Below are 72,089 nucleotides of genomic sequence, written 5' to 3'. Positions count from 1 at the left end.
AACACGAAAACGCAGCATGCTCGTATGAGACAGCGCCATCAGCATCTAAAAAGGTGAAAAGGGGCCTCATTGCGGGTATCCATTTGGACGGCAGGCCAAATCGTGCAACTTTCTGATACGTGGGGCATTCGGAGATGACAGTAGCCCGATTTTTGACATTATGGAAACGTGAGGGCAGGCATACTAGGCCTCAATTTATCTGTCGACCATTCTGACCACCACAAATGAGGATCATTATGTTCCTGCAACCCATTCGCATTTGAACATGCCATCCGAGCGTAGATAGTGGACTCACCAAGTAATCGACTTACTGCAACTTTCTGTCACCCTGCAGACTAGAAGCAGACGGAATATGGAATTACCGTCGCATACGTAGGCTGCCGTTAACACCTCAACTCAGACAGCAGTGATAGTAGTTACGCCATGACCCGGAGGCATAAGGTGCTGATGAATGACGTCACACTGCAGTCAGCGGGTATCGTCGTTCTGGAGAGAGGTCCCATACTTCGAGCGTTTTGGAGAGGCACAGTGGTGTTAGTCCTGGCGTCACGGCGCAAGGAGCTATCTGGCGTTACTAAAATTCACGGCTCGTGGTGACCAGGGGAACTCCGATGGAACAAACGGACATCGCGAACATCCTGCGTACACCTGTGTTACTTGTCACGTGACAGTATTGTGTTGCTGTTTTTTCCAGAGCAACGCTCTTTTATGTATGGCTCGTGTCTTTATGAACTGTCTAAGTGATGATGTACTCCCATGGCCAGTGAGAGTCCCATACATATCCACGATTAAACTTGCGTCGCATCAGATCAGACGTCAACTCCTTCCTTATGCCGGTATGAAGGATATCAAAAATCATTTAAGAACAAATGTTGGCCAGGTTGCCTCAGAATAGAACACAATGGCCTTAAGACACCCTTCCCAACCGAAAGAAAGGATACATCCAGACTAGAGAGGGTGCAACATCATACTGAAAAGTGGGCTCATCCAGTCAAGTCCTTTATAAATTTGACTCGATATTTTAATTATCACCATAACATCACTCTTGCCTTCAACCAGTGAAGAGTCAAGTTGTTTCATTCCTCCTTGGAATGCTTGACTCTTTTGTAAAGCTATGTATTGTACTACTGAAATGATAAGCCGTCGCCCAGTTTCATTTGCAGGTTGTCTGTCTGATGGGTCCTAAACCCAAATTTTAAAAAAATGTTAAAATGCTGTCACATCTACTCATTAAGCGGTATAATATAACGTCAAAGGTTTAACATGAGAATCATTAAAATTAAAAGATGTGTATATGCCTTGTGTGTGACTCACGGCGCGCGAATTACCCAGATTTTATCATCTAGTATTTGGGATTGAGAGCACTTAAAAGACATCCAACAAACATCAGAGATAATTTCAAGTCTCCTGGAAAGCTTTTCTGCCTTCCACCTTCCACAAAGTAATAAACGGACATGTTTCTTGCTTAATACCTTTTCACCCTTCACTCGGTAAATCTTCAGCACCACACATGACGCCTTAATTTATTACTACTTTAATACTGACATTATTCGCCTGAAACTTTGCAGACAGTATCCACAAAAATCACTGTATGTATATGCAAAATAATATACTCGTACTTGTAGACATATAGTTCAGAAAGACTGAGAAGTGTGAAAACTAGTATTTGCTCAAAACGAAGCACAAATCACCCAGTCTATACTCATTCATTGTTTGACAAATATAGCACCCAGCGATCTCCAATGAACGTCCAACAAAATTTTAAGCCATTTAAACAAAGACCAGTTGTATGTGGATAAATGTAATGACGTAGCAAACAGCATAAAGTATATACTGCAGAAGTATATTACACAAGCAGCAGATAGTTAAGTACATTTGTTAAGAAATGACCGTACCGATCGATTACACATCGTTTCCGTGGTTACTGGTTGGCGTCCTTCTTGACAGTGGGAATCTATAGCATCTTTGATTAATGTCATATATCGTCTTCTTTGTTACCAAACTAGTGTCTTACTTATAGTCTTTACTACGTTTACGTTTACCAGCCCTGTCATTTGGTAATTACTGTTTTTCTATTTCATCGCTTTTATCATATATGTTCTCCTTTATGACACCAAAATATCCTTCGTTGTTTTCTCAAAGACCGAACTCCTAATAGCTATGCGTCTAATATGTGTTCTTCACTAAATAAAACTTAGTGTCGCGGCTATTGGATACAGAGAACGTTACTCCAGAGACGGGCGTTTCTTCCGATGTGTAACTACCGGAAACAGAGCTGAATTCAGGAGTGTTCTCAATGCTAACGCAAACGGGCCTGTTACACGTCAGGGATCCCTACTATCACCAAGGGGGTATCATTGCGCACCTTTTTAAAGTATTACTGTAAATTAATGTTCATCTACATTGTAACTAATATAATATGTTCTATTCCTCTTCAAAGGAAACAGGTCTGATGATGAGCTCTGTAGTATATCGAAGCTGGTCATCCACAAATGAAAAGTAACAACTTAGTAACGACCACGACTGTATTCTAAATCAATCATAAGTTTAGATCGCTGTTTCCTGGAGCAAAGTTACGAAAAATTTCATCAAGCAATTTTTCAAAAAATCATTCTAGATATAAGTAAATGGTAGCAATGGAACCAAATGTTGGGCCATATGCGTATGGGTGATGCTGACATCAAAACTGAGTGCAAGTAAGGAAAATTTCCAATGCTGATGTCCTTCTTTCAAGTAAGATCCACACCAGTATAAAGGTATGCAGATCTTCGTGTCCGAGGTCTTCAGGAACATTTGAACTTGCTAAATTTTAAAATCGTTCCAAGGTCAGTAGAACCCCTGTCAGAGACGATAGAAATATGACAGCTGACCCACCTTTTCACATTAATATAGGTTTTGCTGAAAACCCCTTGAACAAAAACCTGCACTCAGTGATCGAAAGAGAGCACAGACAGTTCACAATCGCATTAGCTTAGGAGAAATGATCCATAGAGCAACTCTCTAACATCGATGATATTCGTTATTCTACAATCTTAGAACACATTCTGCACTCAAACGTAATGAAGTATCTCCAACAGATTGAGGGACCGATGACCTATGCAGTTTGGTCCCTTTAATCTTCAAACTAACCAACCAACCAACAGAATGGCATCCTCCAATCCAGCCAGTTTGGCATAGATTGTGCACAACCTAATTCACACTTGGCTCACATGACAGTATAAAATCCATGGAGTAAGGCAATCAAATGGATGCGGTGTATCTTGTAGCGTCACTTTATGTTTTCGCGATTATGTAACTGATACATTATTTTAAATTTTATGAGTGTATCTGTATGAACTATATTTCATCTTCTATATCGCCCGTTTACATATCGGCAGTCCTCATGGCGAGCAGAGGGTCAGAGAGACTGTGCACCAGGGACGTTTATCGGCCTCAAAAGGTAGGCACAAATTTAATCAGAGGCCATGCGGGCGATTAATGCTTAGATATCGATGTATCATTACTAGCTGCACTGTAAAAACAATGTACTTCCGAATTTATTTGGAAAGCGCCGTACTCCATTTTACGAGTATGTCTTGGTAGAAACCGCTATCCGTGGTTTACTAAGGAATGGGTATTCTAATATGACTTAAGCGTAGGCTTTCGCGGCCATTGTCACAGTAAAAAAATTTTTTGTCTGTTTGTGGCCGCATTGTCGTTATGTAAAACTGCCGAAGTTTCGGTCAATGTTACAAGTGACCGTAACTTCAGGGTGTTTTTGTTTACAAAATCACCCTGAAGAGGATCACTTGCAACAGCGGCCGAAACGTAGGTAGTTTTACATACTGAAAATGCGGTCACAAACCCAGAAAAATTTTATTGATTTTTATTTGAGTCTGTCAGCTCACTGTGAAGATGGCCGGAAGGCATACGACCGAAATATTAAAAGAAGGAAAAATAAGGTTATGCAGCTGTACTTTCAAAAATGTAATCGATCCGCTATTACGTTGAGAAAAAGTTCACAACAAATTTGAAGTTTTCGGTGAAGGGTACGTTATGACACGTGAGAGCGAGAATACTGAGCTCTAGAAACTTTGTATTAAGGTGCCGAAACAATAGCATATTTCCGAGAGTTGACAGATTATCAAATTATATAAAATCAGATTCGATGAATAATGTTCTAAGCTGGGCTAGTTCTGCCATTTGTAAGGAGAAAATAGGAGTCCGTTTCTGAAGAATTACATTGCCTGCACCTGAAGATGTGTGGAGTTACACTATAACGTGGTACGATATGCGTCAAAGCTGATTGGGTTCCTTAGGTGGTCACATAGACTGCAAAGTTTAACCTTTTTGAGAGGGCATCACATAAAAAAACTGTTAGTCGACGTTTCATCATTAAAATGACGGGCGGAGCTTTGAACGACATTACGGTGATGGTTTTAGCGTTGAAAAAGTCTTGCCAGCACTCGCATTCATCAGCGCTGTTGAAGAAACTTATCGTCCACTTACTACAGATCCAGAAGATGATTATAAAACAGGATAACTGCTGGGCTATTGTGAAAGCTGAAAAGGAATGGTAGTGACAGTGAAGAAGTAAATGGTGAACTGAATGATGACAGTGAATCAGAAAATAATAATGTGTTACAGGTAGGAGATGAAGCAAATAAATTAGAAAGGAGTGATGATGAATGGCACTAGAACATTAATTATTTGTTTTAGTGTGTTATGTTAACAAAATAATTATATTTGTCATGTTTGTACAGCATTTTATTACACTTTCCGTTAATTTATATTTAAATATCACAGTTATTGAACAGAGTCTCATTCGACCTCTCTTGATAGCTCTTGTTGGTGCCTGCAACTTCGCAGTCATAAGAATAAATGACAAACTGAACATTGCATGTAATCGGATGGTGGAGAGGGCAAGAAGGGAAAAGAAAGAGAGAATATGCGATCACAACTGTCAGCTGCACTGTGACGTATAAAATGAAGCTGAACACTTCAGATTTGTTAGTTAGCTTCCATATTATTTCCTTAGTCATCAACCGAAACCGAACTTTTGCAAGGAATGAGAGTTACTGCAAGACGTAGAGCTCACTATCAGTAATCTGCAGCCAGATACACAAGCACCAAAACCAGGTTCCTTCCTAAGAGAGACAGTCCTTTCGTACTTTTTATGAGTCTTAAAAGCCCATCAGGGTATGGAAATAATAATTTCAGCTTCTCGTTTCTTGTAACAGTTTAATTTGGTTTAAAGACGATTAGAAAAACCCCCGCTGTTTTCTGAAGCACGGTGGTCACGATAGTAGCAGAAAATAAATCCGGACACTTAATGCTAGAAATCTTCGAAAAGTGTTTTACTAGTAATCATCTTATTGAACATTTACATGCATTTCTCCAGCATATCTATTTTGTTTTCAGTTACCAAACAAACTCGAAAATCAGGAAGCAGTTTTAAAATTCGTAATAACCAAGTCAGTAAAAGTTATTCTGGCGATCTTCGTATGAAAAACAGTTTATTTATCGGTACCTGCAGCCGAAACCAGTCATTAGATTCAGCGATTCTCATTGGTTATCGTATAATATCATCCAGTGGGTTACAAACAACGTCAAATACTCCAAACATCAGCACGTAACGCAAGAGCGACCGACACCCTATGTGCACTTTTGACTGAACTTTGATGTGTGGACGAAGTTTAATTGCCGATTTTCTTTACAATTCCATCTGAGGACAATAAACGGCTCAATTTACATATCATAAAATCATCTATAACCAGTACTAAAGTCGACATTCTTATGCCCAATCTTTTTTGGACTATTATTTCTTAGTCCCACGAAGGTGTATACTAACAGCGGATAAAACCCCTTTACAAGCAAATGTTACAACCTGGAAAGATGGTTTAAAATACAATAAATAAATAAACATCACTTTTAAAATACACGTTAGTTGATAAAGTGTAAGAGTTTTCATAATGACAAATGACAACGAATGAATTGAAAATACATTAATGGACAGTAATGATGATTCCTTAAAACTTTTTCGATGGTTTTAAATTACGGGTGAAAAGTAACACATGAAAATGTGAATGATGCTGTGGCGTAATAGTGATCCTGGTGATGTATGGTCATGGCAGAGGCGACATGATGAGTATGTATGACTGCAGGACCATATGGAACCGCAAGAAGGACTAAACGTCAGCAAGGTGGAGGGATGGTGTGCGACAAAGATGGAAGGATGGTGTGAGGTGGAGCATTGCGACAACAGTTTGAAAGAAGGTTACATGTCGGCACGGATTTCATCACTGGGGAGAGGAAATAGTTTCAAATTCCTTCACGAGAATATAGACAAGGCATGAAGTTTGCTTAGGATGTGGAATATGGATGTAGTAGCGAAGCAGGATACTGGATTTCTGATAGGGGACTACGATATTCGATGTTGGGATTGTGTTTTGTTATTAATATACTGGACCCGAAGGTGTTCTAGGAAGAGGACAATATATCCAACGTAAATGTGTTGGTTTAGGGATAGCACTTTTGATTGGTAATCAAAGGTCTTACGTCTGGTGTTCGAGGCTCTCCAGATATTAAACTGTGAATAAAATTCACCAGCTTTGGCGGCCGAAAACATCCGGCATAACAACTCAACATCATTCTGCCAATGGCCATGTCAAAAGAAGGCCGAGGAACGGACAGAGGTCTGAGGCACTCTATTCCCGTCATGGTGGGAAACTGCTAAAGGCAGATTAATTAGTGTTGATTGGTGGGATAAGGATGCAGAAGATAATGAAAAACATTACATTAAACTCATTATGTGTATCAATAAGACATGTGGCCGGTAACTGAAAAAGTATCGTGGTGATCTTTTCATTGGCCAAAGATTCCGTAATAGTCCCGAAGTGGAATATCCTTAGGAGACTGCCAATCGGAAGAGGTTACTATGAGAAATGATCGAAAAATCAACGAAAAGATAACGTTCTACGAGTCGGGGTGTGGAATTCTACAAGTATAGACGTGGTCGCGAAACTTGAAAATCTAAAAAGAGAAATTCTAAGACTCAGTCTGGATACAGTAAGGATCTGTGAAGTGAATGTGAAAGAAGATGATTGCTGGTCGGATGAGTGGAGGGTAGCATTAACAGCGCACAGAAAATGATATAACGGGAGAAGGATTCGTTATGAATAGAAATTAATGGTAGAGAGTGAGTTACTGTGAACAGTTCTGTGATAGGGTTGTTCCCATGAGAATCGATAGAAAACCCAACCGACAACGTCAGTGTAGGTATTAATGCTACGTCTCATGGTGAAAATGAAGAGACAGAGAAATTAAATGAGGATATTGGAAGGGTAATTCGATGTGTAGAGAGATGAAAATGTAAAAGTCACGGTGGACTGGAATGTAGTTGTAGGGGAAGGAGTCGAAAAACAGTAACGAGAGAATATGAGTTTGGTTGTAGGAATTGCAGAGGAGAAAGACTAATTTGTTCTGCAATATATATCGGCTAGTAGTAGCGATTGACCCACCCAAGAATCAAAAGAGCAGATGACATACTTGGGAAAGACTGGGAGATACGGGAAATTTTCAGGTAGACTGCATTATGGTGAGGCATTGATTCCGAAATCAGACACGGTATTGTAAGATGTACAGAGGAGGAGGTATAAACCTGGATGACAATTTAGCAGTCATGGAAAGTAAGCTGAAGTTTAAGAGAACCAATGTGAAAAAAGTGGGATACGAAGGTACTGACGAATGGACAGATACATCTAAAACTCTCTGAGGCTACAGATACTGTGATAAGGAATAGCTCAGTAGGCAGTTCGGTTGAAGAAAAACTGACACAACTAAAAAGGGCGAACACAGTAGTTGGAAAGGAAAACATAAATATAAAGAAGTTAACTGCGAAGAAAATATGGGTAACAGAGCAAATACTTCACTTGAGGGATGAAGGAAGAAAGTAAAATATATTCACGGAAAGTGAGGAATACCGAAATGCCAGCCGCTTAGAAATGGTACAAGTAGGAAGTCCAGGGGAAGCTAGAGCTAAATGGCTGCATGAAAAAGTGAATGCATCGAAAAAGAAGGGACTGTTGGAAGGGCTGACTCAGCATATAGAAAAGTTAAAAACAACCGGCAGTGAACTTGACAGACGGGTGGCAGCATTACAAGTGCAACAGCATAATCACTGTTAAATGCAGAGAAGAGAGTGGGTGGGTGGAAAGAGTACATTGAGGGCCTCCCTGAAGGGAGAAATTGGTGTGATGTGAAAAAAGAAGAAATAGGGTTTCACAGGGAAGAGATAGGGAAACCATTATTAGAATCAGAACTTAAAAGAACTTTGGAAGACTTAAAATCGAGAAGGCAGAAAGGACAGACATCATTAAATGAGAATTTCTAAAATCTTAGCAGGAAGTGGCAATAAAGCCATCATTCAAGTTGGAGTGTGGAATTTACGAGTCTTCAGAGAAATATCATCCACACTTTTCCGAAGATGGAAAGAGTTGAGAAGTACGAGAAATATCACATAATCAGCTTTACAACTCATGCATCCCAGTTTGTGACACGAATAAAATGCAGGAGAATGGAAACGAAAGTTGATAATGTGTTACATGTCGATCATTTAGGATGTAGGAGAGGTAAAGATACAAGAGACACAATTCTGACCTTGCTGTTGATAATGAAAGCAAGACTAAAAAACACTCTAGACACGTTCATAGGATCTGTCGACCTAGAAAAAGCGTTCGACAATGTAAAATATGTAAGATGTTCGAAATTCTGAGGAAAATAGGGATAAACTATACGTACAGATGGGTAATATACTACATCTGTAAGAGCCGAGAGGGACTAATAAGAGTGGAGAACCAAGAACGGAGTGGACGAATTTAAAAGGCTGTAAGACAGGTATGTAGTCTTTCGCCCCTACTATTCAATCTAAACATCGAAAAAGCGGTAATGGAAAGAAAAGAAAGGCTCAGGAAAAAATTAAAAGTCAGTGTGAAAGGATATCAATGACACAATTCGCTGATGACATTGCTATCCTAGTGAAAGTGAAGAAGAGTTACCTGAGCTGCTGAATAGAATGAACAGTCCACTGAGTACAGAATATGGATTGCGAGTAAGTAGAAGAAAGACGAAAGCAATGAGGAGTAGCAGATATGACTACAGCGAGAAACATAACTTCAGAACTGATGGTCATGAAGTAGATGGAGTTAAGAAATTATGTTTTCTCGGTAGCAAATAATTCATGACGGATGGAGCAAGGAGGACATCAAAAGCAGACAAGCACTGAAAATGGCATTCCTGGCCAAAATAAGTCTACTAGTTTCAAACATAGGTCTTAATTTGAGGAAGAAATATCTGAGAATGTGAATGTACGTTTGGATTACAGCATTGTTGGCAACGAAACAGGGAACAGAAGAGAATTGAAGCATTTGCGATGTCTTGCTTCAGACGAATGTTAGCTAACCTGATAAGGTAAGGAATGAGAAGATTCAGTGCAGAATCAGAGAGAAAGGGAAAATACGGAAAACACGAACAAGAAGAAGAGACAGGATGATCGGACACCTGTTAAGGCGCCAGGAATTAGCTACAACGAAGCTAGAGGGAACTGTAGGATGTAAGAATGGTAGAGGAAGGCAGAGATTAAAGTACAACAAGCAATTTTTTCAGTATGTAGGTTGCAAGCTCTAGTCGTAAATGAAGTGGTTGTCACCAGAAAGGAATACGTGGCGAGCCTCGTCAAACCACTCAGAAGATGATGACTGCAGAAACAGAAAAAAACAGTACGCTAGTTTGTGAAAGGAGGCACATTCGAAATGCGAGGCTGAGTGCATGTCTTCCCAAGATTTCAAAGGATCAATGGATTTTTTTTTTTTTTTGGGGGGGGGGGGGCGGACATCAACGTGACTTTGGCTTAGGTGAAAATGGGGCATATAAGGGGTTCATAGGTGATGATAATGGTAGAAGGGAGTAGACTTCAGGTACGACCTGTTAGTAGTTTTAGCTGGTTGCGGGTTTTGTTTTGGATGGCATGAAGCTGTGAATTCCAGCTTTGTCTTCTATCGAGGGTTAGTCCTAGATATTTTAATGCGTTAGACAAAGGGAAATGAATATAGAAACGGCATCCATGCCGGATGGTGAGATGAAAGAAAGCGGCTTGGCTTTCCTTTGAATTTGCTTGAATTTCCACTTACTACTCCATTCTTCAAAGACCTGCATTTGGTGTTGCAGGGAGGCGTCGCAGAGTTGAATGGTGTAGTGAGTGGTTAGGTACGTGGTAGTGTCAGCGTACTACAGGTGACCGATGGGGGGGGGGGGGGAGAGGGGTGGAAGTTTGAAATGTCTGCATTTCAAAGGATGCAAAAGAGGTGGGACAGGACAGAGGCTTGAGGCATGCCTGCAGCTGTGTTTATTGTGTGGGAGCCGGTTTGACTGATTCTGAGGTAAGTAGGACGGTCGCGAAGGAAGGATCTCATGAGGCACACAGAATTGAATGGGAATGTGTAGATTTCCAGCCTGAGAAACACTCTAGAAATCCATATCAGGCGAAGGTTTATTGGGTATCGCGAGAGGCAATGTGGCGGATGTAAGTTTATTTAGCTGATAGGGGAGAAGTAGGATAAAGTAAAGTGGTTGACAGTCGAGGTAACAGAAGGGAGGAAAGCCACCCTGAATGGGTAGATTTGTTGCAACATGCTGCTATAAAGTCGTTTATTACTGCAATGAAAAATCAACTCTGCCGTAAGTATTGTTGCTTGCAGAAAGGTTTTGAGCTATTTGAGAATCATGATAATGTGGCGAAATTTCTTTTGCTTACTATAATCAATGGAATATCCTTGATACTACCTTTAGTTGACGTACTGCTATTCAAGTTCCGTAAAGTTCGATTACTTGTCTCCTTTCTTTCAGTTCCCACAATTTTATTCCGTTTTTACTTGCAACATTTTCCTTTTGCATTGTATTCTCATTGTCGAGTATATGGAACAAATACAGGACACATTTAGTACTTCAACAATTACCTTTACAATTACATCACATTTTATTTATGATCCGGAGGTGGCAGGATCTGGTCTGTGTGCCGTCTCCAGTGTATTCCATTCTATTTTTAATTTTTTTTACTGGTTGGATAATGTAATACAGGTTCTGAATTTGAAATGTTTTATGACTTTTAACCCTAAGGTCATAAATGGAAGTTAATTAAATGCTGCGGAACAGACACCATCAACCATTTCTGAAATAAAATTTCAGTACATTTATTAGGAAATCTTCTTATTTGTATTTCCTTCTGATTGGGAAACTTCACTTCTTCTTTCTGCTGCGGTGGTCCTTTCGAATACAGCCACGTAGAAGTCGCTAATTGTTGACCATGCCGCCTAGTGAAAGAAATTCATTTTTCGATGCTGTGAGATGAAATGTTTGTCAGGCACCGTAATTCACGTCCCGTTATTTATATTAACCAAAAATCTAGCTGTATTAACCAAAATATTACAATAGGAAGGGCGATAACAATGTTCGCATCCTCTCTTCCTCAAGACACACTACAAACTTCCCTCTCTCTGATCACTTAAAAAAAAAGTGGCAGCCAGATCCCTCTCACCTAACGGCCTCTCTGCTGCAGTAAATCGTTGCATTTTCTATCTCACGTATGTCTCTTTGAAAACATCTAGCAAGTATCATTACACCATGTTCAACTTGATGCCTAAAACCATTACTGTGAAAGAACAGTCTTAACAGACGGACAGGTGGACAGACACACAAAAGTGAAATAATTACATATTAATGATTTTCGGATTTTTCCTTTACTTGTTCTGTGAAACACGGCATTTTGCTAAATTTTATTAATCTAGATTAATGGGTAGTACCCCACAGTGCGAGCTAACATCCCAAAGGTGTCCGGCTCACATGCAGCTCCTCTTCGTGGAAATGTCTTGGCTCAAACTCGTCAAGAGGTTGAACCGCACGTGTCGCGCTACACTGCCTAAATTAGGCACTTGTGACCCTTTGGTGAAATTGTCTGGCTGATGACAAGTTTGCGAAATTGTGTGAAACATACAAAGTTCATATAACATATAATAACACTAATAATAATATCAGGAGCTCAATTAACGACCCATAAATGATGTAGGTCACACAGTTGCGATTTGGTTAGTATAATGTTTATTTAGAAAGCAAACTACCAGTTCTATCATTCACAAGCTGATCGCGAAATACGCGTTATCACACGAGGCGCGCGGCTGCTAACCACTCAAGTCACGCGATACCACACAATGCGAAATTTTCTAAGTCGTTTCACTTTCTAGCTACCTAAAGACCGACCGTCCGCTTTCGTGTCCACACCAGAACTGTCCTTCTGCCGGTCTCCGGCCGCGTTTCCCGCGTGACAAACATCGTACTCAACTGACTAGTGCAGTTCCCTTCCCTGAAGCCGTCCATCTGATTGGCTACAGCTTATTCTACATTACTTTACATTTTGACATATTTACATAATCAAAGCTTGACCACTTTGACGTTCTAAATAAAGTAACAATAATATCCATTACGTAATAAACGTTAGATTCTTTTACATAAAACCAATGTAATTTTCTTCTTAACTTTGAATGTCACGGCCAGTAACTTTGCACCAATGTGCTTTCTGATAAATAAATTAAGAACAGAAAAACTATTATGCACTAAACTTTATAACTAATATTCTATTACCTAGTGATTCAATATGGTGTCATGCTGTCGCCCTTCGATGTTTTGTGGTGAGGAAATGGTGATCTGATGCTTAACTGAAAATACTGATTATTTAAATTTACTATATTTTTAAACAAATAAAATTACAGAGTTAATATTTACAACATTTGTCATTTTAAAGCTTTTATATGAAATGTCGATCGTTAAGATCAACCAAAGTTTTCAGATTTTAGCATTAAGGTCTTTGTTACCAAACTTGTTAATTTCACTTTAACAGTAAATCATAAACTATTACAGATATAAATCAATATTCAACTTTTATTGGGATCACGATGAAAATTTAAGAAAAATGGTAGATTAAAATTACTGTGGTTTCATTCCCTCAATTACTACAAAATTAAATAGTTTTCATAAATATTTACCCTTATGGTCGATCTTAGGTTTAACACTGCTACCCCTCCCTGGGCACAAACAGCTCCTACGGGGTTTCTTTATGACGTAGGTTCTCGTCTGTCTCACTCGCACACTACAGCGTTTAGGCATGATCAGCCGGGCCTCATTCAGCACAATACACGCCTGTGAATTTCCCCATCTCGAGGTGAATGTGTGCTCTTTGTGGCACACGGTCCTGGACGACAGGATTAGTTTCAAAATTCCTGGAAAGCTGTCTAAATGAGAGCGAAATGCTCGTTAACTCACAACACGTTCTGATGAGTGAGTATGCCTGTATCAAAATACGTGACGCATATGACACTATCTTTTGCTTGCATTGATTTAGTACCGCGCGACCGCTACGGTCGCAGGATCGAATCCTGCCTCGGGCATGGATGTGTGTGATGTCCTCAGGTTAGTTAGGTTTAAAAAGTTCTCGGGGACTGCTGACCTTAGAAGTTAGGTCCCATAATGCTCAGAGCCATTTGAACCAGTTGACTTAGAACTTACATTTTTCGCACTTCAAGGAGACCGTAGACCTTAAGTTGTGACATGTATTTCAACTTAACACTGCTATCCGTTTCTTAGATAACAGCGTATTAACTGTCGAACAGACAGACAGAATGGCACAGATGGGAGCAAAGTGAACCTATAAGAGTTCCATGTTTCACATCTTAGGTACATAACCGTAAAAATCACAGCACTCTCCAAATGTGGGATGTTATTTCCGCTTCACTGTTGTATTACTACATAACTCTGCTAAAATGATTTCGGTAAAACGAAGAATTTCCTTGTACTGATGATATACATCTGCAAAGTACAACATGATATTTTAAAGGGAATCACTTTGAATGAAGAGTCTCAGAAAGTTTATTTTGGGCACTGAACAATTTAAAGAAAAGCACTGAGTTAAGTGAGTCGGCTATCCATTTTTGTGTTTTCTATGGTTTTCTCAAATCATTCCATGAAAATGGTTTAGTGGTTTCTACAAATAGTATATGAAGAGTACATTCCTTTTTATTCCCCAACAAAATAATAATTATAAAAGTAAACTCATATTGTTTGTTAACATTATAATTTTCAGTGTCAGTTTCACTCTAGAATTTCCTGTTCTACGTTTTGTTATTCTATTTTTTTGTTCTTATACTATGTGAAAAACTATGACGTACTATTTACGCATATCGTCAATTGAAAATTAAAGAAATGAACGGAACTAGTACACATTTGGTTATGGTACGGGATTTAACGAAAATTCTCCTTTATTGAATTTCCTCATCCCACCGCACTTAACGAACGTTCTCCTTTATTGTATAATAGAAGGTTTGCCTTCCTCATTTACGACAAAGGCAGATCATTAACAAGCTGGCAGGTATGAGAGACACATGAACTTGGCTATAAAATTTTCCGTCTCCGTTAGCAGTGTCACGGATCAGCAGCTTCATCTATAAAACAAGCTCCTGTGAAGCATTTGCCGAAGGATCACAAGCGACAGCGTTACAGAGCAGAGGCCCTGTGCGCCTCCAGTGGAGTGTGCCTTCCCCCGTACGCCCTCCTGGACAAGACACCAGAATTTCATTATCGTCGTCACCTCGTACGGGCGCGTGTATTCGGTGGGCTGGGAGCTAACAGCACGCTCTGGTGAAAGCGCTCTTATCGAGCGGACTGGAGCTTGGTAGTCCGCGTCAGCGAGGCCTACCTGCTAGGATTAGTGGCGCCGGCTCTATTCGCGGGTCACCACACCACTGTCCCGGACGTTTGGGGTGAGAGGATTCTGGTAAAAGGGATTTACGTGGCCTCGTGTTGGCGCAAGTCAAGATTAAATGACAATGTACAGGCCTAAGCGGCTCAGCCAAGTCAACGCAGGTATTAGGCAGGAACGTTGCTACGAGAGAAATGTTTCGATTTTGGTTCTACATCTTCGTTTCCTGAGAACGTTCTCTGACCTCTTTTTGTCACAGATGTGTTCTTTTCTCTATGATGTAACGACTTTTAACGACTGCAGTCGACAGCATTTTTGTTAACTACTGTTTATACAGCCTTCACTTTCTTCATTCATAGTCTTGTAATCGCAGCCAGGTGGGTGAGCTTAGGCTTCAAAGGAAACAGGATGCGTAAACATGGTTATACTACTGAAATTCCTAACTTTAGGTAAGAGGGTTGCCTCGAACACTGTACAGACTTCCGCCTCTAGGCCGACATGTAATAACATATTTGCTAATACCATTTTTAAATGACTGCAGTCTTCTACAGAAATAAAAGAAGTTTCTCTCGAAAAGTCAGAGTTTCTCGAAGGCGAAAACATGTTCAAAGATAGACCATCATCATGTTCACAGGAACACGTATTCTGCTGAAATCGAGAAATCTTCTCAAAACTTTTTTGAATTGCGTATCTGTCACATTATTAATCTACAGAACACGAATAATCAACTCGTAAAATCAAAAGAAGTAGTAAAATTATCAAAACTCGGTTACAAACTAAATGCGTTTATACAGATAGGGGCTACAGAAAACTTACACAAATTTGCATTCTAAAGACAAAAAAATGTTACTCTTTTCAGTTATAAATATCACATGTCCCATAGCAGAAGATGCTTTTTTTTCAGGGTACAGGATAGTGCACGAACGACGATGCATGGCTTAACTGACATATATTATACTACTAATTTTGGAAAAATACCGGATTTTACTCATCATAAAATTCTGTAACTAAATAATTAACGCTGTCTTCCAAATAGCTGTCATGTGTCGGACATCCCGTGCTCATTCATTAATTGTTTATACACTGTCCAGTCATATTAATGTGTCCATCTGTCAAAAGCCTGAATAACCACCTTCTGCAGTGCAGACCACTGCGAGACGTGCATGAAGAAAATCGGTGACGTTCTGGAAGATACCGAGATACGGAGGCACGCCGGCTCAGGAGCCATGGACAGCTGCGCTAGGTTTCTCGGATGAGTATCCATGGCGCGAACTTTCTGACTGAGGTGGTCCCAAAAATTCCCGATAGCTGTTTAATCCGGGGCTTTGATGGCCAGAGGAGTACGGTAAACTCAACTTGGTGTCCTTCGAACCACGCCCGTACACTGCGAGCTGTGTGACACGTGGCATTGTCCTGCTGGTAGATGCCATGCTGTCGAGGAAAAGTTGCTTGTGGGAGTGGACATGGACCTCAAGGATAGATGAATAGTCGTGTTGATCCATTATGCCTTCCAGGATAACGAGGTCGACCAGGGAATGCCATGAAGACATTCCCCAGAACACAATGCTCCATCTTCCGGCCCAGAACCTTCAGACGACTGCTACGTGGTGTCGGCCATCATTCCGATGGAGCATAAGACGTGATACATCTGTAAAAGACTCCTGTGGCCACTCAGTGGACATCCAGTCCGATACCGATGTGCAAATTTCAGCCTTCGTCACCAACGAACAGCAGTCAAGTATGGCTGCATGAACAAGGCGCCTACTGTGGAGGCCCATACACAGCAAAATTCACTGAATGATGTTGAGGAGACACTGTTGGCAGTCCCTTGTTTCATTTGAGGATGTCAAATGAAACTTATTTCAGCCGTCAATTTTGAATCGTATTTTATCAGGCAACCAGTTTCGGCGCTACACTACGCCATCTTCAGGCCCCTGGACGACCTGTAAGACTTATCTACTTCGCTTGTGATCGAAGCAGGGGCCAGCATTACAGGTATTGGTAGATATCTACTTTGCTACAGTGACTTCGATCACAAGCGAGGTAGATTATTTCTACACGTCGGTCATCAGGGGCCTGAAGTTGGCGTAATAAGGCGCCGAAAATGGTTGCGTAATAAAATAAGGTTCAAAATTTCCGGCTCACAGGTGTTTAATTTGACATACTCAATCGAACAGCCTAGTCCCGCGACCATCGCTTAAAAGATGAATATACTGTTTTCATTTGTTCTCCCGTACACATCTCTGCAGTCGTCTTTTATGACTGTCATCTATGGCATGTGGTGTATCACAGTTCCCTCGGCGACCGTTTTGAATAACGCCATTTTGCCATGCATGGTATACTTTAAACACTGTAGGAAACGAACAGTTTACGAACATAAACATTTCGAAAATCTCTCGTCTTTGATCCGAAAGCTAGTGGACGTACCTTATAGGAAGTCTGATAAATTACGCATTACGACGACGACTGCATTGCTTTAGCATGCCCCCGACGCGCTTCTTACAACCAGCACTGCTAGTGCTCCCAACTGCCGTCTGTGAGTGGTTACTGCACGTTGACGTCGAATGTAGGAGGTCGTCACATTAATGTGACTGTACTGCGTGTATTTTAGGTGTTTGTGTGGAAGGCATCACTGTATTGGAGTGACGATATATTGCGTTGGTGTACTAAGAAACAATATGACAGAATTCAACTTCACGATTGGTCACACTAATTTCCGTCAGGCACTCAAGACGAAACCCATACCTGCTCCTTAAAAATTTGTTTGTGTCTGTATCTTATTCCGTAGAACCTATGCAACGTATCTGTTAACTACAAAACGTTTCAAATTCTTATACTGTAACCAGTATTAACCGAATATTATATTGTGCCTAATTTTTTCTGAAGGACTTCTGCGAACAAGTGCAAACACAGCGTTTATTGCTTATGGGTTTCTGAGATTTCGCTAACCAGCTAAAATGTTTGTGGATCTGACGGCAGATTTCAATAATGGAGTCAAAGACAAATTCTACAATTTTTTGACGTAATCTCTCGTCAGAAGCTAGCACGATTACTTAAAAACTTGCTCTCTGACAGATTCTTTTCAGTTTGTCCGGGTGTAAGAGCTAGCAGACTTATAATCCTGAACATTAGTCTGCTTTCACGATGAGTTGTAAACATCACCCGGCTAACCCCTTCCACCACGTGAAAATTAGAAACCTAGAAAGCAAGAAAATACAGCATGCGGATGACTAGGCATTGCTGCGGCACACCAAAGGTATCAAGCGTTGTGAGGGAACAATATTACCTTATTAAATTGAATGAGTACATATGCATATGAAACTCCATTCAAATCCAAGTAAGAGAGAGGTAACAGATTTCCGTATCCGTAACAGAAGCGATCAGGAAGTTTCATGTGATTTTTCTATGGTGACGAAGTTTCTCTGTTTCCTTAAATATCAAGGTGCAGCCCTCAATAGGAAATTGCAATTAAAGTTACAAAGCCGAATCTGTGGAAGAAGACTGAATCTGGAGTAAATGTGCACCAGAAAATAGCAGGAATCTATTTCAGAAAAAGCAATGATAGGCTGGCAACTCTGCTATGTTTGTTGTTTATCCAGCTGATAAATATTGTACCCCTGAATGTGAATTTAGCAGACATGCAGATACATGAACCTGTGAATGAGGCCGTATTCATCATTGTTGTCTTGTGTCGTGTCAGCTCCTAATTTCTGGTGAGCTGTCCCATATTACTCCTATGGTTCTCAGAAAGGCTGGCACTGTGCAAATTCTTAACGAGGCAGAATAATTACGTTCTTGAAGATACGCCAGCCACCCTGGGTCGATCTTTTGGCAACAGATACTTTTAGTGACACAAAAAGATGGAAAGAATGGTAGAAGTAACGTCCAGCAGTAGCTAATTCAAAACCCAACTAAGAAAGATTCGGTATATGATCTACCCCGCCATATGTGGTTGACACTCAACCGCAAACGGGACAATGCACCAAGCACATCATAGCCCCTCTAGACTTGTAGCTGCCGCCCAAGAACAAGTTCACATGTTCACATGTGTGTGAAATCTTATGGGTCTTAACTGCTAAGGTCATCAGTCCCTAAGCTTACACACTACTCAATCTAAATTATCCTAAGGACAAATACACACACCCATGCCCGAGGGAGGAAACAACAGCGTGGACAGTTTTATGCCGGTCAGATTGAGCTTGCTATTGACAGCGCTGTCTAGAACACGAGCTACGTTTTCGTTTTCGGTATCTCGCGAAATTAGCGAGCTGTAGAAAAACTGGATATCGTATGGCATTCGGCGAGACGTCTGTTATTACACGGGCTAATAGCTTCTGGGCTACCGTCAAAAAAGAAGCGCTGGCGATACGATGGTGACAACACCCTCAAGAAAGACGGCGGCCTGCAGATAAGCAAGCCTAGGGACGCGGCCACAGAAGGATGTAACTGATACCGAGAGTGTGCAACGGTATCATTACCTTACGTGGCGCCAGAGCGAGCGTCAGTGACGTCACAGAAGACAACGCGGGTATATTAGGTATGTAGCGGCAATCAAAAGGCAGTCACAACTTGCAGAAGAACATCTGAAGATTCTTCCTGTGTCCCTCTTGGAGGCTGCTCTCGGAAGTGCGGCTGGGGCTTATTCTGACCTACTTCACACAGCTCATTCTCTTGTTCTTGATCCGATATTGCCTGCTATAAATGTAGTAACGAAAACAATTAGTAGACGTTGTGTGAGACATACGAAAAAATTTTTTCGGGTAGCCAAAGTAAATGTAGAGTGGGGAGCAAATTTCAAATGAATTTGCGGAAAAGTGGCGCGCTTATAATACAATATGAGGAACGGTTGGAAGCATCGTCACTTCAAATGTCCACATGCCAGTAGTTTTCACTTTTTCAGTCACAAATCTTTGGGCAGCATAATTTTATTTGCGCTTGTACTTGCTAATTACGTGTTTGCAGAAAGTGATCTCCAGGAACGTCTTACCGACAAATCTATCTTGACCATTTCTGAAAGCATAAAACTAGGGAACACCAATACAACTCCAATTGTTGGCTAGGCAGACGATGCTTTTCCTCTAAGGTACTTGAAGGGAATCACAAAGGATGATGTTTTTAATTACAAGTTGTCATGAGTACGAACACAAATGGAAAGCATGATCGGTGTTTTTGCCAGTCGCTTCAGGGTTTATCTTTTATCAATCTTCCTTCAGAAATATTACAATAACAAGAACAGGATGTACAATGCATTAATTGCTAACCGAAAGGAGACGCTCGTCAGAAAACTTCGTCTACAGTAGTAGGAAACTGTACGTGTCATGAGCCACAAAGCGCTGAGGACCTACAGGAAACGCACCCTATAGGTTTCCAAGCTGCCTGTGGGTGAGCTGCACAGGGAAGAGCGATTAAAGGCGAGTTGAAAATATTCTGTAAGCGTCCTTGTAAAGCAACCTGGTAAGGCAATCATATTTCTTGGCATTAGAAATAACCGCCAGCCAGTTGCAAATTACAGGTTTGTTAAACCTTGAGCATGGTATCGAGTATTCTTAAATCTATCTTCTTCTGAAGCTGTAGGACGTAAAATGATATTATCTGTAGTAAAAGTCGGAATCGTTGACTCTATCTGGTTATGTCATCTACTTAGTCATCATCTAAATATATTATATGAACGTATTCCTGCTTCAAATATGTGACATTAAAAAAAATTCAGCATTTTAGACAAAGCCCTAGAGCATACGGCAATTACTTTTACATAATGTATTCACATGGTGGTTAACTTGATGACATTTACTACACAGAGCCTACGACTCCAACTTTATCTACAGATAATGTGATTTTACGTCTTACGTCTTCTGAACAAGACGGTTCTAAAACCATCGAAACCATGGTCAAGGTTTGGTCCGACCGGCTAACCGCGCAGTCTAACGCGCAGCTTCCCGAGCGGGAAGGCGTGTCTGTCCCCGGCACGAATCTGGCCGGCGGAATAGTGTTGCGTCCCGATGCGTCGGTCAACCTGTGGATGGTTTTTAAGGCATTTTTCCATCCACCTCAGCGAATGCGGGCAGGTTCCCTTATTCCGCCACAGTTACACTATGTCGGCGATTGCTGAGCAAACACTTTTTCCACGTACGCGTACACCATAATTACTCTACGACGCAAACATTTGGGTTTACAGTTTTCACTCGTGTGGTATGAGACGTTTCCGGGAAGGGGGGGGTGGTGGTGGGGAGGAGGGGGGGTTTCCACTGGGGGCCGAAACGCACAATAACACTGGGTTCGGTATGGGGCGGCGGTGAGGCGAGTGGACTGCTGTGGCCTGGTGTGGGGTGGTGAACCACAGAGGGCTACGGTGGGACGAAGCCTCTCTGTCGTTTCTAGGTCCCTGGTTTAAATACACAATACAACGGTCAATGTTTAATAAGCCCATATTTTGAACGGGATGGTTGTTATTTCTAATGCAATGAAGCTCTTGCGTGCTCAGTTGTGAAAGTGCATTCATGTTAATCAAATATAAAGAAATGCAGCTATCTCAGAAACATCGACGAAGTTGGGAGTCCCCCGCACTCTCAATGATACAGACACTTTTGTCAGCCGTAGTGGCCGGTTCCAAAACTTTTAAAAGTGTGAACCAGGACACTTGCGGCTGGTAAACAGCCAGTGCGCTGGCTCCATCTCTGCTCATACTTCGCCGTATTTGTATGTAATGTAAACATTAATAGCATAATTAAATAAATGTTATGAATTACAGAAGAGTGTCTGGAAGTACTTTAGCCATCGTAGTCGAAAAAATAGTGTGGAGGCCATTTATTTTCTTGTTCGCAGATGCAGCTGGGCAGTACTTGACAACTTATGGCCTCCGCAATTTTTCTATAAACTTCGCTCATTCATAACATACCTTCATTTTTTGGATGGCGAAAGTTATACCGGGCTTCATGCGCCTCATTCCTTTCAGTCAACTTTGTTGTTGACGACGAAATCCAAGCAGAGTATTCGGCAACCATGCTCATAAACAATACATTAAACCAAAAAGGTTGGATTCCTTCTTGCAGCAAATGGAAGATGATCGCATTCTTTGACCAAATCCAAGGGTGTCGCTGTATTTGATTTTATTACTATAATTATTATTATTGTTCGACGGCCTTCTGTTTTGTTCGATGGGCCCTTCACGAATCCCCCTTCTGCGTTAAACTTTTATTTTACAATAATACTTTCACCCTACGCCCTCCTTTATTTGTTGGGTGTGCTCAAATGTCTGTCTCCCCCTAGAGTTTTTACTCTCTACAGCTCTTTATACTACCATGGAGTCCTTATGTAACACATGTCCTATCATCCTGTCCCTTCTTCTTGACAGTGTTTTCGAGATGTCCTTTTCCCTGCCGAATCTGAGTAGAACAATTATTAATCTTATCATCCCACCTCATATTCAAACATTTTTTTTAGCACTACATCTCACACACTTCCATTTTCCTCCGTTACGATTTTCCCACTGTTCTTGATTCTCTATCATACAATGCTGTGCTCCAGTCATACATTCTCAGAAATGTATTCGTCAAATTAAGTCCTATGTTTAATACCAATATAATTCTCCTAGCCTGGAGTACTCCCTTTGCCTATGCTCCTCTGATTTTTTATTCTCCTTGATTCGTCCGAGATGGGTTATTTTGCTTTCGAGGTAGAAACATTCATTAACCATGTCTGCTTCCTGATCAATAATTCTGATGTTAAGTTTCTCGCTGTTCTCATTTCTGCTGCTTCTCACTACTTTTGTGTTTTCCGGTTTCCTTTCAACCTATATTATGTAGTTACCCATCAAACCGCTGCAGTACATTTTCTCACTTACACTAAGGACAGGAATGTCATCAGCGAATCTTTCGCTCTGAATTTTAATTCCACTCTTGAGCCATTCTTTTATTTCTGTCATTGCATTTTCTATGTATAGACTGAACAGTAGGGGTGAAAGTCTCCATCGCTGTCTTACATCCATTATAATTCGAGTACTTCGTTCTTGATCTTCCAGCCTAATTTTTCCGTCCTGGTTCGTGAACATATTGTATATTACTCGTCTTTCCATGTAGCGTACTCCTACTTTTCCCAGAATTTCGAACATCTCGCACCATTTTACGTTTTACATTGCTGAACGCTATTTCTATTAACATATTATAATTTTCTCTAGTCTTGCTGGTGACTGAATGAATGTATGTGAAATCTTATGGAACTTAACTGCTAAGGTCATCAGTCCCTGAGCTTACACACTACTTAACCTGAATTATCCTAAGGACAAACACACACAACCATGCCCGAGGGAGGACTCGAACCTCCGCCGGGACCAGCCGCACAGTCCATGACTGCAGCGGCATAGACCGCTTGGCTAATCCTGCGCGGCTGCTAGTGATTTGCCTTTCCTAAAGCCAAACATCGACGTTTAACTGATCCTCAGGTTTTTAGTCCATTCTTCTGTATACTATTTCTGTCAGCGGCATAACTGCATGAGCTATAAGCTGACTGTGTGATAGTTTTCACTCTTATCTGCCCATGACACCTCCGGAATCGTGTGGTACGACATTTATCTGAAAGTCTGACGGTGCGATTCCAGTCGCAAAGACTCTACACATCAATCTGAATAGTCCTTCGGTTGCCACATCCCCAAATGATTTGAGAAACTCCGATGGGATGTTATCTATCCCTTTTCTTACTATATCTCAGTTTACCACAGCGCTTTCAAATTTGGACTCTAATACTGGATCCCATATTTCATCCACATGAACTTCATTTTCATCCTTTTCGTTGCACTTAGTATAAATTACACTGCTAACCTATTTATACTGATGTACGCCTATCATGGCAGTCCTTAGAGACTCACAATTCGTCAGTACTTCAGCATCCCGCTTTCTTCCATACTGATCCTTCCGAATGATTCTCTTAAAGTTCTGACTACCGAATTGTGATCTGACTCTATATCAGCAGCTGAATACGCCTTAGAGTACTATATATGATTTCTGAATCTCAGTCTGACCCATCTGGAACATGACCATGTCTATGGGTCTTTTCCAAGTTTCCTCATGTGTTTCTTGAACATAGTACTCCCTATATCATCTGAAATTTGTTGCAGAACTCATTTGGCCTTCTTCCTCTTACAGCATTTCGGCCAAGTCCATGATCTCCACATTCCTAATACACCTCCCCTATCACCACGTTCCAATCCCACATGCTTATTAGATTTTCATCTCCCTTTACATATAGAATTAGCTGATCAGTATCCTAATATGCTTCCTGCATTTCTTCGTTTGCTGCGCGTGACTTTGGAATGTATACCTGAACTATCACCGTCGACGATGGTTTGCTGCCGAATCTGATGAAAACAACTGTATCACTGAACTGTTCAGAGCAGCTCACTCTCTGCCCTGCTTTCCTATTCATAACGAATGCTACTGCCACAACAGCATTTTGTGCTGCTGTTGGTATTACCAGTATTCGTCTGACTGGAAAATCTTATCTACGTTCCATTTTACTTCACTGATCCCTACTATATCCCGGCTGAGCCGTTTACATTTCAATTTTTAGAATTTGTAGCTTTCGTACTATGCTCCAACTTCCGACCAGTCAAGCTCCGTCTCGCAGAATGCTATCTCTACATTACTTTTTTCATGTTGTTCTCATGGTTACCTCCATCTCGGTGGGCCCCTCCCGGAGTTCCGAGTTGGATCCTGATCAGGAGTCTTTCACGAATGAGGAGTTCATCATGACACTTTTTTTTAACATGAGCTGTGTCCTATAGATACACATTATGTATCTTTAATTAAAATGATTTACATTGGCTTCTGTATTCTAAGGGTGTTAATAATTTCTGATTCTTCCGCATCTCCATATTATACTACGTCAAATGTATTTGACAAGCCAACTTTTCCAAAGAAATCTTAAAGTAATACCAGAGTGAGCCATTAATCGCGGTTCAGAACTATCCTGGATGATCATCGTCAGGTGTGTAGTGGTCCTTTTCTTCCATTATTTTCTGGAGGCATGAGGAGCTATGGGGAATCTCTTCTAGTCATGGATGGAAGTGAGTTACGGATTTCTGGTGGAAAGACTGTACGTTGCGGACGTAATTATCTTGGTGTGTTACGTCCCATGAGACAGTATCATGGTGCCGTCGTTCTTCAGCACAATGATCGTCCACACATGAACTGTCTGTGTGATGTTGAGGTACTACCATGGCCCCGAAGACTCCCACATCTGTCCCCGATAGAACATGTGTGGGACAGGTCTCACACAAATTCTGTTGGGGACAGACCTTGTACTGTTTGGGTTCACGGTAGTAATTCAACTACACAGAGACACTTCATAGAGAAACGTACCATGTGTGGACGAGCATTGTCTTGTAGGAAAAGAGTACCAAGGTTGGACGTCAAAGCTATCCGTGTGCTGCTTACTAGGGTAAAGTAAACATACACAAACGCGCACGGGTGCCGACGCGCTTCAGGTAATCTGGTGCCATTCCATGTTTATTCCTATCTCGTCTTACTAAATTTATTTTCAGAAATGTATTAGGCCCTACGTCAGACTTCTGATTCTAAAATGCTTGTAGCGCTACACACATTGTCAGTTTCATTTTTACTCTTTCATATCGTAGCCGATATACTGCTGTAGTTCGTTTTGGTGTTTTTTATAAACTTCTTTTCCCGCCCTTTCTAGTGACACTTCGTTTCTCTGGTGTACCACGTTTTGAATAATTCCTGTTTCTTTTTTCTGGTTTCTTCACAGTTTATGTTTCGTTTTAATACTTTTCGCCACAAAGATTCATTAATTTTTCTTAATTACCATCCCAGTGTGTTAAAACGAAGAGAAGTTTTTCGTTTGAGGAAACTATTTTAGATAATCTGGCATTGTAAACACGAAGTACGTTCGGCAATGTTATCGGTTCTATAGTAACTATTCTCCTTTCTACAACTAGTTAACAGTTACGTTTTATAATTTTGTCCAGAAGAGATTGTTTCTGAACGCTGTTGCAAACAGCATTTACAAAGCATGCTCACTCGCTCTCTTTAAAATTTGCGTGCTTTCTCAGATGGCGTCCTGGTATAATGTCACCTCGTGTTGCGTCTTACTGTTGCCATACGAGCGTGCTCAGCAACCATCATTTACACACATGCTTAACACATTAAACATCGGATATGTTAGATCCCACTTTTTGCAGTGGTCGGGTATTGGGTGCTGCTCCCTGTTTTGTTTCTGCATCTAACCATAAACAGATTTACACCTCATAAACTATGCTTTTTTTTTAATTTAACACTTCCAGTGTTAGAACATAAAACGTTTCTCCGCATTATGAAATTACAGTGTTACAGGGATGCAAAAAGTGACACCTATTATAATTGTGATGTAATTCTAAGAACGATGTAAAAATTGGCTTCATAATCCACTATATTACTGTGGACAGTAACAAATGCATTACATTACGCAAACAGAAAAAAAAAATAATTTCTGAGCGTCCATTTGTCGATCAGTTCTTTTGTTATAAAATTTATTGCCTTTAACATACTCGTAGCACTGCATTGAGACACACAGACCGTTTGAAATTATTGTGACTTAGCCCTTTGGTTTGATTTAGCGAGGAGACCTTATAACTTGAAATGAATATTATTACTTACAATGTATTTAGTTTAGGGCCTGTACATAAATGAAGGTTCCTAGTACTTTTAAAATGTGTGGTACTACGTAAAAGATTTATCTCCGTGAAGAATAACCGTGCAAAATTTGTAAATACATTATGTTTCATTTCTTTTGCTGTGTGCAATACAAATCCTACATGTTGTGACAGAAGATTTGTTTTTTCCGTTGTTTGAAATGGACGCAGGTTCATACTTCTTTATGCCACCCAACAGCCTTCCAGCCGGATAATTACTGGGTACCTAGTACCCCTTATTATCGTTGCCGCTCCATTGAAAGTAGAAACTGCTTGTATTTTACATTTACTCTGGATTCAGGACACTGAAATTTTAAACAAATTAAAAAGCTGATAGTTTATTAGATGAAGGACACCTTTTGCGTCCATCCGATCGATTTTGTTAGAATAGTAACGAAGGTACCGATCCGCATGATCAACATCTTTTGTTCTGGTACTGTTTTGATTTAGACACGCCGGCTGCAATACCTCCTCTGTGGTTTTTCTGCTTTCTTTCTTGCATTTAAGGTAGAAGAGTCACGAGCTGTTATATGAATGTGACATTCCGCTTGTCTTTCGATACGAGGAGAAGAATGATACGTTTTCTGCAGAAACTGTCACCTTACTTTATTCTTGATGCTTTGGCTTTCGGAGTTGGGTATGAACTATTGTTCACTCTAACAGCAAGATATGTATACAGCAGTAATTATGCAGTAGACATACCGGTCTAATAATTATCTTGGTAGAAACGGTACCACATATCAAGATAAGGGCTAAGTACTGAATAATACTTCCTTCCAATTCTTAGCTACACCAATCTAAATCTTCATATTGCAGCACACCATCCTAGGAATCTGACGTTTTACGACTTACGATTCACTGACGTTTAATCGTGTTAGTTATACAGCTCCCAGCACAACAATAAAAAAAAATCGTCCCCAAACGTCAGGCTAATCAAAGAGGCTACAGAGGCATACTGAGTTGGAAACGTAATGACCCGAGGATGACTTTCAAATGGTTGCAAGTTTGTTGTAATGTTAGTCTCACACAAATCATTATTATCAGTTTGTCAACACGAATCATTCATACGAACAGAACCCCTCATGTCATTGTCAAAACCACTTCTTATTGGGCCTAAAAATATCTTGTCACTGTGATCGACCTCAGAATCATAAAAACATTCTTTCACACAGTCATCCAGATCTTCAAACATTAGGTACGTCTAAATGCTTTACATCAGAAACCTCCATAAGTATTTCCAAGTCAATTATTTTCTTCCGTTTTGTGAACGTATTTGAAAACTCAAAATATACTCACGATATATGGAAAAGGTACATGAACACAGTATTTTAGCTAAATGTTGTGGGTGTAAATATCTAACTAGACGAAATCTACAGATAGCGTGTAGAAAAAAAAGAGTTAACTCTCGATCCGTCCGCAAGAGATGGAGCTCGAAACATGAGTAGACTCTGGATACAGTGGTGGTTCGTGGATTTTCTTCAATGCCGTCCACAGGAAGACGCACAGTAAACATACATTTACATAAGATAAAACTGCTGAAACTGGATATAAAACTATAGTTACACCGAAAGACGCTTACCTTATGATGAATCTTGTTAAAAATAAACCCATTCTCCTCTATTTCAGAGCAAAGAATCTGTCAATGACAGATTACTTGAAGTTTACGATGTAGCATAAGAAGGCCTTCTCGCTGAAGAGCGCTGCTTATTAGGTATAGTCGTGCTCAAAAGTATCCGAACGACCTGAATTGCATTTCGCCTGATTCGCATACAACCCTCACAACGCAGCTGTCTAGCTGATTCTCTTATCGCCACTCGGTACAGTCGTTTGACTATTGAAAATGGTTTAAAGAAATCACCACTAGAAAACAATGCTCTGCTACTTTTACTCTTCGTATAACTGTGAAACTTGGAAACAAACGAATCAACTTTCTGACATGTTTTTCGCTTTTCCGTTCTGTGATGTTGTACAGAATGATTTTGTGGAGTAACTCATCACTTAGAAAGAAAGTATTGACTGCACGAAAGCAAGTAGTACGAATAATATTTGGTGTTCCCACGGACTTCATGTAGGTATCTCTTCAAGGAACAAGACATTTTAAGAGCACCGTTACAGTACATATATTCACTAACGAGATTCTGCATAAAAAATCCGTCATAACTTGAGAAGATCTGTGATGTCCACACCTGCAACACTAGAGGAAAGAAAGATAATTAATACACATTATTAAAGCTGTCGGTGGCTCAGAAATGAGTTTAGTATGCAGCAACCATAATTGTTGATCATTTGTCGAGTGACATAAAATGTCTACCTGGTAATGAACGATATTTTAAATCTAATTTAAAAACATTTCTCTTGAACAACTTATGTATTCCACTGACACATTTCTATTTAAAAACACTATAAAGAGGAAAAAAATTAATGTAGTAGCGTGAGTAGAGCTACTAATAATGTGTTCATTAATGACGAGAAGGATCATGTGTACGTATCCTGTAAACTGACTCGTTACATACCATTTAGGTAAACGTATCGCTCAGATGACCTATGGGACATGTACAGCCGTGCTCAAAAGTATGCGAACAACCTGAATTGCATTTCGCCTGATTCGCATACTACCCTCATAACGCCACTGTCTAGCAGGTCCTCTAATCGCTCCTCGGTACAGTCGTTTCACTATTGAAAATGGTTTCAGTAAATCATCACTAGAAAACACTGCTCTATATCGCAATAACTCAAGATGTAAAGTAATACCACAATACTACAAATATCGGGAAATACCTTATGACAGATAAGACTGTCATTAATTCTTGTAAGCACACATTTATTACAATAAATGACTTACTTGAAATGTTACCACTCTCATTATTTCGTCACATAGGTAATGCACGTAGTAAGTTCGTCGTATTCATGATTTCCTCTTCAAAGTAGCATACCGTACTAATTATTTAACACAAAATGACATTAAAAATTTAAGTTATTCACGAGCTGCTAGTTGAGAATATGTATGTACTTCAAATGACACGACGAACCGTCTCGTTCTGCATATGGATTCAAACCTAGGTCATGCAGACTAAAGTAAGATTTCGTGACTGACGGAAACTACCAGTCATTTCTGACTAGGCATACAGAGAGTGATATACCTCGATTTTAGACAGTTTCAGTTACTAAATATCAACTTTAAATTACATAGCGTAAACATTTTTAACGGACGCGAATTCCTACCGAGCATCTATTGTTACTGTTAATGAACTACGAGAGATGTTAAATATTGCTTCTCCATAAGTAACTTACTTGAAATGCAGTGAGCTAAAGCTTTGTGTTGGTCAGGGATTCGAACCCAGAACCTAATCGGATTGTTATAGAAGCACAATCAACTGTGACATATCGGTTTTTCTCGGCAGTAGCAAGATGTTTTAGCTGAAATGACGAGATGTAACATTAATTTTTTCCTTCCCAAGACTCCAACTTGGCATCTATCGCTGTTATATTCTAGAGAAAACGAGCGATAAATATGGGTTTGTTACACCAGCAGCGACATGTGAGTATGTTTGAACTAGGAATAACATGAAGAAGAGATCAGTGTTGACTGGTAATCGATCCCCACACATATCGTTGTTGACTACACACAAAGAGACGTCAGCTACCGAATTTTTCTCCACCAGCAGCTCGGAATAACATCCTTGAAGTTACAGTGATCTCGCAAATAGTTCTGTGTCTCACTGGGAGTAAAAAAAACGTCAGATATCGTTAGTGTTGACGACGAATGAAAATACATTAAAAATCAAAATTATTATCCACCAGCAGATAGGTGTTCTGATGCTAGATCTTGATAATACATAATGAAAGCTTTAGTGCCGGGTCTGAATTCGAACACATTCACATGCAACATGTGGAGATGTTGAGGAATCTACAGTTTTAAACAAACAACAAATTGTAGTCGAACTGAATTGTCACAAAGGGATCAGATTCCACGCTAAGGGCGGTCCGAGTTGCATTCCCAGTTCAGAACCAATTTTATCGACATACAGAATCTCAAATAAAAGATGGAATAGGAGTCCTGTGACCCTACATAGCGTTTGTTTCGTCACTAGAAATAAATAACTAGTATATGAAAGGTTACTGGTCATAGAGTTTCTACATGCCGCCACTCTTGACTTTATTGTCTGTTTGGTAGAGAAGGAAAACCAAGTTTAATGTGAATTTCAGATCACAATGCCATTATACCTTCTTCAGTTGGCGTAGCGAGAAAAGAAAAGAATCTGTTTCTCCCTAACAAAAATCATCGGCAAAAGTTGGAACCTAAGAAAGACCATGGGTAGTACGTATCTATCATCAATCCGACAGACCACCAAACACTCTTCTCTGGGGCTCCGTTTCTACTGTAAAGTCGTTGCGCCACACTGGATGAGAATTCTGACATACAGGCTCCCTGTAGTGGTTTGCTGCATGATCAGTACATTCATTTACTTGGTTGACCGAATCGCCATGAACGAGCTGCCTCGGCTACCCAGTGCATACATTCGACTCTATTTTGTGTTCACCGAAATACAATCACGTAACTGCCCCCTACACAGAACTGCCAACAGTGCAGTATGCAGAATTTTAAATAGCAAGTGTTCCTTTCTACTTGAGCTACTGTATTGCGCTATCTGTTTGTTGAAAACGTCGTGCACTGCAAAAGAAAAGCAGCAACTGTCTGTCTCTCAGAAGTCTACATCTGGCCTTATGCATTGTCTCACAACACTGTGGATTGCGGAAGTTCTGGAGGAATTGTTCACTTCTGGAGCTGCTGTCCCAATGATTCAGCTAGCAGTGTAACAGTAAGTGTAGTGCACCGTAGACAAAACGTCGCGACTTTAAATACATTCATTGCTACGTTTTTTAAAACTCAGTTCTGCTGTGTACTGAAGTTATCAATCTAATGGAACTTTGAACATAATTCCCTTCAGCTATCAACCCAAAATGTGGGAAAAGGGGCCTACTACTGCGACATTTTGTTCATTTCAAGTTTAATAGATGGTCAGGCAGCAGATGCAATCTTTCGTGTTATGCATGGGGAGAGCGCAACGTGCCAAAATACGTCAGAAAGGTATGTTCTACTTTAGCTGTCGTGTGGTAGTGGCATTTTATTCTACGTCAAACATTGTTTGAGAGCTTTAACTCAGAACAAGTTTTCTACATGCATGTAATCAATAAACTGCATGTGCATTGTCAGGCTGTCAGAAATCGCATATATCTTTGATGATTAAATTCTCTCGCATGTCTACTATTGTTTAAACAACACGAAAAGAATCCCTACGAAAATTGTGCACTGTACTATAAGAAATGAACTAAAACTACCCATGATACCCTTACGACGAAAGTCGTGTTTTAATAAAGCGGAGTATCTATACACAAGCGTTCCTCTATTGGACAGAATTAGTAAAATACTACTCATTTAGATTTCGATTGGGTTTGTGTTTAATTATTATGTTGTGTCATATTCAAGAGGTATGCAAATGTAGCATATCATAAATAAAGTTCTGTATGCCTAGAGACCCAAAATTTGCTTGTTAGCAACGGAAAGAGACATTACCTGTTGTGCAGCATTGTAAGTTTTTCACCATTGCACTATTAGCGGAAATAATTTTTTTGCGTTTTCCTTATCGATGTTTGATCTGACTGCTTGCAGCTGTTCCACAGAATGGATAAAAACTTTGGAATCAGTGAGACTGGAATCACGAACCAGAACATACGCTCTTTTTAAAGCCCAGCGCGTTACCAAATAGCTTACGCAGAGGTACGAGTCTGGGTTTTCTATTACGAGGCTAATAGTGGATAGAACTCGCAAATCGCTATTTAAAGGACAAGATTAGTTGCGATTTCCACGTGCAACGACTTTACTGGGCAGAAAACTGTAAATTTACAATCTTTTGTTACACCTCAAGCGATAATAACTCAGATTATTCAATGGAAATGACAGGAAAAATGAAGTGAACTTTGAGGCTTAATCCTGTGCACACCAGGAAGTAACTCGTTGAATTCAGAGTTGCCAAACATACCTTGCCTTGTTGCCCAATCTCAGTTGCAGTACCAGCAGGAAAAAGACGAACGGATGTGTTCCTACAGAGGGCTGGGAAGTGACCATAGCAGGCATCTCAAAGACGCGGCTGGTACAGCCTGGAATACGTAATGCGTCAGATTCGCATTTCGGTAACTAGGTTTAATGACTGGAGCGTAGTTACTAATAGTACTCAGAACTGACTGTAAACTAAGCACAATAGATCAGTAACTCTCATAGTAGCTTTTATATTTCCTTCGTAAGTGTACTCAAAACTAAGAAACTCATTGATGAAAGTTTTCGTGCCTAGCCAATAGTCGAGCTTAACAAACAAATAAAAAAAACAGTGTTTGTGTGTGTGAGTGAGAGTGAGAGAGAGAGAGAGAAAGAGAGAGAGAGAGAGAGAGAGAGCAACTGTTGAAATTCTTCACAGTAAATGATTACAGCCAAAACAGTTGCAGGATAAAGATTTATAAAAATGCATTTTAATAGATATTTATCCTTCATCTGTTTTGGCTGTCATCATTTACCGTGAATAAAAATAATGAGAGAGAGAATAAATATTTGTTGTAAAGAAATTGCATCATCGTATGTAGGGAAATCTTCCATTAAAATGACAGGTCCCACATCATTACGAAATGTCGTATTCACGATCTATGGAACAAATATTGATCGAATCAAATCTAATCATATTTCTAACTAGCCCTGAAGAGTCATGAATTACCCAAATTTTCGCAAATATCAATAACCAAATCTAAACTTGAAAATAAAAGCCCACAGTTTTTGTAATAAACTGGGACTCCTATCAAGACCCTTTCGTCCCTGTTAACTAACCACGAAAGATGTCTGATGTACCTCCATTCAGAAGTAACAAAATGTGCATGTATTTGAAGATGAAGCGCATGATGTGAAGTTCTGTGACGGAGATACGAACCCAACACGTAATCGGATTGTAAACTAAGTAAAATCATATGTTATGTATCGGTTTTTCTTATCATCTCCTAGGTGTTTGAATCCAAAATAAGAATACAAAACTTTGTGCCTGAGCGACAATCGAACCGCAGACCTACCATCGTCCTTCTTTATCATCCACGAATATAGCTTAAGTATCAATTGGGTACTCACCAACAGTTGAGATGTGTGCGTGTTTGACCATAAATAATGACACCTATTGCGAATGTTGGCAACACATGAACAGACATTAAAAATGATTGTTAATTTTCACTAGCAGGCCGGTGTGCACGTGATAGGACTTGAAATGAAATTATGAATATTTTTGAAGTGGATCAGTATTCGGACCTACATACTTACCTTTGAAGGACACCTAGGGAAGATTGCAGTCTTGGGAAAAGGAACTAGATGATTGAACTATACTGTTCCGAGAGATTCAGATCCTCGAAAGAGGAGATACGAATTCAAATCACAGTCCAGCACCAAATTTTTCAACGTCTGTAGTTCAATCAAGTGAAAGTAAAAGAAGAGCCCTGTTCCTTTAAATGGCTGTCGGTTCATCAAATAAAATAAAATTTTCTAATGTAAGTAAGTTTACCGGCGACAATATTTCCGTTTACCATGACTACCAGCTCTGCCGAGTTGGTAATGAAGGAACGTGATGTTTAATGCGTATTCTAAATTATAACATATTTCTCTTGAGGTTTACAGAGGTAAAGTAAATCTGTTTGTGCCTCTTAAAATTAAATGCCAGAACCCACGCATTGCACCTGTGATAGTTCGTTCCACCAGACCATTGTGGTCGCATTTCCCAGCCCCAGAAGTGTGCTGTAACAGATAATATGCTCAGATTTCAAAAGCAGTCACGGTGGAAAAATGCGAGTCTTTTAAATGGTTAAGTAGAAGCAAGATTCTGACGTTGAAATTATGTTATTCTCGTGTCAGCAGGATGTAAAGACTCTTCTAGGCATCATAGCCATGTTTTTCTTTTAATTTTTTTTGAGGAAAGCATCAAGAAGCGCCAGTAATAAGCCAGTAGGCATATAATCTATTTACAGTTGTTTTCATCGGCTTATATAATGCAAAAATACACCTTTTAAGTGCATTATTGCGTAATTCCAATTATTGATAGTCTATTCGTGAGCTTGCGCGCATTGAGTTGGGTGAAACCTACCACAGAAGCAAGCAAAACACAAATATATCTTGCACCATGAGCAACACACAAACGAAATCTCGCTGCACCGACGTATTTTCTGATATATTGCTCGGAAAACATATCCGACTCATGTTGCTAAATACAGCTCTATGCATACCAAGTGTATAAAAGTATATCTTGAAATACTCAGAAAGGCACAAAGTGATATTCGACTGAAACATAGCCATGACCAAGATTGTAACCTGGGTCGAGAGCATCGTCGTATAGCACCTTGACAACTCGAACGGTGAGTCAGTGCTCGGCTGGTTACTTAAGTTTACTGGTATCAAAGTTACAGCACGAGAACACAAAAATGTTAATAATGCATAGATCATTAAATATGGAACCCAGTGCTATAATAAGTACGGTCCTGTTGGGACTGGTATGTCCTTGCTTTCCTCCGACCTTTGAGTTGACTTACCTAGTCAGATAATAACGGGGCTTTCGGACCGCAGTGCAACTCGACGTTTTTCACATCCACAAACACTGCCCGAGGGGAAATTAGAGTAAAATGGGAGATAAGATTCGTGGGCTTGACCAGAGATCGAACCTGAGGCCTTTGTGTTCGTAGTCTTGCTCCTTACCACTCTGCCGTCACATAACTGATGGAACCTGTGACGTACTGATAAAATGTTTCATTTGTAGACGCTCTTTTGGTGTACAGCATTGAAAATACCATTGTCCATCCTCAACTTTGGCCTCGATTTTTACAAAAGCTAGGGAGTGTCTAGCAGAAAGCTAGAACGTCTATGCAATATTTGATCAAAATCGTTAGCGCACATGTCAAACCCTCTCCTTGTGAGACTTACTTACAAATCGGAAGTTTGTGGAGACTGTTTCCCCCTGCTCCCCACAACGAGCGTTCTAAGTGACATACATCAATGTATGCAATACCTCGAATACACTGAACGCCAAAGTTTACTTAAGTCTTCCGTACCAAAACATGTTCATTTCTTCGAAGTAATAGTTACGACTAAAACATATTTCTGTTTAACCTGAATTTTGCTAAACGGATATAAATTTTCATCTAACACAGCTCCTTAAAATAGTTCTATCATGGTTCAAGCTCTTGTTTTTTAAGACATGTGTGGTAAAATCAACAGCTGCGTATTTCAGACTAGCGATTTTGGCAGATATACCCATAAACTGAACCCACCTATCTGTTATAGTTGGATCGCCTGCAACAGCATTGATTTAATGATATTGCTCTAAAAGTTCCAGTGAAATCTTGAATATAATCTTCGTGTTACAATATTGAAAGCTCGATATTTTGAGTGGATTTAACTTGGGTGCTCATGCGAGTGCTCTGCGTCCTGTGTGGCACTTCGTTTCCTGTTGCCTTGTGAGTCGTTCTTGCTTCTGTCAAGGCCACATGTCACAGCTCAGTGAGTTTGATAAAGGTCGTATCCTAGCGCTTTATGTAGACGGGTATTGTATCAGTGCAATTTCCCGTGTTCTGGGATACAGAAAATCCACTATTCATCTCTGGGTGAAGACGATGGAAGATTAATGCCACGTAAAACGTCGTCGTCGCTGTGGACGCCCACGGACTACCACTGAAGATGAAGACAAGAGTATACTCTGCTGCATTGATGAGGACCTTTCAGGAGCAGCAAAGAAATTAAAAACATCCTGCAGCTAACAGTAAGCAGATCGACCATACGTTGTCGTCTCAACGAGGAAGGAAGGTGTGGACAGAAATCGGCTGTTAAGGAAATGCTGAAAGAGCAACATAGGGCTGCCAGGTTAAATTTCGCACTGGCCTACAGAAGGATGCCGCTTTCGTACTGGAACCGAGTTATATTTACCGACGAGAAGGTATTTTCAACTGCTCCATATAGCTCTGTCCATGTGTATCGACCACGTGGAACCAGATATGACAATAAATATGTCCAGCAGAGCCAAAGGAGTGGCCGGGCGTCTGTCACAGTTTGGGGCTGGATATCAGCAAATGGTTGCGGCATGTTGTGGGAACTTGAGCGTCCGTTTTTTAGTGCTTATTACTGCGAAATACTGGAAGAAATCATGCTTCCTTCTGTTCATCAGTGATTTCCTGGAGGTAGAATCATATTCCAGCATGACTGCTCCCCAATCCATACAGCCAATCGTGTAAGACACCGGTTTCAGATGTAAGGAGATAATGAGCTGTTGGACTGGCCTCCAAAAGCTGCTGACCTCAATCCCATAGAGCACGTGTGGACAGAGATGGATAAAAAATATTAGGAGCAAAAGACCTGCACCAACATCCAAGGCAGCGTTGTCGGAAGCAGTTCACGTTGCGTGGGAAGAGATGTCACAGAGTGACAGATCCATCAGAAAGATTGCTGCCTCTGTTCCCCGGCGATTAAATGCAGCTGTAGAAGAGGACGGGAACTGGACGCTGTACTGAGTCTACTGTGTTAACAGGAAGAAGACTTTGTTTGTATCACATATTGTTTAATTTCAGCGTAACTTCTCTTCACCCGATTAAGATGCTGTGAAGAAAAAGAAAATTTTTCCTATTTCAATTTGTTAGTAAAATTTTAATGTAAAATACATCGCAAATATTTGCATAACAAGACGAAGATGTTTATTTTAATGAAGAGTCTGTTTTTTCTCATAAGACGCATAATGGCAATGAAGGTTGAGGCATCAAAGAGAGGTCATTTATCTTGTTTGATTTTTCTCCTTTTCTTTTTATGCCAACTTGAAGACACTACATTCAGTTCAGTTCTCTTCACTTTGGTGCAGGGATGCGCAAGTGCCAACGCAGGCACAAACAACAGATTCTTACTTTTAATGCCAAGCCGAAGCTACAGTGGCGGCTACATGGCGGCAAAGTGGTAAATAGCAAGACTACTAGTACGAAGGTCTCGAGTTCGATCTCAGGTCAATCCCACGAATTTTATCTCCCATTTTACACTTATTTCCCATCGGGCAGTGTTGGTTGATGTGAAAAATACCGAGTAGCTCTGTGGTCCGAAAGCCATGTTAAACTGTCGGTTCCCCTATTAACTGTCTAGGCAAGTCAACTCAAAGGTCGGAGGAAAGCAACGGACCGTGGCTATTAAAGCACTATGGTGTTCAAACCAGTCCTCTAACTGATGACTGCTTTGCTTTACTATGGGTTCCAAAGTTAATGATCTTCAGGTTATTAACATTTTTGTGTTTTGTCAAGGTGGTAGACGACGATGCTCTCGACCCCATTTACAATCTTGGTCATGGCTATGTTTCAGTCGAATACCTATATGTGCCCTTCTGTGTATTTCAAGATATACTTTTAGACACTTGGTGTGCATAGAGCTGTAATTAGCAACTTAAATCAGATATGTTTTCCGAGCAATATATCAGACAACAAGTCAGAGCAGCGACATTTCGTTTGTGTGTTGCGCATGGTGCAAGAAATATTTGTGTTTTGCTTGCTTCTGTGATAGGTTTCACCCCACTGAATGCGCGCAAGCTCACGAATAAACTATCAATAATTGGAATTACGCAATAAAATACATTATATGCCTACTTGCTTATTACTCGCGCTTCTCGATGCTTTCCTCAAAATATAAAAATTAAAAGAGAGAGAGAGAGACAGAGAGAGAAAACTGGAATGTATTTCGCCGGCCGTGGTGGCCGAGCGGTTCTAGGCGCTACAGGCTGAAACCGTGCGACCGCCACGGTCACAGGTTCAAATCCTGCCTCGGGCATTGATATATGTGATGTCCTTAGGATAGTTAGGTTTAAGTAGTTCTAAGTTCTAGCGGGCTGATGACCACAGATGCTAAGTCCCATAGTGCTCAGAGCCAGGAATGTATTTCAAATATGTGCTCGATGACGCCATGTTCGTCTCGTGATGTAAAGCAAGGATAGTTGATAGGTAATATCTCGTTGTACTAGCGATATATATGGGTAAAGGGTTCTTTCTTTTCCTTCTGCAGACAACCAGAACAGAATTCAGTAACAAATTAGTAAGAACACCTATGCAGTGCGCAAATGAAACACTCAGCCTTTCTTGGTTATTTTGTTAATCGTTAACAATTGTCTGTAATGCAATAAACATCCTTGATTACTGATTTGTTATTACTACCTTTGTTATTATCATTCGTCACCTCACAACAGCTCTCCTATCACTCATTGCTGCCGATGCACGTAACGAATGGATCACGATGAATGGAATGTGGGATGTTTCGTCACGGAGAATATGCATATTTATGTCGCGTCTTGTGTTCAGGGTAATATGAAAATATCAGTAACAGAAAACAACAGTGGGATGCGGGTGTTGCAGGCAATAAAACCCAACTATTTCTGTTGATTTAACTCCATGACGACAGGCAAATTAGCGTCTCAGTGTATTTTGATTATACTTCGATAGCCTTCTTGTGACCTCGTTCTAATACCTCGTGGGAGCAGGCTTTTTGAACACCCAGCAATATCACACAAAGGTAGTAGATGGTAGGATACAAAGAAACAATCAGATTCATGGGTGTAGATCCAGATCATCATTAGAAGACTAAACAAGAGGGAAATATTACGAAAGCAATGAATTAGCTGGTTGGTATACATTATTTGTATAGATCTGAAGATGAAAAAGCGCAGATCTGCACAGTGCCCGAATCTGCAATTTAGTTTCTGTCTTAATGGGCATAATTTTTAGTGTCTTCTCTTCTGAATTTTCAAATCAATTGACTGTTACGTAGCACAGAATAATTAGTTAACTGTGTTTCTTATAGCTTCCATTCTCACCAACATTTTCCTACATTCTCGTGCAATTCATGAAATTCTACCTGTATGATCACAAGACTGCACATAGATAAAATCGATTTCGAGGTGCAAAGTGTTTATTATCTTACTTTTCGTGACAGGTGAGAAAAGTTGATTTCCAAAGACATTTTATTCAACTGAAATAATATTTTGTCACAAGGTAACAGGGTAAGTGTTTGATTTGTATATATTTAGTGGGAAACTGTAATCGTGATGGAAGTTTATGCACCTAAATGTTGGACACAACTGCTAGGAGACAATGCTGAATTTTAACCAAACCCCGCGCCTCCTCTCCGTATCCTCCTATGACATGAGCACGGGATTCTCCTCGCATACCGCTACAGAGCTGTTCCTAGCACAACTGAGAATTGGGCAACATCGGCACAAAAATTTGGCAACACTGTGACAGTGCAGTCACTACCCCGTATGATTCTGAATTGACTCGCTAAGTTCACTTGATATTCCCTTTCCATTTGAATGACTCATGCTATATGACCCATAGACATTGAGACACATAATTCAATTTTTTGGCTAAAGAAATGCTATTCTTCACGTAAGTGACAACCTATATTATCGTTCACGATGCGTTATGTGGCTGAGCGACCAATACCGTGATGAGACTGGCGTGCTGGCAGCAGTGTGTCCATAGCCCCGTGCCCCCACCCGTATCTCGTGTCGCAGTGGCTCAATGTGTCTTCAGTTCTAATCTTGGGAGGGATCAGCGTGTGCGAGCTTTTCTTCTGATTTATATAATGGAGTTGCGAATTTCCAGAAAAAAGTTCTGTAACGAAATCGGTAGAAAACCTTTACACAGCAAGTCGTGTTAATGGTCATAGATCTCGGCTTTCTGACTGCCAAGCTGCTTCAGCAGCTCTAGCAACTTACTTTTTCTCTGGGTAGCTTCAAATATGGGCAATTTTATCGCCTTAAATTCAACTGAACATTTTAAATATCACTTTTGAACAGTGTTCACTTCTCCATTAATTAATGTATGGACCTCGAAACAAGCAAGTTGTCTGAGTAGCTATACAGCAGGCTCTGAACGGTATTAACACAATGTTTCGCATCCATTTGCCATAGGGAATCAAAGAAAGAACCCAAACACATAACACTGCAATTACTCTATGTGCCTTGACTAACACATATGAATCCATGACAAAAATAAATTATTTGAAGAATCTCCTTTGAAAGGAAAAAGAACAGGATGTGATGCTTTAATTATAGAACACTGGATCAGGAACAATTCTGTGCCACAGTGATGTATTGCATACTAGTGTAATAAAATACGCATCAAATAAAAAGGGTTTCGTGCCTCCGTTGCTATCGAGTGTGAAACACAAATTGTAGACAGATTTTATGGGTCACCACTCAACAACATTAAAGCATGTTACACCGTCGAGAGTGAGGAGAGGAGCAGACGTTGACGGCAGAGGAAGAGGCAGCGCAGTGCGTCAGCCCCCGCCAGTAGGCAGCAAACGGGTCCCTGAGAACTCAGACACATGCGGTGTTCAGAGGCAGATGGCCGGCCAAGAAATCTTTCACTAAAATAGTGTTGAACCAAACTGTTATTACCAATGTGACAGAAAGCGAAATATATTGTAGATTCGCTTGAGTTGCACTCATAGCTTCAGCACTGAGAGGAAAGGGGTGGTAAACGTTTTGTCGACTTGTGCTTTCTGTTGCCAGATGTCGTATTAGCTAGTCTCGTGTTTTACCTCAAGACTACGGTCGTAGTCAAGACTGATATATTCAGACTGCAGTCAAGATTGATGTCCAGGAAGTTCCAGAGTCTACAATGTTGCCAGATCGAACATATTGCCGGGCACAGAATTCTGAGGGGAGCGCGACAGTATTGTTCACCTTACGTGAACGACTTGGCTGTCACTTTTTTTGTCTAAGACTGTATCTGTAACACATATTGCACGCTGAAGACCCATAAGAATTAAAAAAAAACAGAATTAGTTTATGAGAGCAACGTAAACTACAGCGTTTGAAGTATTCATAGTATTGTATACATGTGTAAACGCCTTCCAATGCCCACTCAAGGAAGACAAGGATACACAGTTAGCTTCTATGTTAAAAATGTTGTGAATGAACTCGGACTTAGATTGACAATCGTTTTGAATATTTGGCAGTACTGTACTCATTGGTGTTAAATTCGTTTTCAACCAATGATTCCCACAGCTACAGGAACACTACTTGTGATACCTCTTGTAAGCAGGCTGTTTATGTTTTTATGTTGGTAACGTCACGTAGCGCCCTGTATGAAAATCACTGACTGTGCTGTGTGCAGTCTGTGGCTGGTTTGCATTGTTGGAATTTGCTATTGTAGTGTTGGGCAGTTGGCTGTTAACAGCACGTAGCGTTGCGCAGTTGGAGGTGAGCCGCCAGCAGTGGCGGACGTGGGGAGAGAGATGGCAGAATTTTAAGAGCGGACGATCTGGAAGTGTGTCCGCCAGAAAGAGTAAATTTGTAATACTGGATACCATGAACTGATATATATTATGACTTTTGAACTCTATTCAGGTAAATACATTGTTTGTTCTCTATCAGAATCTTTCATTGGCTTAGTATGCCTATCAGTAGTTAGTGCCTTCAGTAGTTAGAATCTTTTATTTAGCTGGCAGTATTGGCGCTTGCTGTTTTGCAGTAGTTTGAGTAACGAAGATTTTTGTGAGGTAAGTGATTCATGAAAGGTAAAGGTTATTGTTAGTCAGGGCCATTCTTTTGTAGGGATTATTGAAAGTCACATTGTGTTGCGCTAAAAGTATTCTTTGTCACTTTGGTGTTGATCAGAATAAGTAAAGAGCGAAATGTCTGAGTACGTTCAGTTCTGTTCAGTTGTTTATAAATCAAATAACGTAAGGGGTTTACCAGCACAATCATTCATTAATTTTTCTAAGGGGACGTTTCACTCTTAGACAAAATAATTACGCAGTGCTATCAGACGAAAAGATCAACCTAACACAAACTGTGGGAAGTTTGTTTTACAACCTTTGTACCTGGATAAAGAACTTTTCCTATATGAGATATCTGTGAACGTTGCTGCATAAGACGATTTCAGAAGAAACTAAATTCCTTCAGCTACGACAATGTTTAAAGAAATCGTCTTAACGGCACTTAATCGTGGTTTGTGAATCGTTTACCTGCCGTACTCTGCCCCATTTCGCTAGTTGGAAGGCAAAAAGCTTACTGACAAATTTCACAGAAGGAAAAGGGGGACGAAATGTCTCCCACCGAAAGGGCATGTTGTTTTATTTAAATGATTACAAAATGAGGTAAAACGGCCAGTGGGGTTGTCAGAAAAAGCACATTACTGTTGTCAGTATGATGTTGCACTGCCCAGGGCCCGTAATGATAAAGGGCCCGTTTAGATCAGGCATATTGTAAACGGAAGTGGAAGAGAGAGCACCACTAAATTCTACAATCCGTATGCATTGCATACTCACAGAAATTACTGTTACAGTGTACTTATGGAGCCTAGTGGGTTAATTGCGTATTTTCCGGTGAGAAAGAGCACTGACAAACAGTCTTCGCTACATTAGGTTACTTAAACTGGTGTCCCTCTGAGCTAGAATTTATGGGCAGCGACAAAGTGTAAGGTCAATGGGTCGGATGCGGGTTTTGCAACTGTGAAATACTTTCCCACATTACAGAAGCAAGTATTAAATTTGAACTAATATTGCGAAAATAATGATGATGGCGTCCTCTTGGGTAAAATATTCCGGAGGTAAAATAGTCCCCCATTCGGATCTCCGGGAAGGGACTACTCAAGAGGACGTCGTTATCAGGAGAAATAAAACTGGCTTTCTACGGATCGGAGCGTGGAATGTCAGATCCCTTAATCGGGCAGGTAGGTTAGAAGATTTAAAAAGGGAAATAGTTAGGTTAAAGTTAGATATAGTCGGAATTAGTGAAGTTCGGTGGCAGGAGGAACAAGACGTTTGGTCAGGTGAATACAGGGTTATGAATACAAAATCAAATAGGGGTAATGCAGGAGTAGGTTTAATAATGAATAAAAAAAATAAGAGTACGGGTAAGCTACTACAAACAGCATAGTGAACGCACTATTGCGGCCAAGATAGACACGAAGCCCACGCCTACTACAGTAGTACAAATAGCTCAAATGGCTCTGAGCACTATGCGACTTAACTTCTGAGGTCATTAGTCGCCTAGAACCTAGAACTAATTAAACCTAACTAACCTAAGGACATCACACACATCCATGCCCGAGGCAGGATTCGAACCTGCGACCGTAGCAGTCCCGCGGTTCCGGACTGCGCGCTACAGTAGTACAAGTTTAAATGCCAACTAGCTCTGCAGATGACGAAGAAATTGATGAAATGTATGATGAGATAAAGAAATTATTCAGATAGTGAAGGGAGACAAAAATTTAATAGTAGTGGGTAACTGGAATGCGAGAGTAGGAAAAGAGAGAGAAGGAAACATAGTAGGTGAATATGGATTGGGGCTAAGAAATGACAGAGGATGCCGCCTGGTAGAATTTTGCCCAGAGCATAACTTAATCATAGTTAACACTTGGTTCAAGAATCATGAAAGAAAGTTGTATGCATGGAAGAACCCTGGAGGTACTAAAAGGTATCAGACAGATTATACAATGGTAAGACAGAGATTTAGGAACCGAGTTTTAAATTGTAAGACATTTCCAGTGGCAGATGTGGACTCTGGCCACAATCTACTGGTTATGAACAGTAGATTAAGATTGAAGAAACTGTAAAAAGTTATGAATTTAGGATGGGACCTGGATAAAGTGAAAGAACCAGTGGTTGTACAGAGTTTCAGGGACAGTATAAGGGAACAACTGGCAAAAATGGGGGAAAGAAATACAGTAGAAGAAGAATGGGTGGCTTTGAGGAATGAAATATGGAAGGCAGCAGAGGATCAAGTAGGTAAAAAGACGAGGGCTAGTAGAAACCCTTGGGTAACACATGAAATATTGAATTTAATTGATGAAAGGAGAAAATATAAAAATGCAGTAAATGAAGCAGGCAAAAAAGAGTACAAACGTCTCAAATATGATATCGCCAGGAAGTGCAAAATGGCTAAGCAGGGATGGCTAGAGGACAAATGAAAGGATGTAGAGGCTTATCTCACTAGGGGTAAGATAGATACTGCCTACAGGAAAATTAAAGAGACCTTTGGAGAAAGGAGAACCACTTGCATGAATATCAAGAGCTTTGATGGAAACCCAGTTCCAAGCAAAGAAGGGAAAGCAGAAAGGTGGAACGAGTATATAGAGGGTTTATACAAGTGCGATGTACTTGAGGACAATATTATGGAAATGGAAGAGGATGTAGATGAAGATGAAATGGGAGATATGATACTGCGTCAAGAGTTTGAAAGAGCACTGAAGGACCTGAGTCGAAACAAGGACCCGGGAGTGGACAACATTCCATTAGAACTATTGACAGCCTTGGCAGAGCCAGTCCTGACAAAACTCTACCATCTGGTGAGCAAGATTTATGTGACAGGCGAAATACCCACAGATGTCAAGAAGAATGTAATAATTCCAATCCCAAAGAAAGCAGGTGTTGATAGATGTGAAATTTACCGAACTATCAGTTTAATAAGTGACAGCTGCAAAATACTAACGCGAATTCTTTACAGACGAATGGAAAAACTGGTGGAAGCCGACCTCGGGGGAGATCGTTTCGGATTCCGTGGAAATGTTGGAACACGTGAGGCTATACTGACCTATGATTTATCTTAGAAGGAAAGGCAAACCTACGTTTCTAGCATTTGTAGATTTAGAGAAAGCTTTTGACAACGTTGATTGGAATACTCTCAAATTCTGAAGGTGGCAGGGGTAAAATACAGGCAGCGATAGGCTATTTACAATTTGTACAGAAAGCAGATGGCAGTTAATAGAGTCGAGGGGTATGAAAGGGAAGCAGTGGTTGAGAAGGGAGTGAGACAGGGTTGTAGTCTACCCCCGATGTTATTCAATCTGTATATTCAGAAAGCAATAAAGGAAACAAAAGAAAAGTTCGGAGTAGGTTTTAAAATCCATGGAGAAGAAATAAAACTTTGAGTTTCGCCGCTGGCATTGTAATTCTGTCAGAGACAGCAAAGGACTTGGGAGAGCAGCTGAGCGGAATGGACAGGGTCTTGAAAGGAGGGTATAAGACGAACATTAACAACAGCAAAACGAGGATCATGGAATGTGGTCGAATTAAGTCGTGTGATGCTGAGGGAATTAGATTAGGAAATGAGACACTTAATGTAGTAAAGGAGTTTTGCTATTTGGGGGGCAAAGTAACTGATGATGGTCGAAGTAGAGAGGATATAAAATGTAGACTGGCAATGGCAAGGAAAGCGTTTGTGAAGAAGAAATTTCGTTAACATCGAGTATAGATTTAAATGCCAGGAAGTCGTTTCTGAATGTATTTGTATGGATTGTAACCATGTATGGAAGTGAAACGTGGACGGTAAATAGTTCAGACAAAAAGAGAATAGAAGCTTTCGAAATGTGGTGCTACAGAAGAATGCTGAAGATTAGATGGGTAGATCGCATAACTAATGAGGAGATATTCAATTGAATTGGGGAGAAGAGGAGTTTGTGGCACAACTTGACTAGAAGAAGGGATCGGTTGGTAGGACATGTTCTGAGACATCGAGGGATCACCAATTTAGTATTGGAGGGCAGCGTGGAGAGTAAAAATCGTAGAGGGAGACCAAGAGATGAATACACTAAGCAGAAGCAGAAGGATGTAGGCTGCAGTAGGTACTGGGAGATGAAGAACCTTGCACAGGATAGAGTAGCATGGAGAGCTGCATCAAACCAGTCTCAGGACTGAAGATCACAACAACAACAACATTGCGAAAATTTTGAACTTGGATAGCTTAGATTGAAAATGTTTCTGTTTTGTTGCAAAGGAAAACAACTGATTTTCGAAAACATTCTCTATCATACACAACTTGAAACTGGTCACGTCGCCTAAATCATATGGAAGGACTGACAGAGACGTATATCGGAAGGCAGTAAGATCGCTTGGGTTTTGGTTTAGCCGTATTCGACAGCCATTTCTAGGCGCAAGTAAATGAAGACACATTTTCTTTATCAAGTGAGGTCTTCATTAATTACTTCAGTTTCAATGTAATTTACGAGTAATTGCTGATGTTCGATATTAACATGAAAAGAATTCCATAGACAGAGAAAGAACCTGTTCTTGGGCAACTACTTCTGTAATGACCAAAAGGCATTAAATGATGTCCAAGCACATGTGTTCCAGCAGAAGCATGAAGAAAGTGTTAGTAATAATGACGGTAATAATCGCATTATCCGGTAACTTCACACTTAACTGTGGATTTTCTCGAACTAAGAAATTTGCTGAATTAGTGAAAATTTCATAATGGCCACATATCGAGACTATGATGCCTAGAAGAGTCTTTACATCCTGCTGACATTAAAGTAGCATAATCTCCACGCCAAAATCTTGCTTCTACTTAACCGTTTAAAAGACTCGCACTTTTCCACCGTGACTCATTTTGTAATCTAAGCATATGATCCGTTACAGCCCACTCCTGGGGCTTGGAAATGTGGCCACAATGGTCTGGTGGAACGAGCTTTCACAGGTGCAATGCGTGGATTCAGGCACTTACTTTTAAGAGGCACAAACAGATTTACTTTACCTCTAGTAACATCAAGAGAAAGACGTTACAATTCAGAATCCGCATCAAACGCAACGTTCCTTCATTACCAACTGGGCAGAGCCGGTTTACGTTGGGAAATGACATAGGCGGAAGTCATGGTAAACGGAAATACTGTCGCCGGTAAACTTACTTACATTAGAATATTTTATTTTATATTATGAACCGATAGCCATTTAAAGGAACAGGGCTCTTCTTTTACTTTTACTTGATTGAACTACAGACGTTGAAAAACTTGGTGCTGGACTGTGATTTGAATTCGAATCTCCTCTTTCGAGGATCTGAATCTCTCGGAACAGTATAGTTCAATCATTTAGTTCCTTTTCCCAAGACTGCAATCTTCCCTAGGTCTCCTTCAAAGGTAAGTATGTAGGTCCGAATACTGATCCACTTCAAAAATATTCATAATTTCATTTCAAGCCTCATCACGAGCACACCGGCCTGCTAGTGAAAATTAACAATCATTTTTAATATCTGTTCATGTGTTGCCAACATTCGCAATAGGTGTCGTTATTTCTGGTCAAACACGCACACATCTCAACTGTTGGCGAGTAACCAATTGATACTTAAGCTATATTCGTGGATGATAAAGAAGGACGACGGTAGGTGTGCGGTTCGATTGTCGCTCAGGCACAAAAACTTGTATCCTTATTTTAGATTCGAACACCTAGCAGATGGTAAGAAAAACCGATACATAACATATGATTTTACTTAGTTAACAATCCGATTACGTGTTGGGTTCGTATCTCCGCAACAGAACTTCACATCATGCGCTTCATCTTCAAATGCATGCACACTGTGTTACTTCTGAATGGAGGTACATCGAACATCTTTCGTGGTTATTTTGCAGGAACGAAAAGGTCCTGATAGGAGTCCAAGTTTATTACAAAAACTGTGGTTTTTTATTTTCAAGTTAAGATTTGGCTGCTGATATTGGCGAAAATTTCAGTAATTCATGACACTTCATGGCTAGTTCGCAATATTAAATTTGATTCGATTAATATTTGTTCCATAGATCATGAATACACATTTTGCAATGATGTGGAACGAGTCATTTTAATGAAAGATTTTTATACATACCATGATCCAAATTCTTTACAATAATTATTTCCTCCTCTCTCATTCTCTTTTATCTTTATCTCTCTCTCTCCCTCTCTCTCTCTCTCTCCATTCTCTGTTTCACACACACACACACACACACACACACAAACATTGTTTTTTTATTTTTATTTGCTTGTTGTGCTCGACAATCGGCCAGGCACAGAAACGCCCATCAATGAGTTTCTTAGTTTTGAGTACACTTACGAAAGGAATATAAAACAGCTATGAGAGTTACTGATTTATGATGCTTAGTTTACTGTCTGTTCTGAGTATTATTAGTAACTACGCTCCTATCCCTAAACCTAGTTACAGAAATGCGAATCTGACGCATTACGTATTCCAGGCCGTGCCAGCCACGCCTTTGGGATGCTTGCTATGACCACTTCCCAACGCTCTGTAGGAACACATCGGTTCATCTTCTTCCTGCTGGTACTGTAACTAAGATTTGGTAACAAGGCAATGTACGTTTGGCAACTCTGTGATCGACGAGTTACTTCCTGGTGTGCACGGAATTAAGCCTCAAAGTTCACTTTATTTTTCCTATCATTTCCATTGAATAAATTTGAGTTATTATCGCTTGAAGTGTAACAAAAGATTGTAAATTTACGGTTTTCTGACCAGGAAAGTCGTTGCACGTGGAAATTGCAATTAATCTTGCTCTTTAAATAGCTATTTGCGAGTTCTATCCACTATTAGCCTCGTAATCGGAAACCCAGACACGTACCTCAGCGCTAGCTATGTGGTACGCGCTGTCCTGTAAAAAAGAGCGTATGTTCTGGTTCGTGATTCCAGTCTCGCTGATAGTAAAGTTTTAATTCCTTCTATGTAACAGTTGCAAGCAGTCAGATCAAACATCGATAAGGAAAACGCAAGGAAATATTTCTGCTCATAGTGCAATGGTGAAAAACTTACAATGATGCACAACAGGTAATGCCTCTTTCTGTTGTTGACAAGCATCTACATCTACATCTACATTTATACTCCGCAAGCCACCCACCGGTGTGTGGCGGAGGGCACTTTACGTGCCACTGTCATTACCTCCCTTTCCTGTTCCAGTCGCGTATGGTTCGCGGGAAGAACGACTGTCTGAAAGCCTCCGTGCGCGCTCTAATCTCTCTAATTTTACATTCGTGATCTCCTCGGGAGGTATAAGTAGGGGGAAGCAATATATTCGATACCTCATCCAGAAACGCACCCTCTCGAAACCTGGCGAGCAATCTACACCGCGATGCAGAGCGCCTCTCTTGCAGAGTCTGCCACTTGAGTTTATTAAACATCTCCGTAACGCTATCACGGTTACTAAATAACCCTGTGACGAAACGCGCCGCTCGTCTTTGGATCTTCTCTATCTCCTCCGTCAAACCGATCTGGTACGGATCCCACACTGATGAGCAATACTCAAGTATAGGTCGAACGAGTGTTTTGTAAGCCACCTCCTTTGTTGATGGACTACATTTTCTAAGCACTCTCCCAATGAATCTCAACCTGGTACCCGCCTTACCAACAATTAATTTTATATGATCATTCCACTTCAAATCGTTCCGCACGCATACTCCCAGATATTTTACAGAAGTAACTGCTACCAGTGTTTGTTCCGCTATCATATAATCATACAATGGAATACATAACTTTATTTATGATATGCTACATTTGCATACCTCTTGAATGTGACATAGCGTACCAATTAAACACAGACCATATCGACATCTAAGTGAGTAATATTTTACTAATTCGGACCGACAAAGGCACGCTTGTGTACAGATACTCAGCTTTATTAAAATCCGACTTTCGTTGTAATGTTATCGTGGGTAGTTTTAGTTCATTTCTTATAGTACAGTGCACAATTTTCGTAAGATTTCTTTTAGTGTTGTTTAAACAATAGTAGACATGAGAGAGAAATTAATCATCAACGACATATGCGAATTCTCTGATGTCGTCTATAACAGTCTGACAATGCACATGTTGTTTATTGATTACATGCATGTAGAAAAATTGTTCTGAGTTAAAGCTTTCTAACAAGGTTTGAAGAAGAATAAAATGCCACTACCACACGAAAGATAATGTAGAAAATACTTTTCTAACGTATTTTGGCACGATGCGCTCTCCCCATACATAACACGAAAGTTTCGGGATGCATCTGCTGCCTGGCCATCTTTTAAACCTGAATTGAACAAAAGGTCGCAATAGTTGGCCCTTTTCCCCACATGCAAGTATTTTGGAATGAGAACTGAAGGGAATTATGTTCAAAGTTCCATTAGATTGATAACTTCAGTACACAGCAGAACTCCGTTTAAAAACGTAGTAGTGAATGTATTTAAACTCTCGAAGTTTTGTCTACTGTGCACCACACTTACCGTTACACTGCTATCTGTATCATTGGCACAACAGCTCCATAAGTCAACAATTCCTCCAGAACATCCGCATTCCACAGTGTTGTGAGATAATGCATAAGGCCGGCTGTAGACTTCTGAGAGACAGACAGTTGCTGCTTTTCTTTTGCACTGCACTACGTTTTCAACAAACAGATAGCGCAATACAGTAGCTCAAGTGGAAAGGGACACTTCCTATTTAAATTTCTGCACACTGCACTGTTGGCAGTTCTGTGTAGGTGGCAGTTACGTGATTGTATTTCGGTGATCACAAAATTGGCCAAATGTATGCACTGGGTAGCCGAAGCAGCTAGTTCATGGCGATTCGGTCAACCAATTAAATGAATCTACTGATCATGCTGCAAACCACTACTGGGAGCCTGTGTGTCAGAATTCTCATCCAATGTGGCGCAACGGCGTTACAGTAGAGAAAGGAGCCCCAAAGAAGAGTGTTTGGTGGTCTCTCGGATTGCTGATAGATACATACTACCCATGGTCTGTGTTCGATTCCAACTTTTGCCGATGATTTTTTATAGGGAGAGACAGATTGTATTCTCTTCTGGCATTGTGATCTGAAATTCACATTAAACATGGTATTCCTTCTCTAGCAAACACGCATTAGGTTGAACCACAATAAAGTCAAGAGTGGCGACATGTAGAAACTCTATGACCAGTAACCTTCCTTATACTAGTTATTTATTTCTAGTGACGACACCTATTCCATCTTTTATTTGAGATTCTGTATCTCAATAAAATTGGTTATTAATGCAGAATGTGGTCCCTTCTTGACAATACAGCTCGACTCTAATTTGTTGTCTGTTCAAAACTTCAGATTCCTCAACATCTCCACATGTTGCATGTGAATGTGTTCGAATTCTAACCCGGCACTAAAGCTTTCATTATGTACTATCAAGATCTAGCATCAGAACACCTATCTGCTGGTGGATAATAATTTTGATTTTTAATGTATTTTCATTCGCCGTCAACACTATCGATATCTGACGTTTTTTACTCCCAGTGAGACACAGAACTATTTGCGAGATCACTGTAACTTCAAGGATGTTATTCCGAGCTGCTGGTGGAGAAAAATTCGCTGCTGGTGTAACAAACCCATATTTATCGTTCGTTTTCTTTAGAATATAATAGCGATAGGTGCCAGGTTGGTGTCGTGTGAAGGAAAAAATTAATGTTTCGTCTCATCATTTCAGCTAAAACATCTTGCTACTGCCGAGAAAATGCGATATGTCACATTTAATTGTGCTTCTATAACAATCCGATTAGGTTCTGGGTTAGAATCCCTGTCCAGCACAAAGCTTTACCTTACGGCATTTCAAGTAAGTTACCTGTGAAGAAGCAATATTTAACATCTCTCGTAGTTCGTTAACAGGGACCATAGATGCTGGGTAGGGATTCGCGTCCCTTAAAAATCTTTACGTTATGTAATTTAAAGCTGACATTTCCTAACTGATACTGTCTGAAATCGAGGTATATCACTCTCTGTATGCCTAGTCAGGAATGACTGTTAGTTTCTGTCAGTCACGAACTTACCTTAGTCTGCATGACCTTGGTTTGAATCCATATGCAGAACGAGACGGTTCGTCGTGTCATTTGAAGTACATACATATTCTCAACTAGCAGCTCATGAATAACTTAAATTTTTAATGCCATTTTGTGTCATATAATTAGTACGGTATGCTACTTTGAAGAGGAAATCATGAATACGACGAACTTGCTACCTGCATTACCTATGTGACGAAATAATGAGAGTGGTAACATTTCAAGTATGTCATTTATTGGAATAAATGTGCGCTTACAAGAATTAATGACAGTCTTATCTGTCATAAGGTATTCCCTGATATTTGTAGTATTGTGGTATTACTTTACATCTTGAGTTACTGCAATATAGAGCAGTGTTTTCTAGTGATGATTTACTTAAACCATTTTCAATAGTCAAACGACTGTACCGAGGAGCGATTAGAGGACCTGCTAGATAGCGGCGTTATGAGGGTAGTATGCGAATCAGGCGAAATGCAATTCAGGTTGTTCGGATACTTTTGAGCACGGCTGTACATGTCCCATAGGTCATCTGAGCGATACGTTTACCTAAATGGTATGTAACGAGTCAGTTTACAGGATACGTACACATGATCCTTCTCGTCATTAATGAACACATTATTATTAGCTCTACTCACGCTACTACATTAATTTTTTTCTTTTTATAGTGTTTTTAAATAGAAATGTGTCATGGAATATATGAGTTGTTCAAGAGAAATGTTTTTAAATTAGATTTAAAACATCCTTCACTAACGGTTAGACATTTTATGTCACTCGACAAATGATCAAAAATTATGGTTGCTGCATACAGAACTCCTTTCTGAGCCACCGACAGCTTTAATAATGTGTATTAGTTATCTTTCTTTCCTCTAGTGTTGCAGGTGTGGACATCACAGATCTTCTCAAGTTATGACGGATTTTTAATGCAGAATCTCGTTAGTGAATATATGTACTGTAACGGTGCTCCTCTTAAAATGTCTTGTTCCTTGAAGAGATACCTACATGAAGTCCGTGGGAACACCAAATATTATTCGTACTACTTGCTTTCGTGCAGTCAATACTTTCTTTCTAAGTGATGAGTTACTCCACAAAATCATTCTGTACAACATCACAGAACGAAAAAGCGTAAAACATGTCAGAAAGTTGATACGTTTGTTTCCAAGTTTCACAGTTATACGAAGAGTAAAAGTAGCTGAACTTCTGTTTGAAAAGTCCGATTATCCGCTTAGTTTAAGTTTTCCTCAGTATGTACTGACCCGTGTTCATGAGCTACATCGTTTGTTGGTATGACTGTTTGTTGTACAGAACTGAATGTACTGTGATTCTTTCCAAACTTAGGGAGAGTCAATTTTCAGAGAACTCCTTAATCATTCTTTGTAAAATATGGTTTATCAACTTTTATGTTAGTTTATGTCTAATGAGATTTATTATGACACAAGTATTGTCTGAAAAAAGTACCAATTTTCCTTTTTGAACGTTAAGTGGAAGGTCATTTACATGTAGAAGGGATAGGAATGGTTCCAAGATTTAATCTTGTGGCATTCCCTTTGTGATTCTTTTCCAGTCACAAAAATTTTCAACCGTTCCGATATTTTCTGAATTTTTCGGCACAAAGTATTAAAAATCTGTTTGTCAAGCCAACAATACCATAGAACTTGAGTTTTTCTTAGAGGTACACGATCTACACAATCAAACCCCCTGGAAACATCACAAAACCTACCAAAAGGCTACAAATTATTATTTAAGGCTTGTACAGTTAGATGAGTGAATGTATGAACCGCATTCTCAGTCAGGCACACCTTCTGTAATCCAAAATGTCGTATGCTGAATATACCGTTTCCGCTTAATTGTTCAACTGTTTCGAATATTTTGTGAAAGATGTCAGTAAGGAAACTGGATGATTATTGTTTAAGTCCGTCTTGGCACCTATCCTGTGAAGTGGTTTAATAATTACATATTTTACCCTGTGTGTAAAGTTCCCAGGCCAATCACGCATGTATCACTAAGGACATTACTTATAATGTTGCAAAGCTTTTCAGAATTCTGTTTGAATTCCATCAAGCCCACAAGAACATATGATTTGCATAAATTTTATAAATATGTTAATTTCATTGAAGGCTGTTGGTGCTAATTCTGGCTTCTTAAAGTTTTGTGGAATGAAATTTTTAATGTATTATGTTGCTTCCTCAACTAAACCATTTCATCCTATATTTGCTGCTACTTTTAGAAAAAAGATTTTTAAAAGTACTTGCAACGTATGAATTATCAGTTATGACGCTGTCATTTAGCATAATTGTTATGGAATCTTATATAATGTTTGGATGTCCTGTCTCCTATTCGACAGTGTTCCATATAGTTGTAATTTTATTGTATGCATTATTTATCTCTGTCAGGACATACTCACATATGGACATTTCAATGACTGTCTTTAAATAATACAGTATTGCTTGATGTGTGCTCTTAAAGTTGGATCTTGACTTACTGTGGCCTTAACATAAATTTCCCTTTTTCTTTCACATGAGAATATGCTTAGTGTTACAGAGCAGAAAGTATAAGGAAAAGCCTCTCATTCAAACCCTAATATGTGGAACTGCTGCAAGCTCTAAAAAAGGTGACAGAAAACGGCCTGAGTTATGTGTACAGATGTTTAAGAAAATTCGGACTGGAGATTATTTTCTTAATAAAATTGAGTTCAGTGACGAAGCCACCTTTCCATACTTGCAGCAAAGTGAATAGGCATAATGCTCAGACATGGGGCGAGCAGAAAACACGTCTGTTAACAGAACATGTACGAGACTCGCCAGAAATAAATGCGTTTTGCGCTGTAATCTGTAACAAGATATACGGACCATTCTTTTTTGCATAATCAACTGTAATCAGCATATCGTACCTGGACATCCTTATTATCTGATGTCTCACAACAGGTAATGTGCCCAGTACCTATTTTCCAACAGTATGGCGTACTACCACATTATGCTCGTGAAGTTGTCGCTAATCTCCATAGGTGTATGGCGACATGAATTGGGCGTGCTGGAACAATATCATAGCCACCACGATCACTTGATATAACCCCAAGGTATTTCTGTTTATGGGACTGCGTTAAAAACAGAGTTATTGTTTCTCCGCCTTCAGGAAATGTTGATGAGCTGTAGCAAAGGATGGCGCAAGCAGTTGCCACTATACATCAATACTTTCTTCGTAGGGTTTGGTAGGAAAGTGATTACTGACGGGACATTTGTCGTATTGGGAAAGATAGCCATACTGAAAATTTGTAAAAAAGAAAAACTTGAAGATACAGTGCATTCAGTGCTGTATCAATCATTTCTGTAGGTTATCTACCTTTTTACAATTATTGTTTACTTTTTATAACTAATTTATAAACCCGTGTACTTTTCAGAAAAGTTTTAATTCTCTTCGGGGTAGAGAAAGATAGTTCCACCTTGTTTGTTGTCCTCGGTATGGTAGCAACTACTTAAAGGAATTTAATTGATTCACTAAAAGGCTCCTACTAATTATTTTCGAGCAGGAATTGCAGAAGTGGAACAGTACCCATGACAATTACTAACTCATTCCTCGTATGTAGTATCTGAAACTCCGCTTCCAGTTTATAGCATTCAAGGAAAGAATATATTTCACAAGACATCTGCAGCCAACATTTGCGGAAATTAGCTTGCGTACGAAACAAACTTTTCAGAATTAAATAAGGCGGCAGCGATGAGATGCTCTGTGCGGTTTAGGTGTTCAGCCACTTGAGAGGTAATTGTAATACACATTTCTTTTGCAACTACAAATTTTGCAAATTCGATTTTCTGTCTGTGTCTCTTCGCAGCTCCCTACCCCAGAAAATCGTGTCGGTGACAATATCTTGCACATACTCTACGCCTCTACTACCCTTTGTTGTACAATCAGTGGGTGAACTGCTCGTTTTTGTTACTGACCATGCACTGTGTCAACGTTTGACATAATATGACTGGATATAGGTAACTAAAACTGAAATGTTGGGTGCTCAGTTGGAGCCCCCTCACTTCAGAAATTGCTGAGATGTAAGCTCAATTTGCTCAAGGCATTCTACAAGCGAGTTTCTGTTATCTTATTCAACTTACACACTCTCGCGTTAGAAACATTTGGTACTTTCCTGTTCACTGTCATTCAACATCATTGTAGACAGTAACGAACTATGATAACGAAACTGGTAATCACACTGCAGTCAGTAAAATAAATTCTAATGTTGTATTGATAATCGTTGCTTGGTCTAAAATCAGATGTTCTCTAATATTTTGTTTCACTCAATGATTAAGCTGCAGCTGTGAGGTTGTATTTTATTTAGACCGCTCACGTTTCTTATCTTGTTGATAAATGTCCCAGATCGTTGACGCCTCTTAGCTTCAAGTGGATTCACACCCAGAGCTTTCTTTTGCAAACAACAAATACGGAGACAGTATAATTTGTTCGTAATATCAGAACCACATATCCTACACACTTTCCCTTAAATGTATGACCATAAAATCCTTACAATCTCTTTACTTTTATTAATAGTTTTGGTGACTAACTTGGTATCCGCCATCGGTCGCCCCTAGTTCGTTGATGTGGAGCTTATGTTCAAGCTTCAGGGAAGATAAATTAGTTTCCCAAAGCCTCCGCGTAGGTACATCCCGTCGACATCGAGGTCATTAGAGACGGAACACAAGCTCGGATTTTATCAACGATGGGGAAGGAAATCTGTCGTGTCCTTTCAAAGGAACCATTCCGACATTTGCCTGGAGCGATTTAGGGAAATCACGGGAAACCTATATCTGGATAGGCCGGAAGCTGCAGGACCTTTACCTCCCATCGGGGATTTAGGTCCAAAAAGAGGAACGTGTGTTTCGTGGCCAGTGATACAGTGAAACTTGGTTCCGTGTTAGAATATGTTTGTGAACCTAAAAAGTAATACGATATTGCAGTCTCTGTGTTGTTAAGAAGTACAATATCCCTTCGGATATGCATGAGTGTCCGAAAGAATAGTCACTGGAGCGACTACAGCTGTTATGAAATACATGAAATGTATTCGCAGTTGCAAATTCGGACAGTCATCAGCAATATAATGGAATGACAACGGAGAAAATAGGTAAACAGTGCGCCAAGAACTTCTTTCTGGACTATAGTTCACCTCAGCTGGGTCACAATTTTTGAAGTATAAGCAACGGGATGCACAGCAGACCCCCCGGGATATTTGTCGTACAGAACTACTAAAATGAATTTCCATGATACGTTGATACCTAAGATGACAATTTGAATTAGATAACAAGTACGAGTAGATTAGCGGGGAACTTTTTTAGGGTTTTTTAGGGCTCCAAATGCTGCCTCAAAGACGTTGTCGAATGAAAAATAGCGACTGTTAACGGAAATTGTTTGAGGTTTAATAATCTTAGATACCTGTGGTGACTGTAGAGTGATAATTTAGACTTTTTAAATGCGTGACTCAGGAATGCATTAATACATTCTTTCATTACAACCAATTTCGGTATTGCAACAGTTTGCGATATCTGTATCTACCAAAACAAAACAAAATCAACTAGATGAATGCACATGTTTTCACGTAGGCAGTATATGAAATAATATTTACAAGGAATTAATATTACTTACAGGGCATGTCAATTTATGACATGGAGATCCACATACCGCATATGATATCTTCACAGTCTCACACATGCGAAATAGCAGTAAATGTTTTAGCGCCTAAGGGCGTGTGACCATTAGAACGACGGATGACAACTTATTCTCACGTAGTATACACATGTTACAGAGTACGTTCCATAAGTGGCTGGTACAACAAATTAACGAAGCAAAGCTGTAGCGCATGCTACTTCATATGTTCAATTTCACAATATTCTACGACAGATCTAATTACAAAACAAAAACTGTTACAATGAATACCAGATCAGTTGTAAGAAATGTGATAAGGAGAAATACAATGTAAAATGAGAAAGAAAGTCTGGAGCAGAATATGAAAGGATGGAACTGACTGAAAACGTGGTTGCCGCGCTTAGACGCAGGTGTTCGAACTGTTTATTCCAAGCGCCAGTTGGCCGCGAGGGCCACAGAGTTTCAACATTCTCTGAGTGTGCTACCACAAACGTTAGACTTATGTCCAGTTCTGCTACCCTGATAACGTTCCTTGTCGTGAAAAGGGCACTGGGCATCAAAATGTGTAGAGAAACAACGTCGGCAACCTGGAAGAGCAGGTCGTTGTGCAGCATCTTAATCACGTGACAAGGTACTTACTCTGCTTGCATAACAGGTCATATTAACAAAACGACTTGCTCCAACGCTATCCATTGACGAAGTCTCTCAATTTCGACCACGCGCGGACCTGCCCGGACTCAAACCGCTGTCTAATGACCTGTCTGCCGACTTCCAACCAGAACTGTTTCACTAAAGTGGGGACACTGAGACACACTCGACACGGATTTTTAGTCGAACGAATGGTGAGATGACCTGGAGATTTCAGAAGCTTTAAGGGTAACAAACACTTCGTCTAGCGTAGGGTCGTACAGTGTCAACGCTTGCAGAATATTTCTCGATATGAAGCGAAACGAATTATGACATCGCGCACTAAGGACTCTTTGTACAATTGTGCATACATAGGGTTTTCACAAGTGAGGTGGAACTTGCAGTGGCTACGTTTCAAACTTGTCGCAGATGCTACATAAGTTTATGGCGATTGCTTGCGAAACTGAAAAAACGATCACGATCAGGTGATACTTTTGATCATAGTAGTAAGGTAACAGAATGAAAATTTCTACAAAAGCTAACTTCCCAGACTCTACAAAAAAATGTAATTTACAACTACAGAAAGCAAATTGAAATTATCAGCTAGAAGAAAAACTCATTTAATGGAAACACCTGTGATACTACATGCCACAAAGTGAAGGGGAAGTCAATAATGGAAAGCGTTCCAGTCTTCTTCCTCAGGTTTGAGGGGTGAAATGATAAGTGGCTGCTGCACCGGAAAGGTAGCCCGCTGTGCTCGTTGCTCGAAGACAGGTTGTTGTGTGGCTTGCTGCCGAACCTGAACCTGTTGCTCAGTCTAATGCTGCAACGGTTGAGCCTATAGCTGTGGTGAAGGCACCGATAATTGCATACTGCGTGCAGAATTCGAGTCTATTCGACAAAAATTAAATATAAAAAACATTATATATAATGTTAGGATTTTTCAGATGTCACTGGACCTTTTGACAACGAGTGTATAACCTCCAACACATTTTTATTACAGAAATACTTCATAATATTGGGAAAGTAACTGTCAGGCAGACTGGAGGGCACCCATCTGTCGCGAGCGCCTTTCAAACACGCGCGATTCGTGCTAAAATCCACTGTCGACACAATGAGTCACCAGCCATCCCTGTCCGCGAGGGCGGTATGCAAACAACAATTGGCACATCGCAAGCTAGAGAAAGGCTGTTGTCTGCCAATGAGAGTGCAGAGCACTTATATCTCGGTTGCTCGCCTCATGCAGTTTGAAGCACAAAACACATTTCTCTCGTCCTCGGTAGCACAGTGGAGTAGAAGTGATTCAGACTTTCGATTTGTATATCTAATCCGGTCGCAGTCGATCAGCCTCTTCCAACGCAGTGGTGTCATTGCAGCACGCTGCGAACTCTCTGATTGGATTCACGTGCCTGGAAATAATGCGAGTGCTGAAGTGATGTAAAATTGTGGCCTTCTTGCGTAATTTTTTCATTGGCACTTGCGAAGGATAACGTTGTGCCTTTGTTCTCATTTTCGATTGCATCGTGACATATAGTGCTCTGTATCTGTATTCAGTAAATCATTTGTAATTGAAAGTGGATTAGAAACAAATTCTCTCGTTCACGGGACTGTCTATCTACAGTTTGTAAATTTATGTACTTTTCTGCCATATTGTTCGAGGGAGTTGTTGAATGTTCTAATTCCATGATCGTCTTTATCCATAACTTTCATCTTGTAATCACATTTTGACGTTCGTGGAATTCAGACATCATTGCACCTAACCACATGCAACATGCGTATCGTTAGTAGAATTTTGACATCACACCTGGCCACATGCTTCAAGGCCCTGCCAACATCAATGCTCCGTGATTTCTGACATCGTGTCACTGCCATGTGAAGGCCATTCCAGCCTCCAGCCGCCCCCTTCCCAGTGCTTACTGGACCCACTTTACATGCACCCGCACTACCAAAATCAGCAGAATTAATCTCACTGTGGTGATCTTTCCCCCCGCTCTATTGTAAAGAATCTGTGAGCGGTTAAAGACTACGACTGTGACACACTGCGTATTTTACTTTAACATGTAGGTGTATGTAAAGACGCACAGAAAAGTCTATACATATGTAAAGATCTCGTGTTGAAATAATGAGATGCTTGCATCATGCACAGAAGACTCTTACAAGTCTTTCTGTTGTAAACATCTATCACAGAAACGTACTCTCGGCTTTCTGCCCCAATAATGGGAAGGCATGTAAACTGAGGAGCGTATGACTGTACACAAGAGGAACGTTATGAAACTTCCTGGCAGATTAAAACTGTGTGCCCGACCGAGACTCGAACTCGGGACCTTTGCCTTTCGCAGGCAAGTGTTCTACCAACTGAGCTACCGAAGCACGACTCACGCCCGGTACTCACAGCTTTACTTCTGCCAGTATCTCGTCTCCTACCTTCCAAACTTTGCAGAAGTTCTCCTGCAAACCTTGCAGAACTAGAACTCCTGAAAGAAAGGATATAGCGGAGACATGGCTTAGCCACAGCCTGGGGGACGTTTCCAGAATGAGATTTTCACTCTGCAGCGGAGTGTGCGCTGATATGAAACTTCCTGGCAGATTAAAAGTGTATGCCCGACAGAGACTCGAACTCGGGACCTTTGCCTTTCGCGCGCAAATGCTCTACCAACTGAGCTACCGAAGCAAGACTCACTCCCGGTACTCACAGCTTTACTTCTGCCAGTATCTCGTCTCCTACCTTCCAAACTTTGCAGAAGTTCTCCTGCGAACCTTGCAGAACTAGCACTCATGAAAGAAAGGATATAGCGGAGACATGGCTTAGCCACAGCCTGGGGGACGTTTCCAGAATGAGATTTTCACTCTGCAGCGGAGTGTGCGGGGATATGAAACTTCCAGGCAGATTAAAACTGTGTGCTCGACCGAGACTCGAACTCGGGAACTTTGCATTTCCCGGGCAAGTGCTCTACCAACTGAGCTACCGAAGCACGACTCACGCCTGGTACACACAGCTTTACTTCTGCCAGTATCTCGTCTCCTACCTTCCAAACTTTGCAGAAGTTCTCCTGCGAACCTTGCAGAACTAGCACTCCTGAAAGAAAGGATATAGCGGAGACATGGCTTAGCCACAGCCTGGGGGACGTTTCCAGAATGAGATTTTCACTCTGCAGCGGAGTGTGCGCTGATATGAAACTTCCTGGCAGATTAAAACTGTGTGCCCAACCGAGACTCTAATTCGGGACCGTTGCCTTTCGCGGGTAAGCGCTCTACCAACTGAGCTACCGAAGCACGACTCATGCCCGGTACTCACAGCTTTACTTCTGCCAGTATCTCGTCTCCTACCTTCCAAACTTTGCAGAAGTTCTCCTGCGAACCTTGCAGAACTAGCACTCCTGAAAGAAAGGATATAGCGGAGACATGGCTTAGCCACAGCCAGGGGGACGTTTCCAGAATGAGATTTTCACACTGCAGCAGAGTGTGCGCTGATATGAAACTTCCTGGCAGATTAAAACTGTGTGCCCGACCTAGACTCGAACTTGGGACCTTTGCCTTTCGTGTGCAAGTGCTCTACCAACTGAGCTACCGAAGCAGACTCACGCCCGGTACACACAGCGTTACTTCATATCAGCGCACACTCCGCTGCAGAGTGAAAACCTCATTCTGGAAACGTCCCCCAGGCTGTGTCTAAGCCATGTCTCCGCTATATCCTTTCTTTCAGGAGTGCTAGTTCTGCAAGCTTCGCAGGAGAACTCCTGCAAAGTTTGGAAGGTAGGAGACGAGATACTGGCAGAAGTAAAGCTGTGAGTACTGGGCGTGTGTCGTGCTACGGTAGCTCAGTTGGTAGAGCACTTGCCCGCAAAAGGCAAAGGTGCCGAGTTCGAGTCTCGGTCGGGCACACAGTTTTAATCTGCCAGGAAGTTTCATAACAGCGCACACTCCGCTGCAGAACGAGAATCTCATTCTGGAAACGTCCCCCAGGCTGTGGGTAAGCCATGTCTCCGCTATATCCTTTCTTTCAGGAGTGCTAGTTCTGCAAGGTTCGCAGGAGAACTTCTGCAAAGTTTGGAAGGTAGGAGACGAGATACTGGCAGAAGTAAAGCTGTGAGTACCGGGCGTGAGTCGTGCTTCGGTAGCTCAGTTGGTAGAGCACTTGCCCGCGAAAGGCAAAGGTGCCGAGTTCAAATCTCGGTCAGGCACACAGTTTTTATCTGCCAGGAAGTTTCATATCAGCGCACACTCCGCTGCAGAGTGAAAATCTCATTCTGGAAACGTCCCCCAGTCTGTGGCTAAGCCATGTCTCCGCTATATCCTTTCTTTCTGGAGTGCTAGTTCTGCAAGGTTCGCAGGAGAACTTCTGCAAAGTTTGGAAGGTAGGAGACGAGATACTGGCAGAAGTAAAGCTGTGAGTACCGGGCGTGAGTCGTGCTTCGGTAGCTCAGTTGGTAGAGCACTTACCCGCGAAAGGCGAAGGTCCCGAGTTCGAGTCTCGGTCGGGCACACAGTTTTAATCTGCCAGGAAGTTTCATATCAGCGCACACTCCGCTGCAGAGTGAAAATCTCATTCTGGAAACGTCCCCCAGGCTGTGGCTAAGCCAAGTCTCCGCTATATCCTTTCTTTCAGGAGTGCTAGTTCTGCAAGGTTCGCAGGAGAACTTCTGCAAAGTTTAGAAGGTAGGAGACGAGATACTGGCAGAAGTAAAGCTGTGAGTACCGGGCGTGAGTTGTGCTTCGGTAGCTCAGTTGGTAGAGCACTTGCCCGCGAAAGGCAAAGGTCCCGAGTTCGAGTCTCGGTCGGGCACACAGTTTTAATCTGCCAGGAAGTTTCATATCAGCGCACACTCCGCTGCAGAGTGAAAATCTCATTCTGGAAACGTCCCCCAGGCTGTGGCTAAGCCATGTCTCTGCTATATCCTTTCTTTCAGGAGTGCTAGTTCTGCAAGGTTCGCAGGAGAACTTCTGCAAAGTTTGGAAGGTAGGAGACGATATACTGGCAGAAGTAAAGCTGTGAGTACCGGGCGTGAGTCGTGCTTCGGTAGCTCAGTTGGTAGAGCACTTGCCCGCGAAAGGCAAAGGTCCCGAGTTCGAGTCTCGGTCGGGCACACAGTTTTAATCTGCCAGGAAGTTTCATATCAGCGCACACTCCGCTGCAGAGTGAAAATCTCATTCTGGAAACGTCCCCCAGGCTGTGGCTAAGCCATGTCTCCGCTACATCCTTTCTTTCAGGAGTGCTAGTTCTGCAAGGTTCGCAGGAGTACTTCTGCAAAGTTTGGAAGGTAGGAGACGAGATACTGGCAGAAGTAAAGCTGTGAGTACTAGACGTGAGTCGTGCTACGGTAGCTCAGTTGGTAGAGCACTTGCCCGCGAAAGGCAAAGGTGCCGAGTTCAAATCTCGGTCAGGCACACAGTTTTAATCTGCCAGGAAGTTTCATATCAGCGCACACTCCGCTGCAGAGTGAAAATCTCATTCTGGAAAGGTCCCCCAGGCTGTGGCTAAGCCATGTCTCCGCTACATCCTTTCTTTCAGGAGTGCTAGTTCTGCAAGGTTCGCAGGAGTACTTCTGCAAAGTTTGGAAGGTAGGAGACGAGATACTGGCAGAAGTAAAGCTGTGAGTACTAGGCGTGAGTCGTGCTACGGTAGCTCAGTTGGTAGAGCACTTGACCGGAAAGGCAAAGGTCCCGAGTTCGAGTCTCGGTCGGGCACACAGTTTTAATCTGCCAGGAAGTTTCATATCAGCGCACACTCCGCTGCAGAGTGAAAATCTCATTCTGGAAACGTCCCCCAGGCTGTGGCTAAGCCATGTCTCCGCTACATCCTTTCTTTCAGGAGTGCTAGTTCTGCAAGGTTCGCAGGAGTACTTCTGCAAAGTTTGGAAGGTAGGAGACGAGATACTGGCAGAAGTAAAGCTGTGAGTACTAGGCGTGAGTCGTGCTACGGTAGCTCAGTTGGTAGAGCACTTGCCCGGAAAGGCAAAGGTCCCGAGTTCGAGTCTCGGTCGGGCACACAGTTTTAATCTGCCAGGAAGTTTCATATCAGCGCACACTCCGCTGCAGAGTGAAAATCTCATTCTGGAAACGTCCCCCAGGCTGTGGCTAAGCCATGTCTCCGCTACATCCTTTCTTTCAGGAGTGCTAGTTCTGCAAGGTTCGCAGGAGTACTTCTGCAAAGTTTGGAAGGTAGGAGACGAGATACTGGCAGAAGTAAAGCTGTGAGTACTAGGCGTGAGTCGTGCTACGGTAGCTCAGTTGGTAGAGCACTTGCCCGGAAAGGCAAAGGTCCCGAGTTCGAGTCTCGGTCGGGCACACAGTTTTAATCTGCCAGGAAGTTTCATATCAGCGCACACTCCGCTGCAGAGTGAAAATCTCATTCTGGAAACGTCCCCCAGGCTGTGGCTAAGCCATGTCTCCGCTACATCCTTTCTTTCAGGAGTGCTAGTTCTGCAAGGTTCGCAGGAGTACTCCTGCAAAGTTTGGAAGGTAGGAGACGAGATACTGGCAGAAGTAAAGCTGTGAGTACTAGGCGTGAGTCGTGCTACGGTAGCTCAGTTGGTAGAGCACTTGCCCGCGAAAGGCAAAGGTGCCGAGTTCAAATCTCGGTCAGGCACACAGTTTTTATCTGCCAGGAAGTTTCATATCAGCGCACACTCCGCTGCAGAGTGAAAATCTCATTCTGGAAACGTCCCCAGGCTGTGGCTAAGCCATGTCTCCACTATATCCTTTCTTTCAGGAGTGCTAGTTCTGCAAGGTTCGCAGGAGAACTTCTGCAAAGTTTGGAAGGTAGGAGACGAGATACTGGCAGAAGTAAAGCTGTGAGTACCGGGCGTGAGTCGTGCTTCGGTAGCTCAGTTGGTAGAGCACTTGCCCGCGAAAGGCAAAGGTCCCGAGTTCGAGTCTCGGTCGGGCACGCAGTTTTAATCTGCCAGGAAGTTTCATATCAGCGCACACTCCGCTGCAGAGTGAAAATCTCATTCTGGAAACGTCCCCCAGGCTTTGGCTAAGCCAAGTCTCCGCTATATCCTTTCTTTCAGGAGTGCTAGTTCTGCAAGGTTCGCAGGAGATCTTCTGCAAAGTTTGGAAGGTAGGAGACGAGATACTGGCAGAAGTAAAGCTGTGAGTACCGGGCGTGAGTCGTGCTTCGGTAGCTCAGTTGGTAGAGCAATTGTCCGCGAAAGGCAAAGGTCCCGAGTTCGAGTCTCGGTCGGGCACACAGTTTTAATATGCCAGGAAGTTTCATATCAGCGCACACTCCGCTGCAGAGTGAAAATCTCATTCTGGAAACGTCCCCCAGTCTGTGGCTAAGCCATGTCTCCGCTACATCCTTTCTTTCACGAGTGTTAGTTCTGCAAGGTTCGCAGGAGAACTTCTGCAAAGTTTGGAAGGTAGGAGACGAGATACTGGCAGAAGTAAAGCTGTGAGTACCGGGGGTGAGTCGTGCTTCGGTAGCTCAGTTGGTAGAGCACTTACCCGCGAAAGGCAAAGGTCCCGAGTTCGAGTCTCGGTCGGGCACACAGTTTTAATCTGCCAGGAAGTTTCATATCAGCGCACACTCCGCTGCAGAGTGAAAATCTCATTCTGGAAACGTCCCCCAGGCTGTGGCTAAGCCAAGTCTCCGCTATATCCTTTCTTTCAGGAGTGCTAGTTCTGCAAGGTTCGCAGGAGAACTTCTGCAAAGTTTAGAAGGTAGGAGACGAGATACTGGCAGAAGTAAAGCTGTGAGTACCGGGCGTGAGTTGTGCTTCGGTAGCTCAGTTGGCAGAGCACTTGCCCGCGAAAGGCAAAGGTCCCGAGTTCGAGTCTCGGTCGGGCACACAGTTTTAATCTGCCAGGAAGTTTCATATCAGCGCACACTCCACTGCAGAGTGAAAATCTCATTCTGGAAACGTCCCCCAGGCTGTGGCTAAGCCATGTCCCCGCTATATCCTTTCTTTCAGGAGTTCTAGTTCTGCAAGGTTCGCAGGAGTACTTCTGCAAAGTTTTGAAGGTAGGAGACGAGATACTGGCAGAAGTAAAGCTGTGAGTACTAGGCGTGAGTCGTGCTACGGTAGCTCAGTTGGTAGAGCACTTGCCCGCGAATGGCAAAGGTGCCGAGTTCAAATCTCGGTCAGGCACACACTTTTAATCTGCCAGGAAGTTTCATATCAGCGCACACTCCGCTGCAGAGTGAAAATCTCATTCTGGAAACGTCCCCCAGGCTGTGGCTAAGCCATGTCTCCACTATATCCTTTCTTTCAGGAGTGCTAGTTCTGCAAGGTTCGCAGGAGAACTTCTGCAAAGTTTGGAAGGTAGGAAACGAGATACTGGCAGAAGTAAAGCTGTGAGTACCGGGCGCGAGTCGTGCTTCAGTAGCTCAGTTGGTAGAGCACTTGCCCGCGAAAGGCAAAGGTCCCGAGTTCGAGTCTCGGTCGGGCACACAGTTTTAATCTGCCAGGAAGTTTCATATCAGCGCACACTCCGCTGCAGAGTGAAAATCTCATTCTGGAAACGCCCCCAGGCTGTGGCTAAGCCATGTCTCCGCTAAATCCTTTCTTTCAGGAGTGCTAGTTCAGCAAGGTTCGCAGGAGAACTTCTGCAAAGTTTGGAAGGTAGGAGACGAGATACTGGCAGAAGTAAAGCTGTGAGTACTGGGCGTGAGTCGTGCTTCGGTAGCTCAGTTGGTAGAGCACTTGCCCGCGAAAGGCAAAGGTCCCGAGTTCGGGTCTCGGTCGGGCACACAGTTTTAATCTGCCAGGAAGTTTCATATCAGCGCACACTCCGCTGCAGAGTGAAAATCTCATTCTGGAAACGTCCCCCAGTCTGTGGCTAAGCCATGTCTCCGCTACATCCTTTCTTTCACGAGTGCTAGTTCTGCAAGGTTCGCAGGTGAACTTCTGCAAAGTTTAGAAGGTAGGAGACGAGATACTGGCAGAAGTAAAGCTGTGAGTGCTGGGCGTGAGTCGTGCTACGGTAGCTCAGTTGATAGAGCACTTGCCCGCGAAAGGCAAAGGTCCCGAGTTCGAGTCTCGGTCGGGCACACAGTTTTAATCTGCCAGGAAGTTTCATATCAGCGCACACTCCGCTGCAGAGTGAAAATCTCATTCTGGAAACGTCCCCCAGTCTGTGGCTAAGCCATGTCTCCGCTACATCCTTTCTTTCAGGAGTGCTAGTTCTGCACGGTTTGCAGGAGAACTTCTGCAAAGTTTGGAAGGTAGGAGACGAGATACTGGCAGAAGTAAAGCTGTGAGTACCGGGCGTGAGTCGTGCTTCGGTAGCTCAGTTGGTAGAGCACTTGCCCGCGAAAGGCAAAGGTCCCGAGTTCGAGGCTCGGTCGGGCACACAGTTTTAATCTGCCAGGAAGTTTCATATCAGCGCACACTCCGCTGCAGAGTGAAAATCTCATTCTGGAAACGTCCCCCAGTCTGTGGCTAAGCCATGTCTCCGCTATATCCTTTCTTTCAGGAGTGCTAGTTCTGCAAGGTTCGCAGGAGAACTTCTGCAAAGTTTGGAAGGTAGGAGACGAGATACTGGCAGAAGTAAAGCTGTGAGTACCGGGGGTGAGTCGTGCTTCGGTAGCTCAGTTGGTAGAGCACTTACCCGCGAAAGGCAAAGGTCCCGAGTTCGAGTCTGGGTCGGGCACACAGTTTTAATCTGCCAGGAAGTTTCATATCAGCGCACACTCCGCTGCAGAGTGAAAATCTCATTCTGGAAACGTCCCCCAGGCTGTGGCTAAGCCAAGTCTCCGCTATATCCTTTCTTTCAGGATTGCTACTTCTGCAAGGTTCGCTGGAGAACTTCTGCAAAGTTTAGAAGGTAGGAGACGAGATACTGGCAGAAGTAAAGCTGTGAGTACCGGCCGTGAGTCGTGCTTCGGTAGCTCAGTTGGTAGAGCACTTGCCCGCGAAAGGCAAAGGTCCCGAGTTCGAGTCTCGGTCGGGCACACAGTTTTTATCTGCCAGGAAGTTTCATATCAGCGCACACTCCGCTGCAGTGTGAAAATCTCTTTCTGGAAACGTCCCCCAGGCTGTGGCTAAGCCATGTCTCCGCTATATCCTTTCTTTCAGGAGTGCTAGTTCTGCAAGGTTCGCAGGAGAACTTCTGCAAAGTTTGGAAGGTAGGAGACGAGATACTGGCAGAAGTAAAGCTGTGAGTACCGGGCGTGAGTCGTGCTTCGGTAGCTCAGTTGGTAGAGCACTTGCCCGCGAAAGGCAAAGGTCCCGAGTTCGAGTCTCGGTCGGGCACACAGTTCTAATCTGCCAGGAAGTTTCATATCAGCGCACACTCCGCTGCAGAGTGAAAATCTCATTCTGGAAACGTCCCCCAGTCTGTGGCTAAGCCATGTCTCCGCTACATCCTTTCTTTCAGGAGTGCTGGTTCTGCAAGGTTCGCAGGAGAACTTCTGCAAAGTTTAGAAGGTAGGAGACGAGATACTGGCAGAAGTAAAGCTGTGAGTACCGGGCGTGAGTCGTGCTTTGGTAGCTCAGTTGGTAGACCACTTGCCCGCGAAAGGCAAAGGTCCCGAGTTCGAGTCTCGGTCGGGCACACAGTTTTAATCTGCCAGGAAGTTTCATATCAGCGCACACTCCGCTGCAGAGTGAAAATCTCATTCTGGAAACGTCCCCCAGGCTGTGGCTAAGCCATGTCTCCGCTATATCCTTTCTTTCAGGAGTGCTAGTTCTGCAAGGTTCGCAGGAGAACTTCTGCAAAGTTTGGAAGGTAGGAGACGAGATACTGGCAGAAGTAAAGCTGTGAGTACCGGGCGTGAGTCGTGGTTCGGTAGCTCAGTTGGTAGAGCACTTGCCCGCGAAAGGCAAAGGTCCCGAATTCGAGTCTCGGTCGGGCACACAGTTTTAATCTGCCAGGAAGTTTCATATCAGCGCACAATCCGCTGCAGAGTGAAAATCTCATTCTGGAAACGTCCCCCAGTCTGTGGCTAAGCCATGTCTCCGCTACATCCTTTCTTTCAGGAGTGCTAGTTCTGCAAGCTTCGCAGGAGAACTTCTGCAAAGTTTGGAAGGTAGGAGACGAGATACTGGCAGAAGTAAAGCTGTGAGTGCTGGGCGTGAGTCGTGCTACGGTAGCTCAGTTGGTAGAGCACTTGCCCGCGAAAGGCAAAGGTGCCGAGTTCGAGGCTCGGTCGGGCACACAGTTTTAATCTGCCAGGAAGTTTCATATCAGCGCACACTCCGCTGCAGAGTGAAAATCTCATTCTGGAAACGTCCCCCAGGCTGTGGCTAACCCATGTGTCCGCTTTATCCTTTCTTTCAGGAGTGCTAGTTCTGCAAGGTTCGCAGGAGAACTTCTGCAAAGTTTGGAAGGTAGGAGACGAGATACTGGCAGAAGTAAAGCTGTGAGTACCGGGCGTGAGTCGTGCTTCGGTAGCTCAGTTGGTAGACCACTTGCCCGCGAAAGGCAAAGGTCCCGAGTTCGAGTCTCGGTCGGGCACACAGTTTTAATCTGCCAGGAAGTTTCATATCAGCGCACACTCCGCTGCAGAGTGAAAATCTCATTCTGGAAACGTCCCCCAGTCTGTGGCTAAGCCATGTCTCCGCTACATCCTTTCTTTCAGGAGTGCTAGTTCTGCAAGCTTCGCAGGAGAACTTCTGCAAAGTTTGGAAGGTAGGAGACGAGATACTGGCAGAAGTAAAGCTGTGAGTGCTGGGCGTGAGTCGTGCTACGGTAGCTCAGTTGGTAGAGCACTTGCCCGCGAAAGGCAAAGGTGCCGAGTTCGAGTCTCGGTCGGGCACACAGTTTTAATCTGCCAGGAAGTTTCATATCAGCGCACACTCCGCTGCAGAGTGAAAATCTCATTCTGGAAATGTCCCCCAGGCTGTGGCTAAGCCATGTCTCCACTATATCCTTTCTTTCAGGAGTGCTAGTTCTGCAAGGTTCGCAGGAGAACTTCTGCAAAGTTTGGAAGGTGGGAGACGAGATACTGGCAGAAGTAAAGCTGTGAGTACCGGGCGTGAGTCGTGCTTCGGTAGCTCAGTTGGTAGAGCACTTGCCCGCGAAAGGCAAAGGTCCCGAGTTCGAGTCTCGGTCGGGCACACAGTTTTAATCTGCCAGGAAGTTTCATATCAGCGCACACTCCGCTGCAGAGTGAAAATCTCATTCTGGAAACGTCCACCAGGCTGTGGCTAAGCCATGTCTCCGCTATATCCTTTCTTTCAGGAGTGCTAGTTCTGCAAGGTTCGCAGGAGAACTTCTGCAAAGTTTTGAAGGTAGGAGACGAGATACTGGCAGAAGTAAAGCTGTGGGTACCGGACGTGAGTCGTGCTTCGGTAGCTCAGTTGATAGAGCACTTGCCCGCGAAAGGCAAAGGTCCCGAGTTCGAGTCTCGGTCAGGCACACAGTTTTAATCTGCCAGGAAGTTTCATATCAGCGCACACTCCGCTGCAGAGTGAAAATCTCATTCAAGAGGAACGTTGCTCAACAAACAATGTAAATACAATTGAATGGTAAGAAAAAGCATTACGTTACTGAGTCCACCGATAGGACGTCCTGCCTATGTTGAAATTGGATACACTGTTTAAACTGTCTATCCTGCCTTCCATCTCACAAGACGTAGTAGTAATAGAATAATAACTGGGTGGAACCTCGCTACACTGTCGGTAAGTATTCATCCACATATAATAATAATAATAATAATAACAATAATAATTAATATTATCGTATGATGTTAGAATTTTGTAACTGTGAGACTCCTAGTAGAGCTACATCTGAATGAAAGTGTTCCACGTGTTACAGGAGCAGCAACAGTCCACAGGTGTGTATAGCAGTCAGGAGGCATCTTAAATGAGTCTTGCTAAGCAAAAACATCCTACAATTTTTTTTCCAACCCAGTCTATCAGTAGCAGCACACACACCTACTGTTTATCAAGGGCCAACAACTGAACTGGCTGCAGAGTCTTTCCGATGAACATATAAATATATGGTGTGTTTACTGGTGGATACTGTATGACTAATGCTAGATGTGCAACATCATGCTTGTGATGATGTAATAATAACTCAAGATTTGTAGTGCTGAGCAGATGGAGTGCAGCGCACGCTGTGTGAATGCGATGTCTCTGAATCTGAGGCATGATATTCAATACTCAGCACAAGTAATCACTTTTTGGCAGCAGCTGCAGCTGTGACTTCAGCATGCTGCTTCATAACATACACAACCCGCCTGGAATACTTTCCCTCTTAAAAATGTTTTAACAACTTGCGCAAAGATATAAATGGCCCCAGAATATTTGCTACTATTCATATGTAAGATAGTAAACACAACCTTCACTCTGCGTTTAGTATAAAAGACAATAATGACCCTATTCATTTTGTTGATGATGAAGGAGAACCCGCAGTAGGAGTTGGCACACTAATTTCAACTCACAAATTATACATTTTTCCAGTGATCTGTAAATTGTTCAACCACCTGTGAGAGAACGGTCAAATGGTGAAGTTGTCAAGATATATATCAACACTCCCCGCTTAAAGGCAGTGTTAGTATTAATGCCGGAGGTAATGAGTAGTAATGCAGACGAAACAAGAAATATCCCTCACTAATAATTATTTGCCTTGCAGTCAAGGTGAAGTCATTGTAGTATGACAATGAACCAGACGTTCCACAGATTGGTGATATTTGAATACCCTCTGGTTAGTGACATCAAAGTAATATTACCCATGGATGAATGGTGTCAATTACGCATTGTGTTAATGTAGTTTACAGCTTTCTTCCACAGAAACAATTCACTCTTCGTTGATGATACTGGATGATGATACAATCTGTACAGGGGGCATTCCTGGAACAGTCAAAATATTTAACAACA

This window comes from Schistocerca americana, chromosome 5 (genome assembly GCF_021461395.2).
Source record: "Schistocerca americana isolate TAMUIC-IGC-003095 chromosome 5, iqSchAmer2.1, whole genome shotgun sequence".
NCBI lineage: Eukaryota > Metazoa > Arthropoda > Insecta > Orthoptera > Acrididae > Schistocerca > Schistocerca americana.
This window is presented reverse-complemented; position numbering follows the sequence as displayed.